This window comes from Mus caroli, chromosome 10 (assembly GCF_900094665.2).
Source record: "Mus caroli chromosome 10, CAROLI_EIJ_v1.1, whole genome shotgun sequence".
Classification (NCBI taxonomy): domain Eukaryota; kingdom Metazoa; phylum Chordata; class Mammalia; order Rodentia; family Muridae; genus Mus; species Mus caroli.
The window spans coordinates 17609849-17681937 of NC_034579.1; the positions used below are offsets into that span (position 1 = coordinate 17609849).

Genomic DNA, 72089 nt, shown 5'->3' on the forward strand with positions numbered 1-72089 from the left:
GCAGTGGACAGTGAGATGATACCATCTCTCCATCCTTCCATCCATCCACCCACCCATCATCCATCCATCTACCCACCCACCCATTCACCATCCATCCATGCATTCATCTATCTATGTATCCATCCACCCACCCACCCAACTATCTACCTACCCACCTATTCATCCATCTATCCACCCATCTATCCATCCATCTATCAGTTCATCCATGTACCCATCCAACTATATATCCCATCCACCCAACCAACCAACTATTCACCTACCCACCCACCCACCCACCCATATACCCACTCACACACCCAACCATCCATCCATTCATCCCTCCCTCTCTCCATCCATCCATTCATCCATTTTTATGCTATGTCCTTCTATACTGTTTGAACTTCTTATACGGACCATGTATCCAGGTGGTATGTGTATGTGGATGATTCTGGTTCACACAGTGCTATTTGTGAATGTGTCAGTCACTGTTTTTTTTTCTTTTAGTATATAAACAAATAGCTTTGTAGATGCTGCTTTTAATCAGCATGGCAAACACAATTCATGGAAGGTCAAGGCAATTTTCCATTTGTGCTGCAACTGCACATTCCTACCTGCTGGGAAGAAGACCCAAGCTTCCTGTGGGTTGTGTTGATTCAGCTTGGCCATCTGAAGTAACCCAGCGTCAACGGCTGGAATGGAATCCTGCTGCTTCAGTCAGGGGCTCTGCTGGTGGCACTTTGAGGTATGTGGTGTTAATTATGTTCTTTTTTATACAATATCAGTGATTGGGTAGAAAGAGTTGACAATGAGTGTCAGCCAAGATTCAGGATAAAGGTGGCTCCCTTGGAGTTGATCTGGTATCTCACTTGGGGGAGGAGAGAATCCAGGTCCAGGTCAGCAGGCAAAAGGTTTGTGGGCAGGAGAACACAGCCAAGGGAGGCTGCAGAATCCAGGAAGTGGCCTGCCTTATTATTCATGAGCGCTGCTGCTCCGGAGAACATTCTGTACTGTGTACAAAGTTGGCTTAGTACAAATTCCAAAGCCATTTTCTTAATCATGTAGAATCTCATTTTCAGAGTAGGCAGATAAGTAAGTTGATAGTTAAACATTTGTAAACCAATACATTCCAGAAAAATCCGCCCATTGGCCATGTGGCCAAAGGACACCACAGTGCTTAAAACAATGCTCTCAAGTTCATCAGTGCAGAAAACAATGCTCTCAAGCGTATGGGAAAATATACTCCCTTGCTTCTTCCTTTGTTCAGGAAATAACTTGTTGAATGCCTACTGTGTGCACTGTGCTATACTGGGAACACACATAGCTGAGAATAGACAAGAATTTACTAGGAGCACATATTCCTTGCTGGATAGTAAATGTTGTGGGTACTTGCATCTGGATGGTACAGTATGTATATATCATCATTATGCAAAAGAATAGAAACAATGTAATGACATTTAGTGAGTTAAAAGTATTCCATAAACATGCATTCTATTGAGAAATATATATTAATCATTTTCCAGCTTTATTAAGGCATGTTAACAAAGAAAATATGTATCTATTACATGATGTTCTAATATATATATATATATATATATATATATATATATATATATATACACTCGGGGACTGGAGATATGGGTCTGTGTTTATGAGTACTTGTTGCTCTTATAGAGGACCAGTTTGATTTCTAGCATCTACATGGTAGCTCACAACCATCTGTAACTCCAGTTCCACCTTCTGGTCTCTTTCAGGATCCTTGGAGAAACCAGGCATGTAAGTGGTACACAGATGTATGTGCAGGCAAAACACCAAAACACATAAAATACAAAATAATAAAGTAAGTAAAAGCTTTTAAAAGCACCTATTCATGATAAAATATGTCTCAATCAAGCTAATTACCACACATGACCAAGCTCAGTGAATGTTATTAGTCTTGGCAAGCCTGTTCCCTGGGCTGTAGTTTGGCGAGATGCTTGTAGGGCCAGTGGGATCTTCCATTCACTCACTCATGCACATTACTGATTCCAACACAATGCACTGTGTGGCCTGAGAAGAGCCACAGGTACACAACATTTACCTACACTGCACTGTACTCTGCTTTCACATTATAAACATGAGGGTGGGGGATCATGTCACATCAACACTTGCCATGCCCCTCCCAAAACTGACCAGCAGGGTGGAGCCATCCTCTCCCTCCTGTGATTCTGAAGCTTCAGGAGAAAGGAGACCTGAACACACTGAAGAGGCATTGCGCCGTTCCCTCTCCCCGCCTTTGAACCTTTGCGAAGCATTCATCTGCTCTGTTTCTACAGATTCATTTGTTCTGAGCGTTTCATCCTATGAAATACCTGTCACCCGTGTTTCTGGCTCTTTTATTTCACATGCTATTTTCAAAGTTTCTCAATGTTGAGCATGTTGTAGGATCCATTTCTTTTTCAGGGTTGGGTCTGTATTCACCATATGCATATGTCACAATTTATCCATTCACTCTTCTGTTAATGAGACATTGACCCTTCCCTTTCTGGCAATTTTGCCAAGTCCTCTATGAATACATACATGCATGTACTTGTTTCAAAACCTGCTTTTAATCCTTTGGGGTAGATACTCAGAAATTAAATTGTTGAGTCATATGGTAATTCTATGTTTAATATTTTGAGGTTAAAGACATGCAACTTAAAAGCAAGCAGGTAATATAGCTTGTTGTAGAATCCTATAAGAGCGAGGAAACACTTTTATTTTTTCCTGCCTTTCTCTTCCTGCTGCCAACCATAGCCCTGTGGCTCCTTTGAGCCTGAACAAGATTGGGACTTTCACTCCAGATCAACCTCCTTCGATCCGATGCTCGCCAGCAGTGAGCTCTAAAGACTATGAAGGTACTGGGTCCCCATCCCAGAGCAGTGAGCTGAACTGCTTTCTGTCCCCATCTCCCATCATTTATTTTGAGAACCTGTTGTGGTTTGCAGTCCCTGAATCAGTCATGCGAAGAGAGCTACTAGCTGAGGTTAATTAGTGCCACTGAAATGTAAGTAATGAAAGAAAGTGAGTCATGCAGTAGTGCGCTTTTATGGCAGTTATGAAGGGAGGGTAGATCAAATGTACAAATCTAGACTGCAGGGAACACTGAACAGCTGAATCATATGTCCCACTGAACATGTTCCTTAACATAATCATTCCAGGGCTTTGGCTGAACTGTTCTTCCTGGAGCCGGGCAGTGAAACCCAACACCTGTCAGGGAAACCCAACCCAGCACTCCTGAGAGAGGGGAGTGAAGCAGGCACACCTTCAGTTCAGAGCTACAGTGTATCCTGCTTTGGACCATTTTTTCCTGCAGCCCTTCCACTGTGGTCCTCTGTAGCTCAGAAACCTGTGATATAGCTCGGTAGCTTAGAGAGTGCTTGGAGCAAAGTGCCCGAGAGAAAAGGTGGCCGTTTCCCGTCCACAACCTGTGTTTCCCAGAGATGAGCCCTTGCTGCCTAACCCTGATGCATGTCATGTTAGTCTTTTAGTAAATTACTCAATTTCTCAGTCTACCCTCGACCTACTTTAAGTGCTACATGGCTACTGACGGAATCAGAATTAACTTTGTTGTCAGAAGGTGCACGACAGAGGTGGTTTGGCACATCTGTCCAGTTTTAGCATGGTTTCAGGTGTGGGGCCAGGAGTGGAGGTTAGGTGATAGCTTAATACTCCCTTGGCTTGACTCCTGCCTCCTGCTTCAAGCTAGCAGAGTAACCCCACCCCACCCCAGTCACTTAGGTCTCCATCTATATGAACAGTACCTGTCACAGGAGATTATTTTGAGCAAAGGGTCTAGAAGAGTGCTTGTAGTTGCCGGGCAAGTGGGTACACAGTGAAAACAAGCAGGATGGAATCTTTGGATATTCAGAAGCGGTCTATATCCTGTGAGTTACAACAGTACGTGCAGAGGTAGCATGAGGGCAGAAAGGCCCAGCACCCCCTGTTCATTTCAGCCAGTGCTATTGACATCAGCAGGACTTAGCCCATGTTTCTCTGGACATATTGATCCTGGCCTAATAGACAACTCTTTAGACACACCTTTACAAGATGCCAAAGAAAAGAATTATTCCTTATACAGGTTACTTGTCCTTCAAACAACCAGACCACCCTTAGCGTTAAATAAGTTACTTAACATTTCTGATACTCAGCTTATCTGTTTAAAGGGAAAAAATAATATCTCAGCTCACTTAAGCACCATGGCCTTCAACAAAAAACCAAACAAGCAAACAAAAATACTCTAAATTACTGTGGATTCCACTATGGCTGCAGTGTTTATCTGGCACGTCATTCACTTCTGTTTAGAAAGTACTGAATATAAACAACGAGAGACTCACACCTGGTACAGTGGCTGCTCTCCTCTGATGTTGCACAGTGCATCATCCTGAGAGGGGCTTTCTAAATCTGTAAGACTACCAAGAATTCAATGTGGTCTGCAAAACTTGCAATTTCTACTCAAATTTCATCCTTATCTCCCCATGCCCCTTAACAACTATCTAATGTTCCACATCCCACCTAGTTGGAAGGAACAACTAGCCCACTACTGTGCAGAACACAAAGCTCTCCCCATGTCAGAGACATCGATAAGGAGCTAGAACGTGTTTAGAAGACTCGAGACTCAGTTTCTTCTCACTACATGACCTCATTACTGTTTGGATTTGTTTGCACTTTGTGATTCATACTATACGGCTCAAAGTGAAGGGAGACCAAGCAGTGGTCCATCTAACACGGACAAGGATAACATGGATGTTTGGAATGTCATTGAACCCCACAGTGAGGATGCAGGTACTATGATAACACCACATTAGAGAAAGGACAGGCTCTACGGTGGAATTTTGAGGGGATTGATGAGACTGTTGGGAAATATAAAGCAGAACTGTGGTTTCTGGCCTCAGAACACTCCATGATGCGATACTGTATGTTGTCTTAGTGGGCACTACTCTCTCCCCCTCTACTGCCTCTCAACACCTGCAAGGGTGAAGGTCACACCGAGGGCTGCACTGCTTCTCTAGGGCTGCCATGGCAACATGCCACCAAACAAGATGCTTAACAACAGAAGTGCATGGCTACCAGTTCTTGAAGCTAGAGGGACTAAGATACAGCAGGGTTAGCGTCTTCTGAGGGCCATGAGGGAAGTCTACCACCGGCCACCTGCTATCTACAATCCAAAAAGACTTGCTCCAGGAATCAACTGTCCTTGAATTTATTCCTCTGTGTGTGTGTGAGTGTGTGTGTGTGTGTGTGTGTGTGTGTGTGCATATTTGTGAGTCTGTTTGTCTCTATGCCTAAATTGTCATTTTCATAAGAACATCAGTCATATTGAATTATGCCCCATTTAATAACTTGATGTGACTATCTTACATGGACAGTATTTCCAAATAAGATCACATTCATCATCACTAGAGGTTAGGCCTTCAAATTTTAGGAGGAAGTAGAAAACAATTTGATCACAACACTTGCAACCATTGTTGCAGAAAGCACACACACACACACACACACACATATCTATATACAACACCCATAGACACACCACAGACACACACAGACACACAACACACATGCACAATATATACCACATACACAGACACACACACAAACACAGAGAGCAAAACAAAACCATAGAAATACCACCCCACCAATGCTATTACTGTAGACATGTTACTGTAAGTAGCAGAGGCAGTGGAAAGGGCTTTGGCTGTGCTCTTCAGCTTCTGTCTTCCAAATTTTATGTGATTATGTCTGCTTGGTAAAGACTCTGCCTTACAAGGAAATAGTGCTATAAGGAAACCTGAGAGATGACAGACCTTCAGGTCTTCAGCCAACCCAAAATATGCTGCAAGAGGACTGGGATGGAGATGGCTGAGCTAAGATGGAGTTGGGCGTGGCAATCTGTACTCTTTTTTTCCTTGGAAAAGCAGGGGTTTGTAACACACGATGTGAAGATTGATGAGACAGTGGGTTCTGCAGGGAGTTCAGTAACAGGGTCCTTAGCCAGTAGTGAGCTCTCAGCCCTGGGAAGACATTAATAAAATGTCTTCAACTACCACTACTTTTGGTCTAGGAATTTAAGTACCTAAAAATGGGTGATTATTTTTCTTCTTACCAATGATAGTATGTTAAGGCTAATGCCTTTGACATTCTTCAGAGCCTAAGCTAACTAGAGTATGTTAGGACAAAGGAAAGGAAAGGACAAAAGCAAATCTCAGTACACACCTGGTTGGCTAATGTGCTTTTGGTAACCTGGTATTTTCACTTTATTTCATATCCTAGGCTTCTTTCATGCTGTGGCGGGTGTTATTCTTGATAGAATCTCAGCCTGGCTATGCCAAACCCACCTTTCAAGTCCCTGCTCTGACTGCTGTCACTGATGGACTTCTGAGGCTACAGAAGGACAGGTTGGGCTTTTTAACCTCATGACTCTTCTGTTCTGTTCTTTAACCTCGGCTGTGTTGTAAGTAACTGCTCCATAGCTGCCTTGAACTTGAATAGGGCTTGAATGTGTAGTTCAGCTCTGATGATGCATTCAAACTGAATAGTCATCCCCTGGCTTATTCTGCTGCCACAAAATAAACAAAACAAAACAAAAGCAGCACAAAGACCACAGTGAAACCTAGGTTTTATTTTATAGTTAAACTTGATAGCTTTCAAACTTAGAACTTGGGGTTTTAGCAACCAGTTCAGCTTGGTTTGATTTGCTTGTGGGCAAGAAGAATCAAGTCTAAAGTCCTGCCTGTCAGAAGAGAAAACTATTCTCATCTCCAGTGCTCCGTCACTGTTGCAAAGGAAGGAGGAGGAGGAGAAAGAGGGGATGCCACCAAATGATTAAAAATGAAATATTTAGAATGTTTTCATTAAATCAGGCCCCACAGGAAAGAGTGGATTGAATCCCATTGCACCAGTGGTTTATAAACTTGATAGCTTCTGTTGGCAACTAAAGCAAATGACCAGAAATAAATTATAATGTTAGTAATATCAAAGTGTAAGAAGCAAAAGCTGATGAAACTGTAATATAGACAAGTCACATTTATTATCACAATGCAAAGCCTTGATAGTAGCTACTGACTTATTAAACAATGAATCAAATATATGCAATATCTGAGTAATGAAATTCACAAACTTGAAGTAATGAACATTTATATAACAGCGTACTCAACCACTAGAGAACAGAAATTCTTTTTAAGCACATACAAACTCTTAGTTACCAAGCAAGTCTCAGTAAACTTTTGATGGTGGGCATTCTACAGATCATGCAAATAAACTGAAGACATGTTATGTGTACATAAAGAGAACTACATTTGGACAATATATAGATATATTAGTCGAGAAAGCAAGAACACATAACAGATATCTAAATTCAAACAGAACAGGCCTCAGTTCCTTCAAAGATGAGAGACTTTTAAACCGAAAAGCCTATCAACAAGGAAAGCTGGACCCTTAACAGGAGCCTGTGGAAGAAAGACTAGAGAAGCGGTGGTGCCAGCGGCAACATCAAGAGGAAGATAACACTCAGAAAATGAATAGTAATGACTGGTCAATTTATAATATAAGCAACCTCCATCTCTCACCTTCCTCTGTGAGGTGCTCTAGTCTTCCAGCCAACCTTTGTGCCTGTGCTCATGACTTGGGATGTGGGCAAGGGATGCATAGGAAGAATAAAAGAAATATTCTGCTAAAGAAGAAGGGAGACTCTTCATCTGGGAAAATCTTTCCTACCTCCATTTAAAACAACAACAACAACAAAACATGTGGGTTGCATGGAGGGATGGTGCCCCCTCTTCTTACACTTCAGGGAGCAAGCTGGCTGATGTGTACAGAGTAACAACATACTATGGTTTGAGTTTGGTTTCCTCCCAAGGGTCAAGTGTTGGAAGCTTGATCCCCTCTGTGGCTGTATTTCAAGAGAAGGCTTCCTGTGAGATACTGACACCATTGGTGACACTGCATATTGAGAGGGTTACTGTAACTCTCAGGGAATTTCATAGACTCCCCTCCAGTTTGTTGTTACTAAAAAGTAGACTTCCGTTTTGAATATTGTCTTTATATAACTTTTATAACTAAAACTGTGAATTATACCTAATTGCACACAGGCAAATAGAAATCTAATAGACAAACAGCTCCCCTCCTCCTCCCCTCATAAAACATAAACTCGTATTTTTGTTTTTTCCTTGCCATGCTTTGCTTTGAGGTGTATGTAAGGGATAAGTCCTTAGAAGATCTCTGTTCTGTTCTGTTACCAGCAAAACCTCCAAAAAGAGAAGGTGCAATGGTTTTCCCTATTTACTGAGATGCTGTTTGCTGTTACTGTTATTTGGTGACAATGTCCAGACCAATCTTAAATGCCAAGGATGTGGTATGAATTGAAAACCCTTACCACAGTTCTAGTTCATTTTTCTTCACATGGCATAGATGAAAAGACTGTACAACTCTAAAATACTTCATCAGCTTGGAGCATGACACCAATTATACCCTCCTAGAGCTTCAGGTAAGAATATAATAGGTGGTGTCCTCTGTCACAATTTCCCTCAAAACTAAAACAGTTCATTCTACAGTTCTTAAGTGAAAGGTAAACAAAATAGCTCCAGGAAGTCTCTGAAAACGATCAAATTCACTAGACCCCAAAGTAAACAAAGGCAAGTTGCTAAGACTCATTTTCACACAAGCCAAGTTGCAACAATTTTTAGACCAGGCAAGCTGCCTGGAAGAAGCAGAAACTTGCAGAGCTACCTGGAAAGGGTTTAGAGCAGAGTCACTTGGAAACGACATTCTCCAACCTGTTGAGCTGCCTGCAGGCTGTGCAGTATCTTCTGGGTTCCCAGCTTTTCTAAGCTATCACCCATGCTGGATTGGTGGCCTGTAACACAGCTAGTGACCCCCTCAGGCATATTCCTGTAAGTAACCCCAATAAAACTTACTAGTTCACCATGTTGGAATTTGGTGGTCTGTCCTTGGATTAGTGATGGGCTCCCTACCTGGGATGAATGGTCATGTGCACTGTGCCTCCACAGCAAATGTTCTATCACACAACAGGTCAATAGAATGTATTTTAGGCCTTTATAGAAAAAGGGTTATTTTTCTTTATTTCTTTCCTTCCAATCACTACCATCTCACCTCCAGCTGCTCACCTCCAGCTGCTGGTATTCTGCTTTCTCAAGCTTGACTCAAATACCTCACTCCTTTATTTATGAAGAAGGAAAAAAAATGTCCATTTGAATGAGCCAGTTTCAGTAATAAAAGGAAAAAGAATGGAAAGGAGAAAAGAACGTTTAAAAGAATTCTGAACTTGTGCAGAATCCCAGAAAGGCAGGAGAGGTTTGAGAGAATGGCATAAAGAAATCATGGCTCAGGCTTACCCAGATTGTAAGAGAGAGATTAAAACAGTATCTTTTCTATGTCTATAAATGCAGGGATTACTAAAATTGGCCTTTGGATAAACATGTGGATCATTTCATAACCTTGAGACTATCTGAATATAAACGTTGACCTCAGATAAATAGGACAGATACAATTGTGCTCACTGTTCCTTCTATCATTCGGAACTCAAGAGCCCCACTGTCTGTGCTGTGGTTCACAGTTTAAAGATGCCCTCTCTCATGGACAGAGAGGAGATAAAGAGAAGTGGTTCCATGGGTTCTCCTCTGTGTGTTCTGAGACCTCTGCTCAATCACCTCTTGTTCTTGAAAAACCCCTCTGTGCTTGGAAATTTGCACAAGCACTTCTGGCCTTCACCCTTTATCTCTACTGTTGCTGTCTTTCTGTTTCACTCATTTACAACTTTCTTCTAGGTTACACATTTATGACCTTAATGTTAATCTTGTGAGACAGCTTCTTGTGAGATGTGACCTAGGGCAGCATCCTTCAGGACCAAATCCTGCAACCCTATCCAATGTGCATGGCTACTCAAATGATTTTTGTTCCCTAATCTTGAAAATGGATATGCGAACACATGACTTATTTTCCCAACTGCACCAGAGAAAGAACCATGGCTGCCTCCCCACACTGTACCAGAAAACCAAGACAGACTTCCCGAAACAGGCATGCTTTTAAATTTTCCCTTTTTATTTGTTTCCATCTGTCCTCTGGTACTGTGTTGAACCTACACTCTTGGACATGCTAGGCAAACTCCCTACCACTGACCTACATCTCCCATCCTGAATTTTACTTTTTTAGGGTCTTGATAAGTTGCTCAAGGTAGCTTTAAATTCACACTGTAGCCCAGGCAAGCCTTGAACTTGAGATTACCCCTACCCCAGCTTCCCAAGTAGGCACTACAAGCCTGTGCCACTAAGTTTTCTCCCTTGATATGCAATGTCTCCTTCTTCATCTGTCTGCCATTAACTGAGAAACTAATCCAAGGGGGTAACCATAAAAGTACTAAACAAAGCAAGGGAACAGAAGTGTGGGAAAGCTAGTAGAGCTTTGTTCTGGAGAAAAATCTGAGCTTGAGTCAAATGAACAAACACCTACTTAGTTCCTACTAGGTACACATTCTGCCAGCCCCCAAAAGGAATATACATGATGTATAACAGAACCCACTCTCAAGGAATTTCTAATACTCTAGAGGGTATTTTATATATTCATTGTGTAAATAATGGTGTAATTTTTTCCCTGTATAATAGCTGTTGCTTTTGTAGTGTCTACAGATGGTGGAATGGATGACACATCGTGTCTTATTTGGCATTGCCAATAAGTTCCATTATTCCCTTATTTGTGGATGAGGAGATGGAGGCTCAGAAAGCTTAGCCTGCTTGTCCCATGCATAACATATATGATGCTGAGGAGAAAATCAGAGCTTGGACTTACATTGGCTTTAGTGCATGCCTCCTATGAGAGTAAAGATGTGCTTGCTGTTGTGGGTGACATGTCCCACAGCACCTGGAAGACAGACACTGAGATGACACACTTGTTTTCTCTAGAATGTGATTCATCCAAATAACTGAGGATGGAAGCAAGGAACACTTAATTTTAGAAAAGCATCCAATAGCCAGATGAAATTCTGCCAAGAATGAAATCTAGCCTGGAAGTTTCCCATTCCACTCTGGGCCTTTCCATCTTTAAAACACACTGATCAAACATTTGCTTTAACTTCCCTTCTAATGCATTAAAGTGTGGTGGAATGATTCAAAGTTTTAATAACTTTGTTCATATACAAATAATATCCACTTACTATATTTGTTCTTTGCAAACAACACATGTACTTCATTGTACACAGAATAAACTGAATTCAGTGGGCTTTGTTGTTGTTGTTAAATGAACTAGACACTCCTCACTCTGTTTCAGACACCAGTTCTTTTGGACCAATAGCCTCTTTCCCTAGGCCTTTTCCAACAATATTCATACAACAGAGCCATTGTGATTTGTTGAGTGGACACTGGGAGCAGCAACATAAACATATCAATCCCAAATCTTAGCTTTGAGGTTGTATTGCCCTGACTCACATCCCAAACATGGAGAAGGGACTGGAAAACACTTGCCTGTGGACCATGTCCCTGGGAGATCAGCAGCCAAAGGAGTAGCAGTATGTGTGGGTGACCCAGGATCAGTCTAGAAAGTTTATTGACTTGCATGCAAGAGCATACCATAGATGTTATTTCACAGACAGGAAATTGGCAAGTTTTTCTTCTATACATATTAGCATCTGCTCGCTTCTCTATCCAGACAACCACTACACACAGCTCCCCCACCCTCAGAGCAAGCAAGCATCTGTGGGGTCATATGCCTCTGTGTAGCCAAGGCAGAGGTCTTCTACTGAATATGGTAGATCATGTGAGTGCTGATACAACAAATCTCAAGTTTATCATCATCTGCGTCTTTCTCTTTGTGATTCTTCACAGATATACTATGAGAATTTAGCCCATTTGTCTATCTGAAAATATGCACACGCTCACATTCTCTCTCTCTCTCTCTCTCTCTCTCTAGCACTTTCATGTTGTCTACTCATTTTATGTACCTCCATCTTTCCAAGTGAAAGGTTTTGCACAAATAGCCCTTGTGATTAAAGAAAAAGGCAAATGTCCAGGCATTTTCCTGCTGGAAGATATTTCTGGAGTGAAGTGACTTCATCCCTCAGTTTTGCATTAAATCCAAAATGGAATACAGTTTAATATAGCCAGGTAGAATAAAATGCCTTTGTTCAGGCACTGAAGCACTTTCATTAATTAGGATTTGGTTTGGATCAAGGGAATAAGGAGGTTTTATCAATGATTGCTCTTGACACCCTTAAACAGCTTTTATGTTCTTAAAATGTGCCTAATCCTGAATTTCAAAGAACAGAAAGAATTATAGGGAGCTAGTAAATCAGAAGGGATTATGATCTTCTTATAAATTACAACACACAGCATTTAAAGAAATCTCTTTAAGCTCCGAAATTAACTTTTGATCTTCTTACTGGAAGAATTGTAAAAACTAAGATGCGTTTGAATTTTCTTATGTGTCCATGATATTCAGGGAAAGTGAGACTAAGGAGGTTTCTAGTATTTTAAAACGCTGTTAAACGTAAAGGGAGAGGCTGAGGTCCTTACAGCACACCCTTATGAACTGTGTGCCATAAAGACTTTCCCTACACAGAGCTCTGAACCAAGAGGTGTATTAGTTGGGAAGAGAGCATTGATTTCCTGGTTCTACTCTTCTGTGGTTTTAATTCAAGAAACACCAACTATAAACTACCAAAGTGCGTAAGCCACAGATGCAACATTCAAGATCTTTCTACTTAATGGAGGAGACAGACATGTAAACACTAGGCAGAAGGGGGTTGGAGGAGTCTGGGTGGAAGCAGGACAGATGACATACTTGAGAAAGACAAGATTTGACATGGCCAGGAGAGCTTTCAGAAAACGCTTATGCTGGCTGGTGCTCAGAACATGCTTAAGAAACCATTTTCTGGAGAATATTAAGCAGGGAATCAAGGCAGAAGGACGAGTTGAAGGCTGATGCTGCAGAGATGAGGAGACTAAGAAAGGAGGTTGGAATGATGCTTTAGGACAGAGTATGGAGGAAGCTGATGTTTTCTTTCGCCATGCTATTACATAAGAGAGCATTTCTGATCAGTGACACTAACATAGAAACAAAATGTTTCATCTTTACACAAAAGTGATCTATTTAATCCAAATCTAAATGTATGTAATCCAAATCTAAAAAGATTTGGACAACATTAATTAGGAATAAGAGAAATTGAGTTGAAAGAATGTGGACCATTATAAATATATTTGCTAAGAAATATTGAATTATTTTCTGTCTCATAATTTCTCTAACTACCTTGGGTAGAGATGACTTTTATACTACACTTTATAGGAAAGTCATAATCAATCAAGCTTTCTGTCTTCCTTTTTTCTGTCTCCCAATAATTCTTTCTATCCTCTGAAATTCAGCATTAAGCACGTTTTAAGAACATAAAAGCTGTCTATGGGCACTAGCCATCATTTTAATACTTGTTAACAGACTTCATTATATAATAGACGCTTCATAAAATTATGACAGTAACTGTTAGTATTAAAATGTTGGATATATTTTACTGTATCCATGTCAACAATCTTTAGTATCTACTTTATATTTCTCTATATAATTGCTGTTCAAAATGTGTGACCTTTACTGATTCCTGCTCCTTTCTATTAGATTCTGCTTTGTAGATCAGCAATACTTTCCATCTCATTCTGTGTCACATAGTGGGAAAGAATCATGAGGAGACAGTAAATAAGAAGGAATTGTGACCTCCCTATAAATTGCAGGATAGGTGTTGAAAGAATAAAACACACACACACACACACCTCTGTGAATTTCTTTTGGTTCTATATAACCTATGCAATTATTCTGCTCCTCATCAAAGGTAGGTAAAAGGTTTGTTTATAAACACTGTTGAGTGGGGGATCATTAAGTAGGAAGGTCCCAAGATAGATGGTACTGCACAGGTTATTTGCAGACTCCACAGTCCCTGCAGTGAATGGTAGGAGCCTCCATCCTCCTCCATCCTCCTCCATCCTCCTCCATCCTCCTCCGTTCTACTCTTATCTACCAAATATTTACTTCCCAAACAAAAAGAGCAATTCCTTTGTGAAGAAAATTAATGCTGCGTACGAAAAAAAATTTATATGTTTCTATGTAAGTCTTTCACCCAAGCAGCTGACTCTAGTCCTGATTATTCTATAGCGAGTATCATCTGTTGGTAATCACGGGGCTTCAACATATGCTGGTTAAGATCTCATTGTTACATTGATTAGTAACAGATGCATCCCAAGAAAGTTTCCAATGTGACCTAAGCATACAGCTTGACAAAACAAAGGAAACAAGCAAACCCTTATAAATTTGTATCATTTAGGAAATAACTTTATTTTTTTCTCCTTTTCATTCACCCATTGAAATTCTCTAATACTTCTAATACTGCTAATAATTGCTAATCCTGTCCAGTTCTTTTTTGTAAGTGGGTAAGTTCTATTCTTGTATCTTTTCTAGAATTCTCTGTCTTGTTTTATGCCCAAGACTGTGCCACCTCTCCCATACTAATTCACTCCTTTCCACAGTGTCTGTCTCTATCAAGTAAGCATCTACCACGTTTCCATAATCACGGAGAAACCCTCTTCCAGTCCACTGGGATGTGAGTGAAATTTCTGAGAAATCTCGATTCCCAGCATTCCCTTGAAACATTTTTGGAAGAATTTTTGGATTAAAACAAATCTCAGCTATTAAATGAATCCTAACATTTGAAAAACTCACTCTTAAAAGGTAGCTTCAAGTAAAAATTCTATAATTTTTATAGAGTTTTTGATGAGATAAAGGAGACAAAAGCATCATTTACTCTTTTGTATTTAACCTTCAGAAGTGAGTGTTCTGATTTGTGAACCCAAACGTAAGAGAAATACTGTCGAGGTCTAAATTGTAATGGGAAGAAATTTTCAGTCCACCTACAGTTGTCATTGTTCTCCATCAGAAGGTTCTGTGTAAGTGTTAACTTATTTTTCCATAAAACCGAATCCATCTTAGTGTCTGAATGTTACAACTTTGACAATTATTATAAACCCTTTAAAAATAAATTGTCTTTAGCGACATAACATGAGCCGCATGCTCATACCTCAGAGTACTGTTTTGGGATGTTTTATTCTTAGTTAACTATTGGACTGATTTGCTGATGGTTGTGTTTGCCAATGCGGGTTGATGCCAGTGATGATAATGGGCCAATTTTGGGGAGAGACATATGAATAGTGATTAAAAATAAACGAAGACTTCTGAGGTAAGATGGCAGAGTTTCCCTTTTCTAATCCCAGTAAGTAAGGACAACAGCAGAAAGACCATATTCAGTGAAGAGTGGGTAATACGAGGACTCGAGGACAGTGAGAGATTCTTTTCTGTTTTGATTCATCTGTGTTATGCCTGGGTATCCATGCCATTTTGTGACATGCCACTACAAACTTGCTGTGGCATCAGCACATTACCCCACTGGCAGAAGAGAACAAAAGGTTCAGGACAGCTCAAACCAGGGAGAAACAGAAAGGGGAGGCCAAAAAAGGACTGCAGTCCAGAGTGGCCGCCCTCATGTCAGGGCTGGAGAAGCTGACACTCAAACCATAAGTTAAGCCAGGCAGGCCTTGTGAGAATAGAATGGAATGAAGTGGAGTGGAGTGGAGTGGAGTAGAGTGGAGTGGAGTGGAGTGGAATGGAATGGAATGGAATTCCAGCTACAGAACACACACACACACACACACACACATACACAGAGAGAGAGAGAGAGAGAGAGAGAGAGAAATCTCACTTACGCCTAGTGGAAGCATTAGGTCCCACAATGACTTCCTGAGTACCAAGCCAGCACTGGAGAAGAAACACAACTTGTGTTGCTCATTGTATCTCAGAATGCTACAGTCAAACACCATCTTCGGACAGGGATTATCGCTTGTGGCTGAGCTATCTGGGGTCCTGAAAACAATTCAGGATATCCCCCTATCACAGATACAATGGTCTGATTGGCTATTGTACTTGGGAAGGGTCAGACCTTCATAGATGCCCCAAGGAAGTTTAGTAAGTAATAGCTTGCGCTTTGGAACAAGTGGTGGTGGTCCATAACTCTATTGTCAGAGGTGAGGCCTGTCCTTTGTGGCTTCCTGCAGAGACGGAGACCTCTACGTTTGTAGCTGTCTGATTGCTTGGCCTCCAGAGACAGGTCACTGCTACTACACACATCCTATTGCTGTATGGGACTGAAAGCTATATGCCCAAGACTAGGAATTGCTTAGATCTCTCAAGTCCCCTGTTTTACAGATGATTATGTGGCTTTGCTGCTAAATGGGAGATAGACTACTGAAAACAGAAAGCAAAATGTTGGGTTGCCTTGATTTCCCCTCTCCATTAGAAAGCTTAATGCCCATTTTTCTCCCCCTTTTGACCCAGGAACTCCCTTCAGAGCTATATACAGTACAATCCTACTAGACTTGGTAGGTTCTAACACCAGAAGATTCAGAAAGGAGCAGCTCCATAAAACAAACAAACAACAACAACAACAACAACAAAAACCCCTGTTTTTTTAACACTATCTTTAATATTGGTTTTACCATTTCTCATTTTGTTTTAATTTTGTATTCCTTTGTACTTTTGCCTGACTGTATTAATACATTTGTCTTCTTTGATAATCAGATATTTTAAATCTTGCCTTTTTTTCTTTCCCTTGTATCCTTTTTGGTTTTTTTTAACTTGGTTTCTTATTCCCCTCCCTCAGCCACATCCCTCTTAGTACTATTTATTTAAACCTAACTAATTAAATTCATAGCTCACTCTATATTCTTTTTTACCACTTTTTCCCTGTGGTTATCTATGCTATAGCCGTTGTCTCTAATTGAATTTTATTGTATTACATTAGCTAAATTAATTAAAATGGAATTTTATTGCATTTGATTTGTTTAGTTGTAGACGTTCTTTCTATGTCGTAAGTACTGTGCAATTTACTCTCAAGAGAGGGCTGCTTATTAAGAAGACTCTCAGCCATAATAACCAAACAAAAGGGCGAGGATCCACATTACAGACAAAGGAGGTGTTAAGACAGACATCTCTAAGATCCAGAGATCATTAAGAAATTCTTTCCACCAATGTTAAACAAAGAAGTCTTTAAAGCATAGATACCAATAAACTTGAAAAAAAAAATTGGAGCAGATGAGACTTTCCAAAATTGAACAAAGAGGATATAGAAAACTTAAACAATTCTTTAATGAGCAATGACATTGAAGTAATAACAATCTCTCAGTAAAGAAGGCCCATAATCAGGTGATAAATTCACCTTTAACTTCACAGAAGGACATTCAGACTGTGCAAGCTATTCCATGAAACATAAATGGAAGGAACACTTATAAACTCATTCAACCAACCTAGCACTACCCCAAACCAAATAAAGGTACAGCAAAGCATTAAAAACAACAACAACAACAACAAAATCTTAAAAGTATATATAGAGAAAAGCCTTCAATAAAATATTTACAAGCCAAATTCAATAGCACACATGAAGAACTTCATATGACATCACCTAGTTGTTTCATTCCAGGGACACAAGGATTTCCAGACATACAACTAAGTGGATGTAATAAAGAGACTATGTACACATATATAATCAAGGGGAAAATCATATTTTCATCTGAATAGATGCAGAGAAAGCATTTTACAACATTAAATAATCCTTTCATAATAAATCCCCTGGGGGAATAAACCCAGAAACATTTCCTCAAAAGTTAGGAATAAAACAGAGTGTTTGCCTCCACACTTTCACCCACAGCAGTGCTCGAAAACATAGCCAGAGCCATAAGGCAGGAGAAGCAAGCAAACATGACTTAGAAAGGAGGAAAAAAATGCTAATTCTATCCCTATTTGGACGTGATGAATTTTAGGCTTAAAAGACTCTAAACACACTACCCAAAGAGTCTTAGTTCTAATAAATACTTCCAGGAAACAGCAGGACATGAAACATACAAAAATCAGCAGCTTTCCTGTTTCTAACATAATATGTTGTGGAGAAAATCAGTAAAGAGATTCCACTCATATCTCTCTCCCTCTCCCTCCCCCTCCCCCTCTCTCTTTCTCTCTTTTACACACACACACACACACACACACACACACACACACACACACACACACTCAATAAAATACCAAGGAATACATGAGGCTGTGAAAGGCCTTTGCAACCACAGTTTCAAAATGGTGAAGAAAGAAATTGAAGAAGACCCTACAAGGAGCAATCTATGGATCCATGTAATGCCCATTAAAATACAATGTCATTCTTTACAGAAAAAGAAAAATATGCTAAAATTCAAATAGAAACACAAAGGATAGTGAATGGCCCAAGTAACACAATTTAACATTATAGTGCAGAGCTATAGGAACAAAAAGGGAACAGATAATATGGCACTGACAAAACACACAAAGAAACTAGTGGAACAGCAGAGCCCAGCTTCAACTGTGGGTTCATATGGGGTCATGTGGGAGTGTGGCCAAACAAACAAAACAAACAAACAAACAAACAAACAAACAAATCAGTAATAAAAATGAGGTGTTTCTGGCAGTGCTTGTCCATACTGAATCACATGACTTCACTGACGCCTTGGTTCTCAATACACTGATGGTAGAGTTTGAATACAACAGAGTTTTATTCAGCCATTAAAAAGATCAAAATAATTCCATTTCTAGGAAAATGGTTGAAACTGGAAATCATCACCTAAAGACATATAAGCCAAAACAGAAAGACAGAGCTACATTTGCTCTCACATGCAGAATCTAGGTATAATAATAATAATAATAATAATAATAATAATAATACATGGAAGTGGAAGTGAGACTATTTGAGACCGCAGTTGTAGGGAGCTGTGGTATTTGGTTACGAATAGTCCCCACAAGCTTGTATATTTGAATGCTTGGTCGTCAGGGGATGGTGGTACTTGGCAGGGATTAGGAGGCGGGCCTTGTTGAAGTAGGTGGGGCCTTGTTGGAGGAAGTGTGTCACTAGGGCTGGGCTTTGGGGTTTAAAAAGTCTAAGCCAGTCTAATAGTCTAGCTCTTCCTGTTGCCCACCAATCAGGATGCAGAGCTCTCAACTACTTCTCCAGCACCAGGTTTACCATGAAAATGATGGTCTAAACCTCTGAAACTGTAAGCAAGCTCTAATTAAACACTTTCTCTTGTAAGAGTTTCTGTGGTAATGGTGTCTCTTCACAGCAACAGAACACTATGACAGGGACAAAAGATAGTAATTCAGGGATATGTTTAAAATATATCACAACATATACATGTATGAAAACGCCAATGAGACCCATTATTCGAGACATTCAACTAAAATAACGCCTAAAATGAGAAAAAATAGACTTACCGAATTGGTGTCGACATACTGCTTAGCAGTATCGGGTAACTAATTATCACTCTAAAAATCCTTCCCAGGCTGGTGTGATTGGCTCACACCATTAATCTGTACTTAGGAGGCGGAGCCAGGAGGATTGCAATGAGTTGGCGGTTGGTTTGTGCTACCGAGTAAGACCTTGCTTAGAAGTAATAAATTTCCCCAAATGTAATTTTCATAAGCATAACAGATACCTATAGTAGGTAGAATAATGCAAGAGTTTTAAAATGCCCGGGTACGTATGGAAGTGTCACACTTAGTCCCATTTACTTATAGAATCAATGAGAGTACGAAATAAAAATAGAAAGCACTTCATATTAATGAACAATATCCTAGCCAAGGGTCTAGCCAAGGCAATCGGCGTTTTCTAAAAAGTGGATAGTTTTTGATATCGCAATGTATGAAATACTGCTTGCAAAATAAGTATGATTATACGTATCAACCCTCTCAGATAACCAACAATTAGTATGGTCATGACTGGACCTGAAGCTGAGACTTCTCTGGGCTTTGTAATGTCTGCAGTCGGCTTTCCCTGAAGCCTCATGCGAACATGGCTGCTACTCCGGGGTTTGCGACACACTGCGGAAGGGGAGGGGCGGGACTTCAAGGGCGGGATTTTCGGTGACATCACCACAGAAAGTCCGTTAAAGCAAGGGCTTTGGCTGTCTTCTGGAAGTAGGGCCCGAGGTCTGTCGGTGGGGTGACTTCTGCAGCGTGTGGCCGTGTGACCCCACGGAGGTGACCTCCCAGGTGAGTCCTCCGCGTCCCTCGGTGGTGATCAGTGTGTCGTCCTGAGATGTAGTGTCGTGGATACCCAGTGTGCCGTCTTTTCTCATCTCTTCCACAGAGCGGCTGAGGTTGTGAACCCATTGAGCCCCAGTGTATGCGCTGACCCCATGGCGGAGGCCCCTGGGAACCAAGGCGAGAGCTGTGTGAGCCTGGAGGACGTGTGCCTGCGTTTCACTTCAGAGGAGTGGAGTCTCCTTGATGACGCTCAGAAGCTCCTGTACCACAACATGATGCTGGAGAACTTCTTGCTTGTGCTGTCCCTGGGACTTCCGATTTCCAAATCCTTCCCAGGTACCCCAGTGATAGATGCTGCTTAGTCAGGGTTTCTATTACTGCACAAACATCATGACCACGAAGCAAGTTGGGGAGGAAAGGGTTTATTCAGCTTACATTTCCATACTGCTTGTTCATCACCAAGGAAGTCAGGACTGGAACTCAAGCAGGTCAGGAAGCAGGAGCTGATGCAGAGGCCATGGAGGGATGTTCCTTACTGGCTTGATTCCCCTGGCTTGCTCCGCCTGCTTTCTTATAGAACCCAAGACTATCAGCCCAGGGATGGTCCCACCCACAAGGGGCCTTTCCCCCTTACTAATTGAGAAAATGCCTTACAGTTGGATCTCATGGAGGCATTTCCTCAACTGAAGCTCCTTTCTCTGTGATAACTCCAGCGGTGTCAAGTTGACACAAACCCAGCCAGTACAGATGCTAATAGGGACTCCCTGTTAACCATAGCATGATGGTGTAGGTAGTCTAAGCTTGCTCCCGAGGTTGATGTGGAGGATGAGGGATGTGAGTGGAACATCTTCAACAAATGCTTCACACCCCTGAAGCTTACCTCTGTAAGAGTGTTAGACATCAAATAAAAAAATTAACCAGTTATCCAGCCTGGAGAACCCACTGCATAGTAGCCATGTGAAATATCTAATATTTAGGGGACTCTTGTTAATTTTGCAGTAGAGTCATTAGATAATCTTTGAAAGGGGAAAAGGCTGGTCTTCATCTGTGGAGAACTGTAGTCCCACGTATCAGAGAAGTTCCAGAAGGGCTCAGTGAGCCCCGTACTTGCCCATACACTGGACAGATGTGGAATAATTTTCAGTCACAAAAAATGAATTTGTTCAGCATGAGCAGTTTCACAGCAAAGAAGAGCCTCTGTGTGTGTGTGTGTGTTAGTGAGTGTGTGTGTTAGTGAGTGTGTGTGTGTATTATTTAGCATACCTCCAGGCTTTTATACCTGAGATTTCACACAGGATCACAGTCTTCTAAGTATGATGGATATAGGAGAACTTTCTAATTCAAATACATACCTGCTAGGCTCCTCTAACTTCACAGTGGGGGTAAGGTCTCAAGTATGGAAAAGTTCTAGTAAAAGTTTAATCTCTAAAACATCCATTGTTAAATATGAGAAAAAGCCACACCATAGAAATGTGTGTAGTGATAAATTTGGGGAATCATCTCATTTTTGTAACACAGGGAAACTCACAGCAGAGAAAAGCCTTATGTGCAGTAGATGAAAACCTCCATCAATATCTCCTACCTCACTCAACACAAGAAAGGCCATATGGTGAACTTTCAGTTGCGTGACTGGAAAATACTTCAGTGGTCACTTCACTTATATCAGATTTCACATAGCAGTAATGCCTTAAATATTTGACAAATGTCGGAAACTCTAGAGAAGATGCTGTCAATGTGCTTACCATGTGAAAATGCACATTGAAGAAATACCTCATAAGTATAGGACTTTTAGTAACCTTTTGAGTTGACTCTTTCAAGCCCATTTAATACCAGAGATTTCACAGTGGAAGAGAGAGATTTAGAGTTTGGAAAATGCATGCTTTGTTTGACATCTCATGAATCACAAATAGTTACTAGTAGTATAACTTCCTGTTGAAGCCAGTGATCAGAAGTTGAACTCTGTACCTTAGTTGTCTGCTGAGGAGAGATGTCCTGCTTGAGTTATGTGCATACACAGTGCTTTCAGGACGACTCTGGTCCCCAGGGTTATGTGTCATCTGTCACCACTTACTCTCTTCTGGTTTCTCTAGAAACTGACTTGTCCCAGCAGTCAGTTGTGCAGTTTACCTCCATCCCTCCAAAGTACCCGGGGAAGGTAGATTCTATGCTTTCTCCTGATTCCTTGGAAAGAATGGAGGGATCTAAGCTTGCTGAAAGTCCACATTCCCTCCTCCTGATGTCTTTAGTGTATATATGACATAGCTTCTGAAAGAAACCTTTGAGCTTGGATCTGCTGCAAGTATCCAAAGGTTTTCAGTCTTTGGGGTTTCTTAACTGTGTGTGCGACTGCTGGGCTGGATTCCTTCAGTCTCCAAAACATGCACCCTTGGAATTTCTGGCTTTCATTGACCTGTTGATGCCATGACTTAATGCTTACTTAATTTTGTACTGTTCTTTTTAGTATATGAAAGTGGCTTAGGAAAAGAATTGACTTTTGCCACCATGCAGGAAGGGACACCTTTTGTGGGGACCTCAAAGTTAATGTCTTAGATAGAACAACAAGGTGGCAGACAATAGTCCAACATCTAATTTGGTCTAGTTAGCATTGGTGTCTAAGGATTTTGGTAGAACCAATTTTGTGACCTGGCTACGACTGTTGGTCTCTCAAAAGCCTCTCCCAAGTTTACCCCAGTGGAGGGAATGTTAGTATGATAACATCTAATGCTTTAGTCCCTTCATTTAGGGAATAATCAACATTCCCAGGCTTAATCAATGCTCTATTGCTGTGAAGAGACACCACGACCATGGCAATTCTCATAAAGGAAAACATTTAACTGAAACGTGCTTATATTCAGAGCACAAGGACCTGAGCTTCAATATCTAGCACCAGGTAAAAAGGTAGGTATGGCCACAAGGACCTGTAACCCCAGCACTGGGAGGGTGAAGCCAAGAAAATCCCTGGAGTGCACTGGATGGATACTGAGCTCTAGGTGGGCAACAGAGCCTGCCTAAAATGAATGAAGCAGAGAAGGACATAATGAGACACGTGCTCTGGCCTCCACAACTCTGTGCCTACATAACACACACAAAAAGAGAAAGAAAGCCAATAAACAATGTTTTCTTGCTGTAGGTGTAGGGGTTTTCTTCCACTGTGAATGCTTGCTCCTTACTGTATCTTCCCCTGTTAATTATTCATGTTTTCATAGGCATAATTAATGCAATTTATATCAATAACAGTAAAGGAGAACAAATCATGTAATATGCTTAGGAAATTCCATTAAGGCTTTCACCATTCTAATGTTGGCAAAGTGTTATGACTTGGTTTTAATTCACAGACATGCACATGTGAAGTGTGGGGGAGAGAGATCTGGATAGTGAGTAAAGTAGATTGAATTCCACTCCAGTTCCCCCTCTATCAAAGTCATTGCTATCTTCAAAACCTTGGGGGGGGGGTGTGGAACAGAACTATAAATGTGTTGGCTGAGCTCAAAGGCCTGATATTTGTAGGAACGATCATTGCATTGAAAGCATAGGCTCAGCCACACAGCTTTTCCTCTTACTGTGAGAGTAAATGTCAGCATTCTGGAGACTGCCTTTTCAGGCTCTGAACTTTGTGTGTTGGGAAGATACCTTAGAGCTAAAATGCCACCACCACCACCACCACCACATGGCAGCATCAGCCTGCCAGAGAGGTCACTAATGAGATACTGGAGGTCTTTGGGTGCTTTTAACTTGTTGGTTGTATTTGTTTCTTCTATGTCTAGTTCCCCCCAGGAAACTTACTAGGGGGAGTTAATTACCCCAGCGTAGGATATGAGCTTTCCTTGCGTAATTGACTGATTTCACAATAAGATTACCTAGAACTTTAATATTTGTATTCTAACATTAGTTTAGATTGTTATCGGTCTTGTTTGTTTTGCTTAAGTGGAGACTTGTGCTTTAAGAAGGCAAAATGCTGCTGTGTTTGGGACACATTTAATGCATCACCATCGAGAAGTTTTCACTTGTTAGATTCTCAGCAAGGCTAAATCTGCATTCTAGGCATGTCTGTGCACTGTTTGTGAGTTCAGCATTGTAAACATCAGAGTGAGGTAATGCCCACCCCTCTGTGACATCAGAGATTAAGGAGCCTTAAAGAAAAAGGCTATACCTGGTTTACTCCTAACTCCACTTGAGCCCCGCAACCCAGCCTTCTCAGCCACGCACTGGTTTTCAGTGATTCAGATACAACAAGGTCTCTGCGTTGGTTGTGATGTTCATGTCTCAGTGGCTGACTGGGTTGAAATTAGGTTAACTAAGCACAGTCTTGACAGTGTCCCTGGATAATTTTAAACACATAAACAAAGTCTTCCTCGCAATACTTAAAATTGAAGTTTCCTACATAACTTTAAGTCAATTCTCTCTGTTCCTCCCTCCCTCCCACCATCTCCTTCTGTCTGTGCTTGCATCCTCATGTCCCTGGTATTATTCCTTCCACATGCATGTCCCATGAGTTCTGCTACTTTCCGCTCCCTTGCCATAACCTCTGTGTACTTTCATGCCCTGCATCCGCACTTGCCCCCATAACCTAAGCCTATAGAAAAGTTAGAGCTAGGATCTGCATGTGAGAACAGATCGTATTTGTCTTTTTGGCCATTAAGTGATTTGATACAATCTTAGTACTCCATTGAGAAGGGAGAAAACCCATATCCAGTTTCTTCTTCTGGAAGTAGCCCAAGAGAAGATTTTATTTATGGTCGATACACTCGTGAGTAAAGAGGGGTTAGATAACAAAATATTACTTTGTAATACTTTATCTCCTCGATCATACTCATTACAGGTGGATTTGGACTCCCCTTCAGTATCGGTTACTTTCCTGTCACTGTGATAAAACACCTTGACCAAGGCCACTTAAAGAAAGAAGGGTTGGTTATGGGGTTACAGTTCCAGAGACATCACTATTAGGGTGGAGAAACTTGGCAGCAGGCAGTCATGGCAGGAGGAGCAGCCAGGAGCTCACACCTTGAACCACAAGAAACAGAGAGAGCAAACTAGGGATGGTGAGAGGCTCTTAAACTTCAAAACCCTCTGCCCCCAGTGATGAACTTCCTTCTCCTTGACAGCACCTCCTAAGCCTCCTCAAACACTCAGCACCGATTAGGGATCCAGTATTCAAATTCCCAAGATCATGAGGGTCTTCTCATTTAAGCCACCAGTGTTGGTTATGCAGTTTGGAGAGGCTTAAGAAGTGTGACCAAAATGGGGGATGTTTGACCTTGGGGGTGGGCTTAAATAATGCATATTCCAGTTTAAAGCTTCCTTAGCATGGAGCTATTCTCGGTGCATTCTGCTGCACTGTTTTATAAGAGCATCCATGCTGAATACTGAATTTTGCGTAACTGCACAGAAGCTACAAGTTTGTGGTCATATCTGTACTTACATAAAAGTTAAAGCTCTCACTTCTGCTGCCACTTGCTCCATCTGTCCAGCCAGACGCTCTCCCTTCACCTCTCCTCAAGCCATTTTCTCCTCAGGTTTTTTACAAATGGTGCTGGACAATAGTGCTGGACCCTCAAATGGCCATTCTCTTCCAGTGTGTTCTCACCTCCACATGGGCGTTCCCTGGCTATGCTGTCATCTAATGCATAAACACACACATGAGCATTATATAGCAACAGTTATGCTGTTAGAGATAATTCAGTAATATTTCCGTTTAGTCCAATATATCTAAAATAGTATTCTTTTGAGAATTGAGTATGAAATTGTGTTCATGATAAGTGCACATGTGTGTGCCCAGTTGCATTCATGTGGATGCCGGAGGAGGACACCACATGTCCTTTTGTACATCTTTCTTACTAGTTGAGCCAGTGTCTCTCACTGAATCTGAAGCTGCTTCAGCTAGCAGTAAGTTCTAAGGACCTTCCTGTCTCTGCTCCCTGATACTGGGGTTGTAGGCATGCACAGCCATGCTAGGCTTTTATGCGGATACACTGGATTCAAATTTAGGTCTTTGTGCTTGCATAGTGGACGTTCTTCTCCACTGAGCTATTCCCCCTTCCCTGTTAAAGCAACTATTAAGGAGATGCTTTGTATTCATTTGTTCTTCATAGTAAGTCTAACCATCTCTGAAAGCACACCTTTTAGAGATGGACTAGTAATGGGGATTTTTTTAGGTTGTATTAATGTGTGTAAATGTTTTGCCTGCATGTATTATGTCTACCATGTATGCATCTGGTACCTACAGAGGTTTGAAGGCAGTGTCAGATCCCTGGAACTGGAGCTGTACACTGTGTGACCTGCCATGTGGGTCCTGGAAGCCAAACCTGGATCCTCTGCAAAAACAAGTGTTCTTAACCACTGAGCCACCTCTCCAGCCCCACTAACATTTTAAATGTGTGAGGTCACATGTGGCTGCTGACTACTGCATGGGACAGCACAGACATAAAACAACTATCTACTTTACTCACTCTGTCCAGCTACTTCAGCTACTCCAACTACTCTAGCTACTCCATTCCTATAACACTTGTTAGACTTTGAGACTATCCTGTTTATGTCTTTGCCAAATTCTCTTTGTTTGTTTGTTTTCATTGCTTTTGAAATGTTAAGTCCCAAAGACCAGGGGCTTCATTTTATTCTGTCATAGCCACAGAACTCAGTACACTGTCAATCAATCTTAAATATTTGGTAAAAGGACTTCAGTAAGAAATCATTGTGGGGCTGGTGAGATGGCTCAGTGGGTAAGAGCACCCGACTGCTCTTCCGAAGGTCCAGAGTTCAAATCCCAGCAACCACATGGTGGCTCACAACCACCCGAAATGAGATCTGACGCCCTCTTTGTGTGTCTGAAGACAGCTACAGTGTACTTACATATAGTAAATAAATAAATCTTTAAAAAAAAAAAAGAAATCATTGTATTGTTAGACTAATGGAATTCGCATGTGGTTTCTGTTTCTCACCTTTCCTCCCTTCTGATATCTTCCATCTAGGGAGACTTACACAGGTACTGACTGTCCGTTTCCCTTCGTTTTTTCACGCTCTATCATAAGTAGCCTGTGTTGTCTGGACCTTACAGAGTTTCCAGTGTTGGTTGGAATTGGGTTGATTTCTAGGGGAAGTACTCTCTGAGCTACCTTTGAAGTTATCTCAAGTTCACATTCCACTGGCACCAAGCAAGAAGAAGACCTTCAAAGTAGCCTTCTGGGATTTTTCCTGTCTTTCTTTCCCCCATTGGCCATTACAAAGGTAAACTGCCCATTGTTATGATTTCAGCCAATGGTCTGTGGTCAGTTGTGGGCCCTGCAAAACTACCAAAAGGCTGAGCATCTCCCTGCATTGCTGCTCTGGAGCAGCTCCAGGCTTGCTCTTAACCTCTGTGTGACAGTGCCCAATGGGTTCAGATCTGTTTGTGCTCATTGCCTCCATTGTAAAAGGAAAAGCACACTAGAGTTTATGTCCAGTGTAGGAGTATAGAGAATGGAACCACAGATAGAGGCCCTCACGCACAGTCAGACAATGCGGTAGGTTGACCTACCATCTAAGCGTCTGTCCAAAGTGCAGACAGAGTGTTGGAGTAGAATTATATTCTAAGTAGAATAGGAAAAGTAAGTGGGCTTTAGAAAGAATTCCTGCTCTTTCTATATTTAGAGAGGTTTACAGAAGTGTTTCCTGATTCACCCTGCCCTTCCTTACACCTCTTCTTTCCACACTCTGCTGATCTCTGATTTATACTGCAGCCTAGCTCGGGAAACCTAGTAGAATGGATTGACTGAAAACATAGTAGAAGGATTGCCGCATTTAAGATTGGTCTGTTTTCAACTTTGAGTTCATTCATTCATTACGAGATAGACCTTTGTCCTCCTACTATGTGTAATAATTGGAGATGAGAACAGAAAAAAAAAAAAAAAACCTTTGAGGGGCTTCCATTTCAGTGTGTGGCCCGTTCAGTGAACAACAGTTTAATCATTCAGCTAGCCGTGATTGAGTGCCTTGAAGGAGAAGGTGGTTTCACAAGATTGAATTGAGCCCTTTCTGTTAAAGTCTATATGGGAGAGAGGCTTTAGTGGGGGTGTGGGGTAAAGGCTAGTTCTAAACAGTGGGAGAAGCAAATTTCAGCCTACTGAGGTGGGAAATGATCTAGCATAATCGAGAGACTATTAAACAGTGGCCCAGGCTGTACCCCAGGGGCCTCCCAGGTCAGTATAAATGAATCAGAGCTTGTTTTCTGCTTTTCTCCACGAAGGGGCTGAGAATTTACGGCCCTTAGTGATGTTCCGCCACTGTTTACCTGATACTTGGAGTTTAGCTTCTACATGGTATGACAAGCCCATCCAAGTTTTGACTTTCCCATGTGCCTTAGTGGTAGATCTATAAATCCCTTCACTTCTGTTTGGAAGTTCCCTGAGCTAAGTCATCTGCTTGCAATAGCAGGCTGTGGGCACTAGGGGGCAAAGGAACATTTTCCTACATTTCTTTTGGTAAGCCAGTGAATGGTGACTGTCCCGTGGGCTTTGACCTTTGACCTTCACATTGAGTTAATGAGGGACATCATACCACATGTGCAGGCCATCGCTTTTCTAATCTTATTGAAGCATTACAAAACCAAGCCAGCAGATCTCTGAGATTGCAGGTATGATTTAATGCTCTCTGAATTCAAGAAGCAGCCTCAACCGGGGTCAGTGAAGCCGTGGGGGTTCATGATAATAGAAACATCAACAGAACATATTTCAAAGGACTTCTCAAAATCTTTAACTCTAGTCTCAGGGACTAAAAGGGACACACAGTCTAGAAAACAGGGTCTTCAGCAGCCTTCCAAGACTGTTCCCTGCTAGAATGGGGGCTGGGAGCAGAACCAGGGAGATGTTGGAATCTTAACTGTGTTATTGGCAGGCCCAGGCCATCTGAGTTGATAAACCATTACTATGAACACAGTGAGATTTCCACTTGGAGTTAGGTGTTACTGGGTTTTTGCTGCACTTCTGGAAGCTGTGTTTCCAACACATAATAAATAATGATACTTCTAGGGGAAACAGAAAATTAGACAAGGCTACTCATTACTGCAAATTGGTCATGGAGTGACTGGGTGGTACAAACTTCACACCGGTCATATTACAGTGATTGCTGCAGACGGCAGTCCTATGCCAGTCACGAGGAAAATCAAATAATTAGCAGATGTCATCAGTGCCAATCTGTTGGTGTTTAAAAATGGACCGAGTGAATCAGCAAACTATTTAGGAAAGTAAGGCTGTGCCAATCATTCTGTCATGAGAAGCTTGTGTGAACAATATGGCCTATGTGTCATTAGGGTACTTCAGCATGACCATGAGAAAGAAAATGGAGGCCTGTATACCCAGCATAACGACAAGAAGCAGCTATGTTTACGAGTACCACACTGAGCAGATGCCTTTAAACTTTCAAACAGTATTTAAAACAAATGACTAAGGCAATGTCTCACTGTGATTATTGTCACTGTCACCATTAAAAGCAAATGACACAGTTTAAAGTGAGACACAAGCTCTCCTCTCTAGATGCATTGATGATGGAATAGGAATAGGCATGGACATAAGAAGTATGTAAATAGATAGAGATGAAGTGACTACAGGCACAATAAAAATAGGCGAGCATCACTTGTGGAAATGGAATAGAGTGGCCGTAAGGCCTAACACTGAGGGACTCTGTCTAAGCATCATTACGTTTACACTTGAGAGCAGTCCTGTGGTGTTGGCTTCCTATTATCCCAGTCTCCTAATAGATGTAGGGGAGGAGACTTGGGAAAGTGATCCCAGATGTGAAAACAAGTCTGCCATCTCTAGTGGGACACTATTCCTTCCAAACACTTTGTCCCTGCACAGTTATCCTACATTTCTGTCGCAGTGTTTGCTTGTAACAACACCGTATCTTCTAGGTGCATTTCTACTTTTCTGATGTTACCATTTGTACCATTCCTAACAACACAAATGTAAACTCTGTTGTGTTTGAGGCCAATTCTGCATTCGGTTGTAATCCTAGCAAGTCCTTACCATGTACTATGAACTGTGCTAAACATCTCACATACCGTAGTTATGTTATTCCCATTTTACACATAAAGAAGCTGAGGCTTAAGAGAAACGAAGTGACTTTCAAGTAGTAACAGATCTAGGGAGCAATTAAACAAGACCCTGAACCTGGTCTGTCGGCACCCAAAGGGTCACATATTCCCATAAAGCTGTGCTGCTCAGGTGTTCTGCTGACCGCTAAGGCACTTCATTCAACATGGGCTTCACCACCAGCTTCTCCATGGATAAGATAATTAGGACGAAAAGTAGGTCTGTATCTCCCCACAGCAACCCGGATGGCATCTGAGTCAGTGTGCAAGAAAGAGATCTTTGTCATTTTTCCAATTATCTCTGCTTGGGGCTATGTTCCCTAGGGGCTCTCAGGCTATGGGAACTGGTGAGAAGCATAATCACAGTGAACTGAAGGAATGGTGGACTGTCCCCAGTGCACACATGCTCCCAGGAAAAAGTGCTTCAAGCAACAACTGGGTTTTTTCTTTTTTCTTTTATTGTATATTTTCTTTTACTTACCTTTCAAATGTTATCACCTTTCCAGGTCTCCCCTCTGGAAACCCCCTATCCCATCCACCCTGCCCTGCCTCTATAAGGGTGCTTCCCCCACCCCTGACCCCCGCCTAGTCCTGCCTTCCCTCCCTGGCATTCCCCTACGCTGGGGCATCAAACCCCCTAGACGCAAGGGCCTCTCCTCCCACTGATGCCCAACAAGGCATCCTCTGCCACATATGTGGCTGGAGCCATGGGTCCCTCCATGTGTACCCTTTGGTTGATGGTCCGGTTCCCGTGAGCTTGGGGCGTCTGGCCAGTTGACACTGCAACAACCGATTTTTAAAGCTATCCTGTTGCAGTAGTGATGCTCAACTGTGTGAACTTTCCCAGGAGCAAGTGAGTAAAACCATGTACTCACCCCAAGTGGAGCACCAAGGACAAAGCAAGGAAACAACTGAGTGTCACTGGACACTAGTGAGAGCACAGAGCAGTGGCTACTCACAGGAGAGGGGAGAGGTGACATAGGAGTGACTGTCCCACTGAAGAACTGTCTTCCTTCAATCAACCATCAGCTGCTTGTAAACCCCCTGCTAGGAACAGGGTCTCTTAAGCTCCGCCCCTTCCCCCTCTGTGGTGGAACCTTAGTGGTCTCAACCTTGTGTCGTCCTCCTGTGGTAATTACAGTCCCAGAGGACAGTGGGCAGCCGTATGCATAGGACAGCATTCCACAACATGGATAAATCGGGACAGGCGCAGGATAAGCAACGTGTTAGAATCTTAGTCCTCAGTAGAAAGAGGATGTAAAGGTGACTTATTTCACTCTCACTGCAGTGAGGAGAGTAAGACACAGACATCCACAGTGGCAGAGTTTCTGAGTGGCAAATGGGGTTAGAGGAGGGAAGGCCAATTCCCAGGTGCGTGCTCTTTCCACAACAAGCCGTTCCCTCCCTCGGGTGCAATTTAAAAGGAAAGCACAAACTACCTTCAGTGACCTGATTAGATAGTTAAGTTTTGATATTTATTTATTTATTGGCTTTTCAAGATAGGGGTTTCTCTGTGTAACCTTGACTCCCGACTCCTGGAATTAAAGACATGTGCCACCTTGTCTGCCATGTTTTGATTTTTTTTTTTTAAATCCACTTTTTAATATAAGGCCACTTTCCAATTAAACATATTCTAGGAGCATGGAATCAGACACATCTTAGGGTTGTCTGACTTGGAGCATGAGTCTTGATAGATCATTAACAGACTGAGATCTGGGAAGGGGATAGCGTAAGGGAGGTGGTGGGAGAGCCAGAAGTGAGGGCAGTCCACTCACACTCTGACCTCTTCATATTCTGGAAAGCCAGTAGGTCTTCTCTCTCTGCTCAGCTCACGAAGTGATTTAGTTCTCTTCACTGCCTTCCCTGCTAAGTAATCATAAAGAGACATTGATTGGCAGCTTGCTTCAGGCTTCCCACACAGCTATGTGGAACTCCCACCCATCCCTAAAATGAGCCTTGTATTTGATATGTCTTATTTTTCCACTGCAGTCTCCAATTTAGATATCTGGCAATTCTTAAAGGACAGTGTCTGTGTTATTTTCCTTGTATAGCATCTAGCACTATGTCAATTATAAACACCGTGAAGGGAAAATAACATGATACTGGCCCACAAGACAGCGCAAGCATCAGAATTGACAGTTTTCATTTTTAAGGCCAGCATATAAACATGTAGCAGGGGAAATAGAAGAATGGGTGCCACATGGTTTCCCCCAATGTTTCTTCTAAAATTCAAAGTCCATGAACTGTGTCCCATAGCCAGTGGAGTCCACGGTGGTGGAGCCTGGGGCTGCTCAGCACTGCAGGCTGCAGAAGGCCTTTGGACCTGAAGCACTCACCCTGCAGCTGGATGGGGGAACTCCCTGGAGGAGAGCCAACTGGTATTTTTTGCTGATGCTGTCAGTGACACAAGTTGTCACAAGTCTCTTCCCCTTTCTTCCCTGCACTGTAGAAGACTGACATGATTTTTTTTCTACCCCCATTCTCCTTCCCTACTGTCTCCCCCACTGCACAGGGCTCACTGCCATTCAGATGGCAGGCCACCTGTAAAGGATTGCCTCTGGCACTGAGCCTAGACATCGAGAGTAAGTTAGACTCAGGATTTTTGGATTCTGACTTCTGTCCTGAGGTTTCCCAATCACACTCACTTGAACAGAGGCAGATGGTTTGCAGCCCTGGGAGCAGAAGTTGTCTGGTTTTGCAGTTTGACTATGGAAGGGCCTGAGCGTAGCCAAGAACCCTGAGCTCTTGGGGCTGATTTGGTTCTCAGAGGTCTCCTAACAGCCATAGCCTGGAGGGCTCAATTTCAAAGACTAAGTCATGAAGGAGCAACCCAAATCCCCAGTGTCACAGAAGGAAGGTCAAAGGTGCATGTGTCTATGGGGCAGCGGTGGGGTGGGGTCTTCTCATGGCAGCCCGACGCAATGTTGATTGCCTTGTAGTTAGATTTCTTTTCTGAGAGTTGCAGACATAAGAGGCTGTCACGGTGCTGACAGATGGCAAGTGTAGGGGTGGGCATGTGTGCTGGGGCTGAGTGGGACTCACAGCAGCAACTCTGTCACCAACTAGAAAGCACAGGCATAGGTCCTAGCTTCCAGAATGCTGGACGAATGAGGACCCTGTGTCTAAGGCCAGCCTGGGCTATATATAGTAAGACCCTGCTTAGAGAAACCAAGGAGATGCAGCTCACTGGTAGGACACATGCACACTGACTCCTGAGACTTATGCCCAAACTCCAGGATTTATATAGAGTCGTTATTCTTGGCATGATAATACTTAGACTTTATGTGACTAGGATTTTATTCTCAGATTACTGGTCCTTTGTAAGTCTAATGTTCTCATCCTTGTAAACAATACGAACTCTGAAGATGTCAGTTGATATCACAGTAAGAGGCTTCCGATGACATGGGTTTAGTCCTGACCCACCTTAATACCTTCTTAAGATTTCCTACCTTATAAAATTAGTGAGCTAATGTCTGGTCATCATGAAAATACATACTGCATAAATAGTAATAATCCCATTTTATACATTCAAAATAGTATGGTTTGGCAACTAGTCTTCCACACATATTCCCATGTTTATATGTCTGTTCAAACATACGTCTGGGTATATGTGTGTGCACATACTTGTACACGGAGAGTGGGGAGGAGAGAGATCATGTTAATTTTTTAAAGAAAAAAAATCGTGTTAACTTCTGTAGTCATTTCTCATTAGCCTTGTTGACTTTCTTTTTACTTAATTATAAAGCTCTTCCTGAGTCAAGGTGAGCCCACTCATTCTTTCCAGTGGGCATAGAAGTATCTCATAACTGACCCAGGCATCCTCTCCTTACAGTAGATACTCCAGCCCTCCACTAACTTGTAAGTAGCTTCCCACTTGATCTACACATAGCCTGATTGCTTGGATATTCTTTCATGTTTTTATAATTGGAGATGGGTCATATCCAAACTAATGTTATCTACAATCTGGGTACATTTATTCAAAACCACAGGGAACTGTTTTTTTCTATAAATAAAAATTAATGTCCTAAGTATAATGGTATTTGTTTTTTTTTTTTTTTTAATTTGATTACTAAGACTTGAGTGTACCTGTTCTGGATACTGTTGCCATTTGGAAGTACTTGTTCTAATGACATTATGGAATTTTTACTTGGTAACAGAATATATCACTTGACTTTGTAACTCTAAGACTCAAGTATTTTGTGGTAGCTTCAAATATGCATACATTTGTTGTGTGTAGTTGCGGTCCAATTTCCTATGACAAGAGAACTCCTGACTGTTCTTTTGTTCACTTCACCCTTCTGAGGTTGTGAATCTGTCACAGGGTAAGCTCCATAAGGCTGGAGAGTTGAGTCACTCAGAGTGACCCTGGCATGTCGCCAGTGGCTGCACAAATCCTAGCTGTGAATGAAAACAGGCTCTTGAGTTTCATACTTTGCATCTCTCTGGTCAGAAGAATGTTAGTTTCTAACATAGGCTGTAGTTTTCCTTTCCCAAGTGACGTTAGGTGACTTGGATGGTGACAGGGCCTAATTACCTCCCCAAAGTCTCCGTCTGGGAACAGCATTGAAGCTGGAAATAGAACTTTCAGGACAACCTAGACATGGAGGGATCGCCTAAGGCCCAAGCTCTCAAGACAGTCTGCGCACAGGCTCCACAAAACCAGGCCTCAGTTAGCTAAATACATCCCCATACAGCAGACACTATTCTGTCATTAGAAATGCTGACGAAGAAGACACTGGGCCATGAGACAGAGGCTGTGCCTCCATCCTCAGAGTACATCAGTGTGTACCTTCACGGAAGCACAAAGACACATGGGTATCAGCAGTGTTTCTGCAGGAAGTGATGGCATCTGGGGTATTTTATTCTAGTTAGCTAATTCATTCATGTATTTATTTTGGTATTGATGATAAAACCACTCTACCACTAAGCTACAGTCTCAGCCACTTGATTATAATAGTATTTTAAAAATTCTTTTCACTTCTTGTTTTCTATCAGTAATTTTTGGGGACCAAAGCAAGATAGCTCTTCAGGTGGAGGAACTTGCCACACTAGCCTGCAAGCCTGATGTCCTGTCTGGAACCTACAGTGGACAGAGAACTAGCTCATAAAAGGTGTCCTCCGTCTCACACACACACACACAGACAGACACACACACACACGCACACACATGTGCACACATGTGCGTGCGCGGACAACAAAGAAATAGTTCACTTCTAGGACTATGAACATTATTTCTCCTGTTCTTCATCTTAACATATCACAGCAGTTGTTTCTTCTAGTAAAACATCCCACTTGAAAACGTTTTCCAAAAAGAAAAGACAGTACATGTTCCCCCAAACAGCAATAGCCAGCAAGACTCTCATTCCAAATGAATTGGGAACACCAGTCTCTGCAATGTCTATTTGCTAAAGGGTTGCTAGTTGTCATTACCTCAGTGTTATGGTGACAGGGTCTATTTCTGACCACTGTAACAAAGTCTGCCTTGTGAAACTGGCAGGTGTTATAGAGAATCCCTTCCTTTGCTTAGCTGTATGCCGTGGGAACAAAGCAGCTGTGGAGTTCATAAAGGTTTGAGTAGGAACAGGCTAACCACGTTCTGTAGGGACTGAAAACACACATGCCTCAAACTGGGTGAGCAAACCTCCTTCCTCTAAGCGGCTTTCTTAGGACCGGTCTCTCATTGTTGGGATTGCTTCATGGTCTGTAGCCCCTACTGTGTGCAAATGTGACTAAACCATCACTCTGGAAGCTTCTGACCATCTGTACCCCGACGCATTACATTCTGGAAACTTCTGCATGTTGTAAAGAATCATATGGGTCCCAGACGGTGACACTTAGTGGGAAAGAAGAAGAATGTAGCTAAGAGCTGTGGGCATTTGTGGTTCTTGCCCAAGAACTGTGTGCAATTAGTGTCTTGAGGGAAACCCATGACCCTCACATGGTCCTGACACATTGGTTAGAGCCCAGGCACATACCATTTCCCCAATCAGCGTGTGTTAGATGAATACATTTGCAGTGTGGATATTCTTACAGGATAGATATAGTTATAGCACTCCACTGCAAATACATACTTCCTGTTACTTTCCTCTCACCTACTTATGTCATACAGATTAACTCCATGAAACTGAGCCATCTCCTCAGGCAGTCATGATAAAGCCCTAAATATAGGCCTCATTTCTTATCTTTTGAATGATGCCTAGGGAAGTTTTACTTCCTACGTTCTTATTTCCTTAATTCTTTTAATGGAAAAAATAACAAACACAAAAGTCAATGTGAAACACACATAGACATACTTGCACTTGAACAATCTGGTAACAACATTTTTTTTAAAGGCACGAGTACACACAGACACACAGACATATAGACACACACACTGACACACACACACACACACACACTGACACACACAGACACACACACACACACACACACACACACGGTGGGATTAAACATAAACTGCAAACATTCAGAGCTCAGTAAGCTGTTTTTATATTGCGAAGGTTTTACGATGTCTGAGCTCCCTAAAATCATCCTGTCTGTCCTCCTCCTGGTCTTCCTCCATGTTTTAAGGCAGTGACTAAGTAGGGGCGTACCTGGAGAAGCTGCTCAAAGGGAGACGTAGACGGGATCTGAGCGTTATTAAACACCTGCTGTGCGCCAGACCTTTTACATTACATATTTCTTTCACTCCAGTTAACTTCTGCCAAGTAGATATTAACACCACTTTGTGGATCAGGCAATGTAGCCAGCAAGGGCAAGAGGCTCCTGTAGGATGGACGGTAAGTGAGTGAATGCCTGGGCTTGACCTGCACCCAGCTCTTTCTGTCTGAAAAGTCTCAAGTTTTTCCGCTGAGCCTGTCAGTAGTGCAGAAATAGAAACAGTCTGGGTCTTTTACAGTCTTCTCCTTGGAAGACTGAGTGACTTGGAAGGCCAAGGTTAATCATCATTTAACCCACAGAACAGTCTTTCTCTGGCCTCCACCTACTTGGCTGTGGCCTCTAGTTTTGTGCAAGTGAACCCTGTAGCTTGAGCAATACAAGGGCTGTGCTGTCTGAGGCTGCCCAGCTGACTCAACCCTTGTCTGGGTCAGTGTCCTTATTGAATTCTTCCTCTTCTTAGTTTCAGATCCCAGCCCCATTGTCTGTGTCCTTTGTACAAAGAACAGGTGGCCTTCCACGCTTGCACAGTCCACAACATTTATAGCAAGTCAGCTCATGATGTACAGTACATTTTTTATTGCTCCAGAGATCTGTGGGAACATGGGTTTTGTACACAGAGGTGAAAGATCTTTCTGGCAGGAGCCACGCAAGCTCTGGGCATTTCCTTTAGCCTGCTCTCCTTTGATTTGTGTTCCTTAGCGATGTTCCAGATTTAAATGGTATGTTTATGTTTCATTTAAACTGCACAATGGTTAACATTGTTCCTAAGGTATAAAAATTAATTTTAGTGAGGTGATGATGTCAGTAGTACATTGGGTTGTTCATTTATGACCCTCCTTTTGCAAATGTTTTATGAACTTTAACTTACTCTGGGAGCTAAGGTGCCACTGATAAATTCATTTGGCATCTATAAAAATTGTTCCTTTTTCTTTTTTTAAATATGGTATTACTATGTAGCCCTTGCTACCCTGGAATTCATTACATAGATCAGGCGGGTCTTGAAAACACAGAGATTACCTTCCCTCTGCCTCCCAAGTGATAAGATTTAAAGGCATGTGCCACTATGCTTGGCAGAATTAATCTTTTTAATCCTGGTTTTCAGGGATCTCAGAAAAGGGAATTGAAAGTCTTCAGTGACTGGCTCCCTACTCTGTGATCTTCCTAAGAGCCATCCAGATCAGCTCTCTGCCTTGGGACCTATCCTTTCCAGTGGATAAGAGGACAATCCTATTTTTCTAGCCTATCCATATTTGTTGTCAACTGTTACAAAATTGGTGTTGTATAACATATGCTTTTATAGCTCTCACCTTACTTAATAAAACCATGTGTTTTCCTTATTAGTAAACACTTCCCTGAAGCATAATTTTTGTAGGTAATATACCATTCCCTTCCAAGATGTTACATGACTTATTGATTATTCTTGAAGTTCAAATTGTTTGCAATTTATGCTTGCTATAAAACAGTTAAATGTATTTCCATGTATGAATTTTTAGATATAGTCACTCTGATTTAAAACTTCTGTTATTACAAGGTTATTGAATAGAATGTGTAAGTATTTTAAGGACTTTTGATACATTTTGGACAAGTATGATTGTGCTAGTTTTGATTTCTGCAACCACTTGGTTCCTCTCCCTCCTTGCTTCTGTGTGTGCTTGGCATTAGCCTTTCACCTCAGCACCTGCTGTTTTCATCAGGTGCAGAGAACGTATGGTGTTCACCCTCACTCTGCTCACTAACACTTCTGTATTACTCAGATTCACCATCCCTGGAGCTGGGATGAAAATGTGACTTACTCTGAGCATGCTCAACACCAGGACTGAAAGTCAGATGGTCACAGCTGTGTCAGATTAATCGGGTTTAGCCCTTTATTAACCTTAATAACATGTTAGGAAGATGCTTCCTAGAAAAGGTTTCTCATACTGGTGATTTCCTCTTTTGTGTGTGGAGTTACTATTATACCTTTTTCATACAAGACTGATTCATACAAGACTAAACAAGGCATATGTGGAGTTTTTCTATATGTATTCAGTATTTATTGGAAAGTTTTGAACTTGTCTGTATATTTAAAATGAATAAGTACATTGACCTTACATTTTATCTACCACTTGGGATGCCAGTGCATTTAAATAAAACATCAATTCATTTCTTTACTTTAGATTTTAGTCTGTTCTTTATTTCTTATCTAACTCAAGATACTCAGATGTTGGCTGTACTGATAATATAGGGTTCCAGATATCAGATCATTATAACAGGACTTTGGCATTACACTAAGAAAATATGTCATTCCATTACAATATGTATACAATTTGTGTATACAATTTATACAAATATGTATACACAAAGTCCTGAATAGTTATATCAGTAATTAATTTTTCCATGCTGACATAGGAAATGTTATTAGTTCTTAGAAAACTAGCTTCAGCAAGCTTGTAGACTGTCCACGGAGAACAGGACAAGTGAAAATAAGAAAGTCAAGGCACTGGTCCTTAGAGATAAATTTTTTAAGGCATCTTAGTGTAGTTAAATGGTTGCGTCTCTCCATGAAAAGGTAGTGTTGTTCTATATGAGAGTTCTGTTCACTTAAACCTTCAGGTTTATCATCCTGGATTTGCCTACTCATGTACCGCTGTCTCTGCTGCTTGCAGTCCTGTGGGGAGCTCTGTATGATGGATCTGGGTGAGACAGTGCCACACTCAACACCACCCACTAGGAAACAGTGGTTAGAATCCAACTGTAAGCCTCTTTATGCCTCATGTCAGAGCGTTGAAGTCCGCAGTAGTGCTTGTAGCAAGTGACCTGAGCCAAAGTTTCACACTGATGAGTATTTCAGTTTTCCAAGTATGTACCCAGGCCACACTTGTGACTCAGTCATACAGTTGTTTGTGACAATCCAACAGACCTTTTACCAGTAGCACTTTGGATTGGAAAGGCTAAGTCTCTCATTCCAGGTCACGGCTCTATAGTGGAGCTGTTCAAACTCAAGGGTTTTTTTGTTTTGTTTTAACATTAGATCTGTGTCCTTTCCCTCCAAAGGACACTCCTGTCTTTTTAAGCATCTGTTTATTCTGTGGTTAGGCAGGAACAATGCAGGAAGCCTCAGGGAAAGAAAGGAGCAGTGAACTTAGCCACTTGGTGCTTCTGGAAATATCTTTGCTGAGAATTACCAAGCTTTGTCAGTACAGTTGACTCTCCACTTCTCCGACTACCTTTGAAGTAAAGCATAAGGACATGCACAAATTCTTTCCATTCTACACATTTTCCTTAGCTATTCCTGATATATAATGAATAGAAAAATTAAGAGGAAATGTAGAGATTAAAAATTGCACACAACAGAGTCAAGCTCCTTACCAGCACACATGGAAAGTACATTGTCCAGAGGACACAGCTAATGGTAGCAAGGACAATGGAGGAAAGTGGTCCAGACACCCTGAAACTGAGCTGAAGGTAGTGAGTGATGTTGGTGTCGGTGATGTCTGTGATGTAGCCTGAGCGGCTGAACAGTGGACAGACAGGTGCATGTGGATGCCCGGCTATCTTAAGCACTGATGTTCTTTGAAAGTCTGAGCAAAGTACTCATTTTTATGTTTCTAAATTGTTTACTGAAGAATGTCAAAGATGGTTCTTAAGTTAATATTTAATTTTAGTCATAATCTTTGTGAGCACTTGTTTCAGATGCTAGTGTTTCGTAGAGAAGGTAGACAGGTTTCAGCATTTCACATTCCCTTAAGATGATGCCATCTGAGCATAGCCCCCTTTGAGATCACTCCTGTCACAGCATCTTGTTTTCACCTGAAGAAACTGAAGCCCAATGTGTACACTAACAGGGAAGTCATACGGTCTGGTCAGGACTCAGATCCTGTGGCTTGCTGCCAGGATCCAGATACTTAAATGCCAACTGTCCAACACAGAGAGGTAAGCAAGTGGCTAGCAAGTTAATTTTTCACTGAATAAGAAGCTGTGTTCAAGGTCAGAGAAATGGCCAGTCTTCAGCAGTGTTCCAATAACATCATAAATCTAAAGAAATAAGGAAATTGCTTAAGGTCAGGCCTGTGGCTCTGTGAAGCTCGCTCTTAACCACATTTGAGATTTAAGGATGTTTGCCAGGGCTCACCTCCTCTACAGCTAGGCAGAGCATGGCCATGTTTCCTCATGAAAAATTGCTTCGGGTTTCAGGCAGGGTTTCCACTGTCAGAGGAATCACTTGTTCATCGGTCTCTTTGGATGCTCTGCTTAGGACTTTGAAGTGACCTTGACCTTGGCTCATGGAGCATGCAGCACAAGGCATAGAATGCTTACTGCAGCTCGGATCTTTCCCACAAATTAAGCTGACATTTTAGGCACATCCACACAGAGCTCCAGTATCTTGTAACACATAGAGTTTCAAAGGTCAGTGGCTTTAGTGAGTCCTCATCTAGGTGGATTTTTTTTTTCTCCCAAGGCAAAATGGTTTCTTTGTACACTGACCAGTACGACTGTGGTTGGATCAGGTCCATCAGACAACCACTTTTCCATATTTGTGGAATTTATTTTCTCGTTGTGCACCTTTCTATTGCCCAGGCCAGAGGGACAGTGAGAAGCAGGTTAAGTTGCAAAACTTGAGTGACTCACTGCAAGTATATATCCACAATGGCTTCCTCACTCTAGCCATTGCATTTTCTAATGTCAGCTATCTTTAAAGTGCTAATACTTGATACTAAAATGTTGGAATCTTGAATCATTGACCTAAGTCTCTGAGGTACTTCCTAGTGAGAACTATCCCACTGTGTAAACTAAATGAGCTAGCAACTTCCCTCAGTGGCTTGGATTTGGTAAGAAAGGTTGGCCTGTGGGATGACCAGGGGCCTGGGAGTGTGAGTGCCAGAGAAGGCTTTCTCTCTGGAAAACTGGGACATAAGTTAGCCAGAAGACCCTAGAAGGAGGATGTTCAAACAGATCACAAGGTGCTTTGGGCTGCGAATGTATGATATTCAGCGTATAAATAAATTACTATGGCTCCTTCCACTATACTGACGTGTTAGTCAGGGAAAACTCCACTCTGGTCTTCCTGGATATTCTATTTTTTTGTTGGCTTCCAAAAGAGTTTTTTAAATACAGTGTAACTTTAGCTTGTTGGTCCTCCAAAGAAGCATTGAGAAGCTGGTAGTCTTTCTCTCCAGTCTGGCTTCAGTGTGCTTTCTGAATTGACCTACTGAGAACTTGAGCATTTAGAAGCAGCAAGCAGCTCCAGCCAGTTTAACATGGCATCAGGACTGTTTCCAGAGAGAGAACGTTAATATGGAAGCATCAGCCTAGGCTGCCAGGTTGGCACAAAGGCACAGGTCACCCCACCTGTCCTCCTGGTTGATCTTGTTATATTAATGGATGTGACTTCCCCACTGTGGAGAATGCATGTTCTTGGCACCCTACACAGTGTCTTAAGGCTTGACAAAAACTGGTCAAGAACCCAGTTGTTGCTAGAGCTCCTTGACCAGTGAGTAGCCCACGATAAACTGGAGTGAGCACTCTGGGGGCTTATAAAAAGGCTGCTCCAATAAAGCAGCTTTGAACTGAAGGAGATTATCTTTGGTTTCTAGAAAATACTTTACTATCTTTAAGGCACCATGGCCTTCTTCTCTCTGAAGGAGAGCATAAATTCTCTGATCTGTGTGGTGCATGGATGTTATGTTGAAGCCAGAGAGCATGTATATTCACATCCATCTGAAGACCCTCCCCCACCGTGAGATTCAGCTGCCACGGACATTTATGGAGCATCTAGTATAAGCAGTGACAGCTGAAGAACAAGATGGGAAGGAGGCTCATCAGTCACGAGGACAGTGCCACCCCAGCAGCACTGGCACATTTGTTAACACCTCTGCTGTTTGGAGAGTGAGCTCTCTCTAAAGCCCAACAAGCCTCACCTGGCAATTCTTCATGGCCTGGCAGCATGTCGGGCTGCCATAGCTGTTTGAGAAGACGGTCCACTAAGTGCAGGAAGAAAAAAAATCAGCATTATTGTTCTTAGTCTCATTTGTAACCTACAATATGCTTAGGAGAATGCTAGTGGACAGCCAAGTTTTGTTTCCTGATTTAGAGAAAAAACAAGAATAAAATAAACTTGAAGCACATTTTTTTGTTGAAAAGTTGGGTCATTTATAAAGGAGGATTTGGCTAGATACATATACATAGAGATGAACACCACACACAGAGAGAGACAGGCACACAGAGACACAAAGACAGACATACACAGAAAGACACAAAGACACACAGACACACACACAAGTTGGGAAGGAAGAGAGAAAGAGAACAAATGAGCTGACTGAAGCAGTTCTTTTTTGCTAATTAATGGAGGTTGTTACTCCTCAGGAGGTGGGTTGGAATCCCAGCCAGCATCTCTCTCAGGAGAGAACTCTTGGATAATATGTTCAAGATCCCTAAAACTACCTCATTGAGGTGAAGTGAAAACACAAGATCATATTTGCAAAGTGGCTTAGCCAAGCCTGATGCATAGTAGGCCAACACAGAATATGCAGATTCCTGTAATACTTGAGCAGAAGTTGGTAGTCATTTTTTTCCAGAAGCAGTTTCTGGGTTTCTTCCTAGCAGAGGCTCTTGAAACCACAAAAGAACAGGATAGATCTTATAATGTGTGAAACCCAAAAGAATTAAAAAACAAATCAAAAACCACCAAGAGCCTGGGGTTGGAAGAGCTTGGTGGTAATGCTCTTGCCTAGAGAAGGCCTTCCAGTTGTTTCTGTTAGGAATATTTCAGAAACCCTGGCATCCGAACTCCCCTTTCACTTACATTGCTCACTGTGGGCCCTAACATCCAAAGCCCAAATTTGTTTTCCAGATATCTTTGAAGCTGGAATCTTTAGGAAGTCAGCATGACTGTGGAGTCATAATGGTCACTGTGGGTCATTCCCACGTCACAGGATTACTCTGCCCTGCAGTTACAGCCATTTAACTAGAGCACATATGATTGATGCAGTCACATACACTGGAATGTCTGTTATCCTCGAGTCCTTGACTCTACCAATTTGGTAACCAATGTTAATTATTTAGGTACTGTAAATAAAAGTAACCCCTGGCCTATCTAGGACTGCCAAGGGTGCCCATAAGCTGCATAGTGTGCCCAAATTCTACCAACTCTTCCCCTAGATTGTATGCTGGCTGAAGATGATGGGTTCAATTCTCAGATGTTTCTGATGGTAGATGTACGTGTTTGTGCAGAGGCAGTTACGCTTAGCTTCAGTTTCTTAATCTCTAAAGCAGTAACAGAAGTGGCCTGCAGTCCCTGCCGAGGGTGATGGAGAGTAAATGAGCACAGAGCTCGCAGCGTGGCTCTGGACATAACACTAACAGTTCTGTAACTAATGTTCTAGCATGACTGCTGACGCAGATGAGATTAAACTTCTGAAAAGTGGATTTATTGTGGTGAAGCCATGGCCCTCCTTATTGAAATCTACCTGCCTGAAGTCTTAATCTAGAGACTTCAATGGAGCAGGAGAAAATTGCTTTGAGTGGCCCCACTTTAAATCCCTGAAGTCCTCCCATTTACACTGTCTCCCCTAGCCTCAAACATCCACAGTCCTCGCTCTTCCCTAATACTCTCACTGCTCATGTCAAGGCCATGTTTCCTTTCTGTAACTAAGAACAGGCTGCTGTACCCTTGGCAAAAGTCACCCTTGAGTAAAACTTTCTCAAAGAGTTCTGTAATACATCATGGACTTAGAGGCTGAATGTCTGTGTTCCCTTCCAAAATGCAAGTGTTTGAGCCTTGCCCCTCTCTGTGATGGTGTGCAGAGATGGAGCCTTTGGGAAGTGCTCAGGCTTAAATTAGGTCATAAGGATGTTGCTTTCATGGTTGGATCAGTTGGCTTAAAGAGACAAGAGGTTTTCTGTCTCCACATACCCATCAAAGAAAAACTATTTGTATATACAGTTTTACGACAGCTGCTTAAAAGTCAAAAAGGAATTAGTCACCAGAACCCGACCATGGCAACACCATTATCCTGGATTTCCAACCCCGAAACTTTGAAAAATGAGTATCTTCTCTTCAAGTATCTGTATTATAACTGTATTACTGCAGTGTGTTGATAAGTCTTCATCAACTAGACTCACCTGGGAAGAAGGAATCTCAATTGAAAACTTGTCTCTATCAAACTGGCCTGTGGCATGTCTGTAGAGAATTTTCTTGATGTTGGAGTGTCCAGTCCACTGTGGACTCTGGCATCCCTGGGTATGTGGCTCTGGTTCATGTCAAAAAGCATGATGAGGAAGCTGTGAAGAGCAAGCCAGTAAGCCGCACTGCTCTGTGGTTTCTGCTTCAAGCTCCTACCTTGAGCTCCAGCCTTGGCTCCACTCTATGATGGACTGTCCTGTGCTGTGTGAACCAAGTAAACTTTTTTCTCATGTTGCTTTTGGTCTCAGTACATCATCACAGCAACAGAAAAGCAAACTATACCGAGCAGTCTGAACCAGCAAGGCCTAGCTCATCTAGTCTTCAGAGTGCTAAGAGTTTCTAAGGGGTCTTTCAAGTATGGCATATGTTCTGTTGTTTAGCGTGTTTGCCATCCTTTGTAATTCCCCTCTGTAGCAATAGGTCAACAAGTACAGTGTTGAAACACTTATGAAGTTTTCATAAGGCTTTTATGTAAGATGTGTGTTAGGCATGGTGACTCAAGATCATAATCTTATCTGTCAGCAATATGTGTTAGGCAGGAGAGTTTGAGGCCATCCTAGACTATATAGTGAAACCCTGTCTAACCTTTCTTTCTTTACTTGAACCCGTGTATGCATGCGTGCATGTATGCGTGCGCGCACACACACACACACACACACACACACACACACACACACAGAGGTATATAAAATTATGTAATACTATACAAAAACTCTTAAAAAACCCATTTTAACATAAATAGAATTCTGCTATTTTTTTCTAGGTCAATACTATACAAGTTACCTAGGTTAATAGGAAATTAACAATAGTGACCTGTCATAACATACTTATTAGTTAATATATAGTGATGATAGAAGAAATATAATAATGTTAACTTCTTGCAAACATTTCATACTTTTATTTTACCACCACCAAGAGAACATACACTTTATTATATCTTTCAAGTAATGTTGAACATTCACACTTAGGTAGTATTATCCTGCATAGTTTGTAGTCTTTAGTAGTCCAGAGGATGCTCAGAGATTCAAAGTATACTCTAAATTTAGTCCAAGTTTTAAAACTGAAAATGAAAGTGCAGTCCTCAGCCAACTATTGATCTCCCATTTAGAGAATGAAAACAAAGGCAGGCAGCTCCAGCTGCTTCTCCTAGCACTGGAATTTATGCCCAGGATGACACAGACATCAGAAATGCTTGTTTAACTCTGTAGATGACATCACTCTCTCTCTCTCAAGTATCCTTACGGGATACCAGGGACTTTGAAACCTAAGGAGATGTACTCTTAATTAGCTAGGATATTATTATAGCGGTGTCTGTTAGGAGAAGCTAGGTAGCAGTATGCTTTTTCTAAGTTCATTGACTTTATACAGCAAGCATTCGCTCTTCTCCTGTATTTGTGCCTCATGCACATCAGCAGCAAACTCTGCTCAGCCTCTCAGGGCCCCAGAGCCAAAAGGAAACTTAGTAAAGTGTGTGCTAGCTTAAACACTGCCAGGCATTGCACATGCGCTGTCTCTTCACATCTACTCCATTGTCAAAAGCAAGAAAAATGACCACACTTTGGTTTAAAATTAAAGGGGTGTGGCAGCTAACTTCTAGGATGTGTCCAGAGGAGCAGCAGGAGTATTTGTAAACAGCTCTGATGACTAACTCAAGGTTCTGTTGCCATGTGCTGAGAACAACACACCGCAGATTTCCCCATGTTTCTGATATGTGTATATGTAAGTGCCTGTGTGTCTGTGTTTGTGTGCACACATATAGAATTACAGCAATCATAAAATGAGAACTCTATCAGTTAGAACACAGCTATCTCAATTAGAAATTTGGATACAGGGGCTAGAGAGATGGCTCAGTGGTTAAGAGCACTGACTGCTCTTCCAGAGGTCCTGAGTTCAATTCCCAGCAACCACATGGTGGCTCACAACCATCTGTAATGGGATCTGATGCCCTCTTCTGGTGTGTCTGAAGACAGCTACAGTGTACAGGGTATTCACACACATAAAATAAATCTTTTTTAAAAAAGTGATTTTCCTGGGTTCCCCTTTCAAGGTGGTTCTGTCACTTGTCTTGTGTACTAGTGTGTGCCAGGGGTCCTCATTCCTCCCTGTGGTCTTCTCCATGGAGTGGTTTGTGTAAAACCAGTCAGGGTGGTGCATGCTTTGAGTCCTAGCAGGTAGGTGTCAGTGAGGCAAGTGTCTGTGAGTTTGAAGCTAGCCTGGTCTACATAGTGAATTTCACACCAGCCTGAACTTAAGATTGAGATCCTGTCCCCATGCCCCTCCAAAAATAAAGTTCTCCGTACAGAATGGCTTATGTGACTTCATGACCCATTCCTAACCTAAGTTGACCAGGCAGAAGCCTCGACTTCTTTTATATCCTCACTTTGAGAGTCACCTGTTAATACCTAGAGTACTGTGGTGACTGTGAAATCTGGTGAAGAGAGGACACTGCATAGGGCCATGAATAGTGGAAGACCAACACCACCGTTCTTACTTGTAGCAGCTTCATCCCTTTTACACTGACCTGGCTATTTAAGGGGATACAGTGACTGTGTAGTGTGGATAGAAAGATGAGAACAGAAAGGGTGTGGTACTGTTACAGAGAACGATGGGAGAAGACACGGTAGGTAGATCGCCCTGTCAAGCAGGGGGAGCTGTTAAATGATGCCGGGGGTCAGCTGAAGGTTGGGGCTAAGCATTCTAGATGGAGAACCAGTGCAGAGTTTGGGTGTGATGCAAGGTTGAAATTTTTCTTTTTTTTTTTTTTTTTTTTGAGGCTAGGTGCCACTATGTAGCCCAGGGTAGCACACTCCCACCTTAGCTAAGTGTTGGGATTGCAGGCACCCACTGCCACGTATGCCCCAGTGTTAGGACTTTAACAGTAACACACAGTGTAAGAGGAGGAGCATCTACCTGGGGGCTGGCTTGCGGGGACAGGTTGAAGTCATGGACTATTCTTAGGCTTATCTGGCTAGAAATCAAGTGACTTTAGGGAAGAAACTGATTATCAGGAGAAAATAGAGAATCAGAGGAACATAACACTGACATAAATTTTCCACTCATGAACTTTTGGGGAATACATTCAAGCCTGATCTTCAAGTCTTAAGAGAGAAAACAAAAAACAAACAAAAAAAAAAAACCTTTTTTTTTTTTAACTAAGAAGGTACTAAAAGATTAAGGAGCTGAAGAGAGTTTTGATTAATCATTAAGGAGTGTGGGTTCAAATCTAAATATGGCCTGTCTTCCAGGCAATGATAGTGTACTAAGATCTGTTTCTTAGCCTTGATAAATGAGACTTATATAAAATTTTGCAATTAGAGGCAGCTGGCTGAAGGGTACCCTAGACCATCTGTCTCTTCTCTGAAAATGTCTGAGCAATCATTTCACAATAAAAAGTTAGAGACTTGGGATGTAGCTTAGCTGTAGAACATTTGCCTTGTATATTCAAGGCCTTGGGTTCCTACCAAAATCAATCAATAGCTATTAAAGAAGTACACATAAAACTCAGTGCCAGAGCCTCTAAGTGTACATCACAGGGCCAGTGAGCATGATTTTTCCTGAACGATCAGCAGACAGAGATGCCATTTGAATTTCCGTGGGAGGGAGGCACAGAGAGCTGGCTCTGTGACCCTGACAGGATGTGGCACACAAGCTCCCTGAGGATGACATCTTCCTGCCTCTGTTGGTGACTACTGAGTCTCTAGCTTCTGGAACCATCAGTACTGGGTACAAATAGCTCTTTATTGCCTAGATGGATAAATGCTACTGGAGGAACTGGAGTGCAGGTTCTACATGTTAGTTATCTCTTTGTTCACATTTTTCTCTATTTTCCAGGAACTCGAGTTTATCCATCATGGCCTTATTTGCTCCAGAAAGATAAACATATGACCATGGAGCCATCCATCAATATTTAGAGAAAGAATTGAGAAGACTTCATAGAGGAAATTAAATTGTGCTGAGGAAGTGAAAGATCTGTCTTCATTTATATAAGGCGCCAGTATTCTTCACAAGCTCTCCAGTAAAACTCTTATTTCCCATTTAAATGGGAAACCATACAACTCTGTTTAGAAATCTCTTCCCCCAAACGGTCTCTTAACTCTTTAGTGAGGGATAAAGGTAGCAATAAGGACCATTTATAGCGCTCGCTGATAGCCTGGCATTACAGTAAACAATGAGGTGCATTATTTTATTCATGTTTTCCCAGCAGCCTCCACAGGTATTAGCTCTGTTTTATAAGTCAAGAAAATGAGACTCGGAATGGTTCTGTGCCTTGTGGTCCTATAACCAAAATGCTGAGGAGCTACAGTGTGAACACGAGCTGATTCTCAAACCTTAACTCTGAAATGTTTCCCTAATAAGGTGCGATCTGTATGCCGTCTGCTCCATTGTCTGCACGTACAGGTCCGTTAGTGCTTATTACTGCAGGGGAATCACCACTACGATCCACACATGGGGACGTTCCCGTGCTCAAATGTCCTTTTGTGATCCTTTGTATTCAGCCCCTGACAACTACTGCTCAGCTTTCTTGGCCCAAATATGACATAAAGATTATAAAGTATGTGTGGACTCTGTCTTATTTTAGTTCAATAGAGCGTCTGTCTGGGAACCGCATCCATAGCATTGTGTGCATCAGCAATTCTTTCTTTCCCATCCTCAGCAGCAGTCCATTGTGCTGGTATTAGTGAATATGGTGACATTCACTAAATAAAGAAAGGTTGGGTTATTTCTAGCTTCAAGCAGAAGTGGTGGGGGGTGCATAGCTTCTGTTACTCCTGGGTCAGATTATGAGTTGGTTGCTGGTTTATATAGAAAGGATACATTTGACTTTGTAAGAATCCTGAACTTGAGACTGCTTTAGTGGTTTGAGTCATTTTCCGGTAACTGTTCGTGAAGGAACCAATCAGGCAAGTTAAAGGCAGAAAGATTGAAAGCTGAACATAGGTCTGGCTACAAATCCAGTATCTTGATATACTGTACTTTTATCTAAAGGCTAATAATAGAAGAATTAATAGAGTATAGAAAAGGTCACTTCTGCAGGACAGGTCCCTTCATGGGAGACCCTACATGGTGTGTGTTGACAGCTGTTCCCTTCCTGTCATTTTATAAGTTATAAAATAGCAGTTTGGAGATGATCAGTAAATAGCCCAGAGTAAAAACAGAAAGGACAAAGCTGTGGAGATCTACTTAAATAGTAGGGTGAAGAAATATGTGAGCTAAGCATACAAAATGATTTGTTTAAAACTTAGAGAAATAAAGCAACAACAATGAAAATTATCAATGAAGAATTCAGGAAGCATTGCTGCTGCTCTAAGTACAAAGTCCTGCATGTTTTCAGGAGGTGTTGGGGGCTAAGGAGAAAAACTAGATTCTGTTTTTATTGCATTTCAGTGGTGGATAAGGCTTAATGTTTACTGTACCTCCATTACTTCCACATTTTGCTGGGTGCACCTTTTCCAGGTCTTGTGGTACCCTGCAGAGACTACTTAATCAGGCCTCACCCTGCCAGGTCTAAAAGATCCAGATGTCTTCCAGTAGACTCTTCCCTCTGAGGATTTCTCCTGATGAAGAAACTGTGAAGTCTCCACCTAGCTTCTGTTAAAGGGGCTGAGCATCCCACCCAGTGTGTGTCCTTTGTGCTTTCAAATGCACCTGAACACAGTGCCAGCCTGGACACACCACCCTCTCCTTGGTCTGAGCTGAAGACTGTGGAACCCTGTTGGCTGTGGATTCAGATAATTGAGACCATCTGGGTCTTGGTGATGAGATGCAGAGTCAGCTCAAGTCAAGAGGGCTAACACTGGGGAACCACATGGCAGTGAATCTTGGAGGAGACATGAAGCAGGAACCACCATGGTACTAGGCACAGTGGAGACTAGAGCTGGAACTCTCTTAGACCAGGGCCAACTCTAGACATCCATTGAGTTTATATACATAGAATCTTAAAATTCATTTATCATGTCTATTCTGGTTGCCTCTCTGGTTGATTAATTTCTCATTAACATCATCCCTGTGTCATTTTATTTATGGTACCAGTCTATAAGTCAAAGCAAATTGAGGAAATGATTTATTCTGCTTACACTTCCACATTGCAGTCCATCATTGAAGAGTCATGACAAGAATTCAAGCAGGGCAGGAACCTGCTCATGGGAGCTGAAGGAGAGGCCATTGAGGGGTGCTGCTTACTGGCTTGCTTGACATGACTTGTTCAGCCTACTTACTTATACAACCCAAGACAAACAGCTCAGGGATGGCATCACCCAAAATGGGCTGGGACCCACTGCTGATCACTAAGAAATGCCCTCCCACTGGATTTCCTGGAAGCATTTTCTTGAGTGTCCCTCCTCTCAGATGACTTTAGCCTGTGTCAAGTTGACATAAAGTTACCCAACAGATGGACATCTGAGCGATTTTCGCTTTATCTGTATGCAGTCTAATCAGCTATAGCTGGATGCAGGAGGCAAGGGAAAGACAGGAAGATGTGACATGGAATATGGGTTCCTGCAAATCACAAGGATCAAGTGTCATTGGTCAAACTGGGGAGGTGACTAGGTTAAAAGAGTGTCTGCCATACAGGCATGAAGACCCAAGTTTGGGTCAGCTAGACAGGGAGGGAAAGGTCTGTAACTTCAGTGCTAGAGAGGTAGAGACAATGAATCTGGAAGATTTGCTGGCCCAGCAGGAAAAGAGTTAATATGGTCTGAGATTATCAGAGGCCTTCTTTCAAATCCTAAGGTAGATAAGAAAATGGCTTAGGATTTAAGAATATCCTGTCTTACTCAGATGCCTGTCACGCACTTGGCCATTTCTTTCTTGAGGCCACTCTTTTTGTTGTTGTTGTTGTTGTTGTTGTTACATTTTTTAAAAAAAAAAAGAAAAAAGTAAACTGGAAAGCAGTGTTGGAAGAGAAGGACATCTCTGGCCTTCACACACGAGTAGGCACCCCCTTGCACATACACGCATGTCATTTACACACCGCAGCAACGACCCGATAGCCAGTTAATACAAACATACCTAGCTCACTGTGCCTCCATTTTTCTTCAAATACACTGTCCCATGAGTCAAAGAGACAGTTAGCTTCATGGCTAACAGTGAAGACTCATTCAATGGCCTGGACCGTGCTATTTAGTGGTTGACAAGCTCCAGCTCTTTTGCTTATGAGATAATGTACTAAAAATACGACTGGCGTTTACTACCCAGTGATTATCTGCAAACTACTTAGAATAGCTCTGTTCAAACTTCCTGTATTGTTATCCCTTGAGTGTTGGCTTGAGAATTAGATGAGATGCAGTGAGATTAGTAAGAAAGCCTCACCCCCACCCCTTTTCCTCCCAGAAGCCAACTAGAAGCATATGGGAAGAACGGGCCAATTTCTTGCTGAGTGGAAGCCTCCCATCTACTTTCAAAGGTGCCCAGATTGAAGTACCCGCTATGTGTTGCCACTGTGCCCTAAAAGCAAAGTGGATTTCCACTTGGGATGCATTGTGTTTTACCCTAGACAAGTCAATATTCATGGAATGAAATGGTGTGACAGCTTTGTTTTAATACAAGACTGCTTCATCGTTAAGATCTGGATTCAAGATGAAAAAGATTATAGCTCTGTGATCAAGAAAATAATATGCCTTGTACCAGTAATAGAGTATGTCCACTTTGGCATGGTAATTTGAGTTCCAAACTTAGTAGACAAGGATACACTTCAGTGCATTACCAAATGGGAGCATACAGCATCTGTACACAGCAAGAACAACAAGGTGAAGCTAGGATGGGATGTGGTGGCCCTGAGATAAGCCTCTACACTTGGAATCAGTTACGTGTCAAAGAAACAGTTTCTCCAGTCCAAAAGCAGTGGCACCTACTTGGTAGAGTTTGAGTTTGCTCTGACAGGGTTCCCATTTCTTTGTGTGTTGTGTTTTCTATGTAACTTGCTGAATAGCCAGTGGTGAATCTGTATGTTGGTCTAAACATCTCACAGAGGCATCTATCAAGAGCTTGAGCTAAACAACTCAGAAGTTCCAAGGGCTAAGAAAAAAAAGGCACATAGAAGGCCTGTTGGGGAGTGAGTGCTGAGTGGTTGTGTGTTAGTGTGTCTTGGAGCAGCTTCTCACTCAGCATTGAGAGTCTCAGACAAAGTCTCACAGTAATGCTGCAAGATGAATTACAGTCAGAAGCCCTTGAACTTTCCAAACAGATTTACCTACATGTAAGGCTAGTGGCATGGTGAGAATCTGAGTAAGACAGAAATGGTCCCTCTCTCAACAATCTCATAACTGCCTTAGTAATGGACCAGGCCTTCTGTCTTCCCATTTAATGTCCACAGAATAAGCCCTACATTCTGCTACCTGCCCATTGCATATACAATTGTGTGCTTGCTGTCTGTATAAAATGGGACTTCAGAGAAAATGGACCAGGGTGAAATCCTGCCCCAGCCTCCCAGTCAAGGTATATTTTCTGGGTCAGGTTTGCTCCCATCTGGCAATGTCAGGTCACCTTTCAAAAGCTGAAGTACTGAGGCTCTTGTGGCTTTGTGCCAGAGGGCTGTTCATCCAGCCACATAAGTCTCATTTATCCTTGATTTGTCAGACCTCCTAAGCCTTGCCCTCCTTACCAGTCCCCTGCCCTGAACCCGGGAGGCCAGAGAAGGGAGTCAGACTCTGTACTAGGAGGCTGAGGTTCTCTTGCAGCACAGCCCTGCCTGGCACAGCTTGGCAGAAAGGGCAGTGCCTGTATCCACCTTAGAGATCTCATACTAGGTCTCCGTCTTTAACTGGCATTGGCATCTCTCTGTTTTTAATCGATAAGTAGACCCCAACTCTGTTTCTCTCTTTTATTTTTTTTAATCTTTGTCCACATAGTTAATAATGAGCCACTTTTAGGGCCATGCTGTTAGCCAGGGTTTGTAATGGAAGTTGGCAAGGTAGACGCAGAGCCTTGGAAACTACCAGACTGATTTTTTTTCCCTGAAAAGTTAAATAGAAAAGACTCTTTCCCCCATTGGTAAGTTTCATTTATAGCTTGATTTATTAGGTTAGCTCAGAGTTTGAAGTAGACTATAAAGCACACGGGTTCTTTACTACCCAGATTGATTTCCTATGAAGAACGAGAAAATGTGGCATCACAAGGTCAACTATGCTGCAAGAAATAAATGATGCATTGTCTGATTTTGAGTTATTTAAACATAGAAAAATGCTGCATGAAGTTTTAAGAAGTAACCTCCAAACAGAAAAAAAAAATATGACAGGAACAAAAATATTCAGAAGGAAGGAAAAGCATGGACTTTTTGTAACTTTAAATTGTTTAAAGATAGGCTGGAGTCCATGACATAAGGAGTCCTATTGAAAAGTAAACCAGCCTGATTTAAAGGCAAAAACAAACAAACAAACAAACGCCTTTCTCCTGTTCAGCTATAAAAAGCTCTTCTATGTAGCTGGTCCCCAGTGTGATTTAGGTATGTTCTTTGTCCCCCAGAGAGCCATGCGCTGTAATAGAAGCTTGGGCTCCATTGTAAGAGTCTGCCTTTTTAAGGGGCGGGCTTAGTGGAAGGTGCTTAGGTCATAGCAGCAGCACCTTTGAAGGGCATTAAGGTAGTTCTTTTGGGAATGAGTTGCACATAATGAGACCACCCCATGTACTTGATCTCTTATGCCCACAGACATTTTAATTTTTTACTTCTCTACAATACTGTGACACAGTTGGGGATGTTACCTACAAATATCGTTGTTCTATTTGGACATTGTGACCCCAAAATTGAGTCAAATCTCTTTTCTTCATATAATTCCTGTGATAAAGTAATCTGTGGTAGCAACACAAAATGAACACCCACTAGCCTCTTAACGTTTCACAAGGTCAACAAGTCAGACTGACCTATCGAAGCAAAATCGCAGGTGAAGATGTGTCCCTGTGGCTCATGAACCAGCATGAATCAGAGGAAACCCGAGGGCACTGTATGCATATTCCAGCTTTCTGGAGCCTTCCATTCCCTGTTTGGGTGGGCCATGAGCTTTCTGTGTTGACTCTAATACGGAGAGAAAGAGACTGCCTGTGTTGCTAAGCTGAGGCTGACCTCACAGCTGTTTCCTCATGGGGCTGGCTCGGCCAGGCTCCAGCCTCTGATTGCTTGTTTGCATGGGCCGGTCCAGAATGTCCTTTTTGGCAAGAACATTACTCATGTTTTCCATCCTCTGACATAAATTCTGCCAGTGTAGTGACCATTTTTATAAGTTGGTACTGAACACTCCTCTACATTTTGGTCCAATCCCTCTAGTGTCCAGTACCTTTTATTACAGAACCATTTATATGTTTGTTTGTTTGTTTGTTTGTTTGTTTTTCAGTTTAAAATCCACTTTCTTTCCTGTCTCTTATGTGTACCAAGATCAGAACTGAAGCTAGGTTTTTGCAATGACGTTAAGAAGAAAAGCAAATTTCATTTTAATAATCTATGCCTTGCAGGAGAGAAAGGGGGAGAGGAGAAGAGGAAGAGGATTAGGTGTATCCAGCATTTTTCTCCTTGGAGGAGTTGACAGGCATTAGATATGCTCTTGGCTTGAGGACATCAAACAAGATATGTATTCTCTCCATCTTCCAAGAAACTGTAACTGGATGACTTATGGTCCATCATCGCCTCCTTCCTTCATCCATTTTGGTTATCTTTTTTTTTTGCAACCCTGTCCATGAGAACATTTCATTTTTTCAATCATGTGGTACATATAGTTAGCCACAGTTATCATCTCTTCATGAGTAAATGAAAGGCAATTTGAATGCCTGAAGCCAAATAAGTTTGATTTCACAGTGAGGCATCTTGAAAAGTAGAAAGGAAAGATGAGATCTGGTTACTGCAGAGCTGTGCAGCTCTGCTTTGCAATCCCCAAAACTGCTGAGCATGGACTCTGTGCACCCCTGGCAGGAGACTCAGGTCAGGAGTTCAGAATGTCTTCCCAAGGAATAAATATACTCTAGACATCATCTGAGCATTCAGCTGGGCAACACAGGACGAGCCACAGGGAGCTCCATCCCCTGTGGTAGACATGGTTAACTGAAGCATTGGCTTTTAGAGAATTCAATTCAAGTATAGCGTAGCAGCTTATTTCACTGTTACCCATCCTTTCAAAATGAAAAGTTGACGATAGGAAGTGACCTGGGAATGTTTGTGATGAAATGTGAATATAGAAATCAGAATGGCTAGTTTCTTCAGCACTGTAAGTAGCCAGGGAGAAGGATCAAGGGATACAGGGAGAGAAATAAGAGGGAAGATGGGCAGGGTTTTCTTTTCCCATCTGTCTATGCTACTTGTTATAATGTTTGCACATTATTTTTTTAAGTACAGTATTGGCTTGATGAGTTTTGCTGTTAAGTGGTCTGTTATAATTATGCTAACACCTGATAAATGGAGAGCCCCCAAGCAGCACCTAGTTTTGCCCTGTACTTTCACTGCAGAGCCTCCAGGGAAGATGGATATATAAGGCACTACAAAGATTTCCAGGACAATCTTGGTGTAACACCAGAAGTACCATACTCAAAGATCCTGAGGAAAACAAACAAAGCAAATCAAAAGAGTCTTTCTTCAATTTTCTTCTAACACATAATGAGTTTTTAAATACAATTTATTTTTGAATAGGTAGGTAATGATGTACTTAAAAGTTTAAAAGTTGATATAATTTCTATATACCCTGTATTCAGCATCCCTGAAATATTAATGTCATACATTAATATAATTATATTTGTTTAGATATGTATGGATTATTACTGGCTAAAGTATATTCTTTATCTGTATTTCCTTATCTTTACATCAGTGGCCCTCTCTACTTGACAGCTGCATCCATGTAGATATAACATGCTTATTGAGTTGTCATCTCAGGCTGTTCATGACTGAGATAGTTTCTTAGACTCCTCTTGTTTTACAGCCTTGTAAAACAAAGAAATTTGTTAGACAGTTTTGCTTCTTGGACAGTATGCCCAAACATTATTTTTTTTTTCTGCTTAGGCTGAGACTGAATGGGGCCTGGGTCTTTGGAGAAAGACCACAGAGGTCAAGGGTTGTTCTCACTCCTTTCTTCATGAATGCACACAATAAGCATGAATGAATGTCAAATGGTTAGTGTTGACCTTGGCCTCCTGGGGGAGGCACCAGGATGTCTCTTTAAGATGGTTCACCACTTGAGTATCTGCCAAAGGAAAGAGTTTCTTTTTTTTTTAATGTGGCAAAAGTTTATAAGTAGTAAGTCCTTAACCTACTAGAAGAATTCATGCTGTTTCCTCTTCTTCTCATATACCCATCTGATACTTATGTGTGCTTATAAATTCATATCATCTCATAGATGAAAGTGCCATAACCCTTCAGAACCACTCAGGCACGTTGCCAAGATGTGTGTGGTGAAGATAAACCTGAGTCTTTGTGAAGGCGGCTGTGCATAAAAAGTATCCTTCCATCCTACTTACAGGATAGATAAGTCTCACAGAGGTGACAAATCAAAACCGAGCTGTAAGTGATGACATCATGTAGGACATAGGAACCATGGGGCAAGGTCGCACTGGGGAATCAAGTATTTCTAAGCAGCCCAGTTCCTACTGGAGTTGTTATTTCTCTCCTAGGTTAGACTCACTCAGACCATTTAATGAAAACTTGTTGAATGAAGAACTAAAAATTTAATAAAGACCTGAGATCATATCAAAAGTGGCTTTCAGATAAAAACTTTACTCCATAGCTATGCATAATTGTAATTTGTGAACAGAAAATGAATTTGTAAATATGTGCACACACAGTCAACCTAAATGGCAGTCTTTCTTGAGAATATCACCTATCCATAATCTCCCCCCACCAAAAGTCTTGAACTTCATTTTTGTGGCAAAGATTGGACAAGCCTGACCCCAGGACCATCTCACAGCCGCGCCCTTCCTTACCCTTGGCCTGAAATATGGAAAAGAGTTGAACCAACTACAGCTTTCCTCTGGAAAGTTGGACTAAGAAATGAGGAGTAAATGACCAAGAAGCAGTTTTACTGCAATTGTCAAATTGCCACAGGCACCAGTGAGCCAGAGCCATGTGCAAAAGCTTATGAGCTGTTACAGAGAGGAAAGGCCAGACTGGTTAGGAATAAATATCCTTGAGGGAGACTGCCCTAGAGGCCACACAAGACACATAAAGGAAACCAAGAAGGAAAAAGACCAGGGACTAAAACCAGAGACAGACCAAGGGCCTTATGACCTTCTGATTTATTTGGGTTTGTGTGACTAGTTTCAGATAATACTTGACTCACTTCCCAAAAGTAGAGTTGGTCTCTATTCCTTAGAGCTCACAAAGCTTTATGTAAACCAGCTTCCACAAGTCTCTACCTACTCAGCATCTTGAGCTTTTCAAATCCAGTGTCCTTTGCAAAAGAAATATTTTAAGTGTGGTAGGACTCTAAAATTTTTATCTTGCTGCTTTTCACAAGGTCTGTTTAGATGCACAATAGGGAGGGAAGGTGGACCAGCTGGATGCCAGCATGGTATAGTGTAGACAGGCATCTGTCCCAGCTTCACCATGCTGCAGCCTTCGTAGGAAATAAGAACATCACATTTTATAAATATGCAGAAACACTATCTGAAAAAAAAAAAAACCAAACCCATAGTGCTAGATGGTGCTGTGTCATCAGCTATCAATGTATTGTCCAACTTTGAACCCTGTGAGCTACAATGATGACCAACCTGCCAAGACATGCCTCTCAGTGCCATAGTAGAATGAATACTATGGAGGAACCAGCCACTTTCTGATTAGACTTGAGGCCTACCCCAGAGGAGAGAATTTGTGCCTGACACTGAAACCTGGCCAAGATTGTGTGGCTGAGAAGGTCAGATGGGAGAGCCTATTTCTACTTTACTAAGCAGGCACACCATCAGATCGCCTCCTAAATACCTGTATGTATATCATAGATTAAGGCAGTTCTCAACCCTCGTTAGAAAAGCTCTCCCCCACCCGTTTTTTGCAGTGGATGGCACTTAAGTAAGAGACAGGTTAATGTAGCCAGTCAGAGTGCTAAAAATGAGTGACTGTGGAAAGATCAGTCCCAAATGGCACATGTGGGATATCACACACACAGACACACACACACACACACCAGAGCTCAAGGAACACTATGGAAGATGGAACAGCAGGAATGTTAGAGCCAGAGGTTGGGAGGACCACGTGAAACAGTGTCATTTAGTCATGAGACAGCTGTCGAACTGAACTCACAGCAGCTGTCACTCTTGTCACACTTGTGTGACTACGTAAGACCTACACAACTTGGGATAAAATTCCGGCATGGAATTTTAGGGGAGCAGCACATGAGGCCCATCCCTTGTTGAGGAATTACCAACAGTTGAAAGAATTAGAATAGGGAGTCAGTTATCTTCACTGATGTGGCCTCTGGTAGGTTGCCCATGCTCCGGTGGACAGCCCTATATCCATGTGCATGAAGGAAGCACTGGGTGGACTCACCAGGGTATAAAGAGAAGACCTGGAGTTGAGAGATGGACAGGGCAGGGGCTCTGGGAGGAGCTGGGGGGAGGGTGTCATCAGGGGAGAAAGTCAATCCATGCTCAAGGTAGAATGCTCTGCATAGCAACAGAGTAATAAAACATTAAAATTGTTAGCTATTCAGACCATCAACCGAAAAACATAAATATTTCAGTAATTATGCTTCCCTTGAATATAGTCTCTACTTCTCTTGCATAGTAATTTGTCCCTTTTAAAGTACATTTATTGGAGCTTTCTTGAATTTAACTTTCTAATTTGAGAAATGATTTTAAATAAACCTATTTTTAAAAAAAACATTAATTATATAGAGTCTTCAATGAATTCTCTAAATAGCCATTCTTTTATTTCATAGCATCTTTTTTATTTTATGATTAGAAATAATACACTTCTACACTGTAAATTAGCAATAAATAAGTAGTCATGACAGTATAAAAATCTCAACTTGTTGGCACCTGGCAGGATTCTGTTTCTTGTCAACATAATAGCTATGTAGTTAGATATAGGTAGTTCATCTCAGTGATCACTCACAGACATACTATGTTACAGGGTATACTTTATTTTAAAATTGAAAATTTCCAGTGTACCAAAAAATTCTGCTCCAGTCAGAGAAGACAGCCACCAACCTCCCCAGGGCGCTTCCCCAGATGTCGCGCTATTTGCCTTTGCAAAGTATAATAAATGTTGATTAAGTTTCTGAGTTTTCTGATGTTTATTCTGCTATAAATAAAGTTTTCAGTTTACTCTGGGTAAATGAAAACCTCAACTGTACCAGGAATGACCTGCTGACTAATTAAAAGGCATTCTGATATTATAAACAAACGTATTAATGTATAAGAAACTTAGTCTTAAAGTAAAAACAAGACGTGTAAAAAGATTTCTGGTTTTGCTTGCTAATTTTTAAATCGCATTATTATTTGTGTGTGTGAGAGAGAGAAAGAGAGAGAGACAGAGAGAGCCAGCTTACATACTATGGCACACACACGAAGGTCAGACTACTTTTAGGAGTGATGTCCAACTCTGTCCATCAGTCCTCCATGGAAAGCCATCTCCTCTCCATGGTATTTTATTTTGTATTTTTAAAAGACATGTTCCCTATATAATCCAGGTTGGCTTCATGATCCTTCCATCTGAACCTTCCAAATGTTAGAATAGACATGAATTATCCCACCCCAGAAAGCAGGGGAGGTTGTTTGTTTGTTTGTTTGTTTTAATAATTGAAATTTTTGGCTTTGTTTGTTTATTGATTTGTCTGACTCCAAGATTTTATTAGGTCATATTTTGCTTAGAAAGGATAATATTAAACTGGAATTTAATTGATATAATAATTTCTATAATATGGTCAAACAGACTCAGAATTGTTCTTGAGATCAACGACATGCCAGAGAATACTGGATAAATTTGATCAACAGAGAAATACATTTTCAGGCCTAGCATGGTGGTGCATGTGTATAATCTTAGAATTTGAAAGGTGAAAACAGGAAGTTTGAAGCCATTCTGGACCTCAGGGAGACTTTGTCTCATAAATTCACACACACACACACACACACACACACACCTTACATGTACTCACATACAGTGGAAATAAAAGGATTTGTATTGCATTTTGCTTTCTGAATAAATCCTGATCAAAGACAAGACTAAGATACAACACGGAGTGAGAAAAGAGCAGAAGCTACAGATTAGATTCAATGTTTCATGCTGGGAAGTGAGATCTCACTAACGTTTGGGACCAATTTAACATTTTAACTATGGAAATCTCAGCACACTGCTCTCCCTAGGACAGCGGAGTATTGCATGTTTTCCTAGGATGACCTGTGTGGCCCACACTGCGGGGTGGAGCTCTCCCTGGACGCTGAACAAAAGAGCACAGGATCAGACAAGGGGGACAGGTCTGGGTGTGAGCATTCATCCAACATCAGAACCGATGGCCATGGTGGGTTTGAAGCTCTCCCTATGTATTCAAGGGTTCCTGGTTGAGTGACCATGAAAACAAGCTGAGTTCTATTCCTATGCTCCAGGAACAGGACCCACTAACAGCCTTAACAACGTTGATCCTGAGAATGCCTCTCTCTGCTCTTGCATTTAAACATAAAATCATAAAATACTGCATTCACTGGGTGAACTAAGAATTGATTAGGGCTGCACCACTTGTTGGGCACTGAAGCTCAAAGTGAATAGATTCAAACCCTGGAGTTCCTCTCGTACAATGTGTAATCATATTACCAGGTTAGAATTGCTCTCAGCTGCTCTATACACTTAACCTCTTTGATTTCCTAAGCATTATAATTTCTGAAATTATGTTTATCTCCCCATACTGTCTCCCTGGAAGCTGCTAGTGGGTTCAGAGCGAGAGTTCTTTCTCTCTTTCTTGGAAGTGGCCTGCTATGAGATGTTAGCCCACAGAGATGACTCAGCGAACACTGGCCCTCAGAAGCAGCGGTTGAGAGAATCTGAGAATAACTACTCTCCTCCTTCCTTTCTCCTTCATTCACTCTCTTCCTCGCTGTTCCTGTGCCTTTCCTTCTTCCTTCCTCAAATCAAGAGGTGATTTTCCCCCTCCTCCTGCTTTTTGTAAAATGCATTGTCAATGGCTCTTGAATTAAGAACTGCTTTTCTATTTTCAACACTTAATTCTTCTAGCCTTCCTTCTGATCACACCAAGTCTTTGGGAATTTTATTTTTCACACAGACATTGTACATTTCCTTCTGCTGGTATGTCTTAGAGTCTCCGTCAGAGCATATTCAAGCTACAGAAGAGAGTCGTGAACACTAACCCAGAACTCCAGACCCAGCCTACAGCACAAAGCTACTTGTTAGTGACCTGGTTCTTGTGTCTCTCCTGTTCCGGCTTTGCTACCTCTCTCCCTGCTGTATAACAACAAATTCTCCCAGTTCTCTAGCTTCCTGCGTCCGCCATAGAAGCACATGTGCTCCCCAGAGACATGCTTTGTACCTCCCTCCAGTAGGCTCCAGGCTTCCCTTAAGGCACATTCTTTTGTTTGAGAAGTGGGAGCCAGAAATCCCCAAAGATACTGGATATTTTAGAGAATAAACCATTTCACTAAGACCCAAAACATTGCCAAGTTCATGACATCCCATAATCAAAGTCTATTACTGAGACAAGCATGACTTATTTTTAAATGCTTCACTTAAGAATTTCTTTTAGAATAAGAATGAATTGAAAATACTGACAATGAAAAGGACAGACTGACTGAGGGCAGTCTCTGAGGCCAGGCTTTAATCTCTCATTACCACTTATCAGCCATGTGGCCTTCTCAAGTCACCAGCCCATCATACTACACACTTCAGAGGAGTATCTACCAACTAACTAGTAAACATAGTACCCAACACATACTATAAAATCAGTGACCTTGACATTTATGTATGTAAATGAAGTTGAGATTGACCTATTAAGGAGTAGCATCCAGGCAGAGCCAGCTTCTGATGGTAGAATGCAGGTACTTGCCCAGAAGAGAGAAGTACAGAGTGGCCTGTAACTTTCTTTCTCTCCCTCCACTAAACTGTGACAACAGTTCACAGCTTGTTACTGCTCCTAACTCTCTGTCCCCAGAGATAAGCCACGAGGCCCTTGGAAAGAGTCCATCCATCATGACATCACTTGGTATAATTACTCTTTAGACACTCACTGTGAGGCGGAAGTGTGCAGGAAACAGCTGAGCAGGCTCTGTCTTTCTGGCGCTGGTCTGTCTCCGCATCTTATTGTTTCAGGGTATGTATCGATTTTTGGTTGCTGTCTGTTCCTGAATACAGACTGGGAAACTTTAACCTTTCAGAAAGGTGATGATGAAGGTGGTTGCTGATGATGACCTCAGAGACCACCTCTCAGTGGAACCACTACCACCCCATCCTCTCGGTCTTATGATTTCCTAGTGATAAGCTCCGTGTGAATATTTTTCATTGTGTGAATAACCTGGTAACCAAGCTCATGTTTATTCTGTTCACAACAAGCCTAGTTTTCAGCTGAGCCTGTTCTCACTGGAGTCTGTGATGCTGATTCGGAATGTAAAAGACCTCCTTGGTTGCAGGAACATGTAACAGACATAAGTTTCATAAACAAAAACAGCTGTGGGGATTGTATATGGGAAAGAACAAAGCACCCAGGGATGTTTACGCCAGGGAGCTCTGAAGAGAAGGGAACTGTGGACGTCTGGAGTTCAAAGAGTCTCCTGTGCACAAGAGTAGGATTCCTGTTTTAACAGGTCATGGAGGTAAGGTTTTGGCCACTGGCTGGTTACCTACCTGAGACCTGGGCACTGTTACACCAGGGGCTTCTCTGGAAACGCCTGGAACTCTTGCTCCTTTTCCAGTGGGCCCATGTGGTAGAGGCATGATTTCCACATGATTTCCACAGGTGCAGGACAGCCCATCCTGGGCAGGACCTGCATTCTACCTTCAGAAGCTGGCCCTGCCTGGATGCATTTGCAGGACTGCCCATCCATTGAAAGTGTGCAGTCCCTCTACAAATGATCTGCACTTACTGGCATCATCAATCATATGATTGAATTCAGAACTTCGGCTACTAGGCTTCTATTGCCCAAAGTTAAGGTATACTGGGACAGTGAGAGAGAAGGAGCTGTTAAAAACAGTGTTAAAAACAGTGTCTCGCCGGGCGTGGTGGCACACGCCTTTAATCCCAGCACTCGGGAGGCAGAGGCAGGTGGATTTCTGAGTTCGAGGCCAGCCTGGTCTACAAAGTGANGGCAGAGGCAGGTGGATTTCTGAGTTCGAGGCCAGCCTGGTCTACAAAGTGAGTTCCAGGACAGCCAGGACTACACAGAGAAACCCTGTCTCGAACCCCCCCCCCCAAAAAAAAAAAAAAAAAAAAAACGAAAAAACAGTGTCTCCTCTTAGGACTTAGAGAATGAAGAGAGGCTGTTCCAAGCAGGGGTTAGGGGCTCAACAGGTAGCACTGAGGGCCTGTGGCAGATCTTCTCTTTAAATCCTAGCTCATTATTTAGTGTGGGAAACTCTTCTATCTGCTTCCATTCTTAGATTGATCCTGAGAAAAATGAGGAGGAGTTTGTGTGGCTGATGCTGGCTGCTTTTAAAGGACCTGTCATTTCCTATGGCTGACAAGGCTGGTCCTTAACTCATTGCATTAGGTTAGACCAGGCACTTTACTAGATTAAAGCTTCCCCTTACATTTCAACCAATGTGAACAATATCACTTCACACATCAAAATGTACTTAATGAGTATAGCCAATAAAAGTTAATTTTAAGAGTATATATTACATAGAGTATGATTTATAACTACACATAGAGTGCTGTGATTAATGACACCAAATTACAAATTTCCACATTTGAAATCATTGCAAACCTATTCATGGTTGGTTAAAAAGAGAAACATTTTAATTTATTTTCCCCAGGAATTATTTTTAAGTCTTCTAATTTTAATATTTATATTCTTTTTTAAAAATTATTCTCTCATGTTTTACAAGCTGACTATCCCTTCTCCTTTCCCCCATCTCTCCTCTCCCCCAGATCCACTCCTCCTCTACTTCCCTTCAGAAAAGGGCAGACCTCTCAAGGATATCAACTAAACATGGCATTTCAAGTTGCAATAAGACTAAGCACGTCCCTAAGGGAACAGAACCAGTCATTAAACGTCTCCCAACCAAAGTAAGCCAGGAGCAGATGGCTTTAGCAAAGAATTCTACAAGACTCTCAAAGAAGAGCTAATAACAATACTCCTCAAATTATTCCATCAAATAGAAACATAAGTATCATTGGCAAATTCATTTTATGAGGCCCCAGTCACCCTTATGCCCAAACCACAGGAACATTTAACAAAGAGAATTACAAACCATTTCCAGTGCAAGCCAATAGCCAACATCAAACTGAATGGAGAGAAACTCAAAGCAATTCCATTAAAGTTATAGACAAGACAAATCTGTCTACTGTCTCCATATCTATTCAATATAGTACTTGAAGTTCTAACTAGAACAATAAGATAACTAAAGGAAATCAAGTGGATACAAACTGGAAAGGAAGAGGTCAAAGTATCAGTATTTGCAGATAATATGATAGTATATATAAGTGACCCCCAAAACTCTACCAGAGAACTCCTTTAGCTGATAAACACCTTCAGCAAAGTGACTGGATACAAGATTAACAACAACAACAACACAATCACTAGCTCTTCTCTATACAAATAACAAACAGACTGAGAAATAAATCATGGAAATGACACCCTATACAGTAGCCACAAATAATATAAAATATCTTGGGGTAAATCTAGCCAAGCCAGTGAAAGGCCTGTATGATAATTACTTCAAGTTCTTGGAGAGAGAAATTGAAGAAGATATCAGAAGATGGAAAGATCTCCCTCGCTTGTGGATCAGTGGGATTAACATAGTAAAAATGGCCACTTTACCAAAAGCAATCTACAGATTAAACACAATCCTCACCAAAATCACAGCACAATTCTTTACAGATCTGGAAAGAACAATGCTCAGCTTTAAAGCAGGGCTTGGGGTTGGGGAGATAGGGACCCAGGATAGCTAAAACCATCCTGAACAATGAAAGAACCTCTGGAGGAATCACCATCCCTTATTTCAAGCTGTACTCCATACAGAGCCATAGTAGTAAAAATCGCATGGTATTGGCATAAAAACCGACAGGTTGATCAATGGAATCAACTCAAAGACCCACACAAATTCACACACCTACAGACATCTGTTTTTTTTATATATATACATATATATAAAGAAACCAGAAATCACCAATGGAATAATATATCTATATACTTTGAGAATTTGTATGATATGGTTTAGTCACATTCACCGCCCTCCCCTAACTCCTCCCAGATCTGGGTATCGGTCCAGATTTGTTTCCTTTTTATCTCATCAAGACCAATCTGTGCCCAAATGTTTATGTGTGTGTGATCTGCCAGCGCAGTGTGGTCAACTTACCAGGGGCTGAGCTCTTAGAGAAAACTGATTCTCTGTGTCCCAGTAGCTAACAGTTGCCAATGGCTCCCCAGCTGCTGGTGGGATTGCATGCCAGAGTCCCAGATCCTTTGTGGGGTTTGGTCTGGCTTGGCCTTCTCAGGCTTTCTGCATACTTGTCGCAGCCTCTGTGAGTGTATGTGGTCAGCCGCCATACTGTGGTTAGAAGACACTGTTTCTTGCGACGTATCCACTGCCCCCGGCTTACTCTCTGCCAAAATGATCCCCGGGCCTTGGGGAGGACAGGTGTGTGCTGTGCAGCATGGTTCCATACTAGACTGAGCGCTCTTCACTCTCTTCCTCTTTGCACCTTGGCAAGTTGTGGGTCTCTAGGTCAACTATCATCTATTGCAAACAGAAGCCTCTCGGGTGAGGGCTGAGAGTGGGTTGATCTGAAAAAGGGGTTACTGGGTAAGAAATGCAGGTATGGAGCTTGTGTTCCTCAGGCAGATAGTGGAGACAAGAATTGGTTTTAGTTAGCTTTAGAAATCAAAGCATTTATCATGAGTTAGAACTCATTTACCTAACATCTTACTTTTAATTATTTTATTGGGCACCAGCACCTTTAGCATAACTTTATGGCAAGGGAGCTAAAGTAAACCTCACACCAGCAGTTTGTCATACTAGCTCTTTGCTTCAGAAAGTCTGTTAGCAGGAGAAGAGTGGCTTGCTGTGATGCAACTGTTATCTAATTCAGATCTGAATTAGATCCTCATTGGCCACCACTGTTAACTGTGTGACCCACATTCACTTCCACTTGTCAAGGCAAATGTCATCATTCCTAAAAGTTTCAGGCTCTACTTAAAACCAACCAACCAAACAAAAAGTTTTCTCTTCTTCGTAAGTCTAGCTAATTCCTTTGTCTCCGTCATGAGCAGAATGCAGATCACTCAAAATCCTCCAACCCTCCCACCTTCTGTATGCCGAGGGCCTCTGCAGTTCCCTTGAGATGTCTCAGCTTGACCAGAGTCCAGCTCAGCAGTCTCTTTTCTACTCCCTTCTCAGACCCACCCCACCCACAACTGTCCAATACACACACATAGACACACACACATAGACACACACACACACACACACATCTTTATCACATACGGCCAACCCCTTATATCAAACAAACAAGCAGGATGGAATTTATTATTTTTTATTTTTATTTTATTCTAACAAAATTAATTTTATTTCCATTGCCATTTGGTAACCCCCACAGGAATAAGATCATTTTTCTTCATATTGGCAGCCATTGCTTAACATTCACAAGTAAAATATATTCCACAAAAGATATTTATATATCTTCTGTGACTTGTAGTTTTTTCTTCCGTTTTTAGCAATTTTTAAAAGACTAGTACACTGGAAAATACTAGGAATACATTCATACTATGCTGTTAAGTGATAATTTTGGAAAGGTATTCCATCAGAACACACAAAAAGAACTATAGTTTTATCAGAAATATTATTGTGACATTCATGTAAGAGCTCTGCATTCTCTGCATCTTTTTATACTAAGAAATGTGGAACTGCGCAGTGGTGGCACACACCTGTGATCCCAGCACTCAGGAGGCAGAGGCAGGACAATGTCTGGGAGTTTTTGAGACCACCCTACTCTACAGATCAAGTTCCAGGACAGCCAAGGCTGCACAGAGAAACCCCGCCTTGGAAAACAAAAAACAAAACCAGAAGAAATGTGGTACTCCTGTTAAAAGCAAACAAATAAGCATGCAGGCCTGAGTCCCACCCCAGAACACCTATTAGAAACCACAGCAGTGGGGCCTGGAGAGGTGGCTCAGCGTTTAAGAACACTGACTGCTCTTCCAGAAGTCCTGAGTTCAATTCCCAGCAACCACATGGTGGCTCACAACCATCTGTAATGGGGATCTGATGCCCTCTTCTGGTGTGTCTGAAGAAGTGACAGTGTACTCATATAAATAAAACAAAATAACTAAATCTTAAAGAGTGGTGCATGTTTATATATGCCTATACTTCCAGTGCTGGGGAGATGGGGTTGAGCTGATCTCGGGGCCTCCATGACCCCCATGAGCCTTGGTAAACTGCAGTCTAGTGAGTCCCCAGTCTTAATAAGCAATGCAGATAGCTTCTGGGAAATGACACCTAAGTTTGAGCTCTGGCTTCTACACACACACATGTGTGTGTGTGTGTGTGTGTGTGTGTGTGTGTGCTGAATATACATGTGTACTCACACAGAATGAACACACACACAAACACACTCACCAAACAAATAAACAAACATTTAAAATCCAGTATATATTGCTTCACTCACATGAGTGACAGTCATAAGCAATCTTACCCCATCTGCATGATCCATCACTCTCTAAAGTAACAGAGCAAGATGTAGGCTGAAACAGCCCAAGGACTACAAATGCAGGCTCCAGCTATCAAAGTGGGGTCCATAAGTTCAAATCCCCTATCTGCTACTTACAAGTGTGACATGATTCCATTTCCTAATGTAAACTACGGGGAGCAATAGTACCTAACAGCACAAGTGTGAGGTCCAGCTGCATTACTACAATATTCTGCATGATGAAATGACACATCCAGCCTGTTCATCAACCGCTCAGAACAGTTTGCCACACTATGGATGGTTGGTACTTCATTATGATTCCTTTGAACTTACTGTCCCCAGCCTTCCCTAGAATCACTAGGGTGAGGGTTTAAAGTGTACATTGATGGACCTCATGGAGCAGAAGAGCTAAGGATGAGACTCGGGAACTGCAGTCCAGCAAATGTCCCACACACACTGATAGAATCTAGAAGCTGTGCTCACTTTTCTAGAATTGCATCTATTGTGTGTGTCCTTTCTGCTGGACTGACCTTCAGGGACCTAGAGCCAAACAAGTTCCATATTTGTCTGAATATGTCCATTAACAACACCTTCCTTCTTAGTCATCACCACCACTACCACCACCATCATCATCATCATCACCATCGTCATCATCATCATCCCACCACCACCATCATCATCACCACCACCACCATCATCCCACCACCATCATCGTCATCATCATCACCATCATCATCACCATCATCATCATCATCATCCCACCACCACCATCATATCTGCCCCGTGGCTCCTGAGGACATCCTGAGTTATCTCGCTTCTGACATAGTCAATCCCACCGTGCATGTTATACTTTCCATACTTCCTAAATAAACCTTCTTCCTTCTAATCCTGCTGCTGTGAATCATATTCATTTGTTCACCAATTAGTAAGCCTCCACTTCCGGTGATGGCTGATGGGCCTTGATCTCTGTAGAACTCTTGTTTCACACACTTCAGGGAAGGCAGGGGGTAGGGTGGGGAATAAAAGATACCATACTTAGTCAGAGCTTGATTTCTCACTTGAAACTGTGGCCTGAAATATAAAGGATCTTTAAAACACTGGATGTTAAACTTTAAAGGTAGTCTAAAGAGAGGTTAGACATTGTGGCGCATTGTGGCGAACAACTATAATAACAACATTCAAGAGGCTGAGACAGGATTGTGAGTTGAAAGCCTGCCTAGGGTGTGCAGAGAAACCGAGTCTCAAATTGAAAACCAAATCTAAAGAGAAGTGAAGTTCTCTCTTCAGGGAACAGTGAGCTATGAGCTCTTAAGGTTTGAAATAATATTTTAAACTTAGTTCCAACTCTATCAGGTGAAGGCTTCTTTGAAACAGACTCTGTCTTTCCATTGAGAAACGAAAAAGCATAGACTAATGATGACCACATCACAGATTCCGGGCACAGTGTAAACGAGCCAGCAAATGAAGACTCTTAGGTGATGGCTGATGGGCCTTGGTTGGTCTCTGTATGAGGGTGACATGGGAGTCATCTTTCATTAGCCACTGGCATTTTTATAATAGGACAGGGTATGAAGATCAGAGGGAACCATAAAATGATGACGTGCATGCAATATAACCAACCTACACGGGATTGGCAGTGTTTTGACTGTTCTTAACATAATAAACAAACAAACAAACAAATGTGTGTATCTGTGTGGGGCACACATTCCCATGTGGTAGCCCAGAGGCTGGTTGAAAATGCCAGTCCATCTGCTGTGCCACTCCCTGCCTTGCTCCCTTGTTATAAGCCCCTCACTGATGCTGGAGCCAGGCCGGCATCCTGACTTTGCCTACCCAGCATTTCGGGTTACAGATCCATTCTCAGATGGATGCTGCAAATTTGAACTTGGGTTTTCAGGCTTTCACAACCAGTGTTTTTATCTACTGAGTAACCTCTTCAGCCCCTTGACCAATCTTGACGACCACTAGACAAGACACAGAACTGTCACCAATGACAATCCTCTCCCATCCGCCTTTTTCCAATTTTTTTACTTAAGAGGACAAGTGAGGGTAACTATCAAGTGAAGGAGTTTTCTTGGTGACACTGCTAACTGGTAACACAGGCCAAAGTGGTCCCTAAAATGTTAAGATGATTTTAAACTATAAGAAAAATACCCTTTTAGATTTATATGGCAAAGCCTAGGTTAGTGTTCCTGTCTGCCTTGTGTGGTAAGGCATATCCTAACACCAGGATGTGCTGACAGAATAGAAGCCTTGTCACTTAAAATAGAAAGTAGAAGTAGACAGATTGAAAAAAAAAAAAAAAGACTCATAAGAAAGCTGAAAGTCGTTTCTACAGTGGGGTAATCTCTATCCTAGAAAAGCCCAGAAATAAAATTGTCAGCTAAAGAGGAATTTGGATTCTGATAGGCGGGATAGCCAAGGCTGGGGGTGGGATGGGGCACTTGGATAGTTGATGTCTGTCACTTTAAAATGCCTGTGGCTTGAGCCTCACCAACCATGTCCCTGTAGTGTTCTTTCTGTGAAGGAAAATAAAACTTCCCAAATACTGCAGGAAGGGAGGGAACACGCTATTCAGTAGTTATTTTGTGAATCTTTTGGGTTTTGCCCAATTGAATCAAGTACTAGATCTCAACAGAAAATAAATTTCGTCTCGAGAATTGTAGTCAAAAGAAGCAAAAGTCACCGAGAGAGAATCGGGAGCCAGACACACCCGAGGTGCATCTCACTCACAAAGCCTTCTGTGTTCAAGCCTCCGTGTGTATTAGAGTTTTAGAGCTAGGTTTGACCCTTCTCACCTATAAACATTAGACTAATCATCTCTGCTTTCTAGTGTTTCAGAACCACTTAGCATTTTATGTTTTTGTTTATAGCCTTCCTTTTGGGGTGTGTGTGTGTGTGTGTGTGTTCACACTTCAACACAGACATGTATAGCTACAAGCAGTCCTGATAAAATAAATCAACAAGACAGCATCTTTGGGAACAGCTTGCAGAAGCAAGAAGGATAAGAGAGGCTGTGCGCTCAGCTCCTAAGACAATGGCATGATTCATCCTTACATCCAGATGTATCCAGATGCATTCAGCAGTGACTTTGGAGGGTATGAAGCCTTTCCCTGTCCCTTCAATGGCTTTTTTTTTTTTTTTTTTTTTGCAACTGTTCATTTTGGCTGTTGGTGTCTCCCCAGCTGGGACTGGACATTCATGTTAGCAGAGAACTGAACGTCTCAGCCCTTCTCCATGAGCCCATTGTGAGATGTGAGCTGCTGTGTAGGGTGCTGTACCATTGGTGTTGATTGCTGTTTGGGTAACAGGAAGAAACCTGGTACTTTTGTTCTGTTCAAACACTCATCCTATTCATGGGCACTGTTTATATCAG

General features: G+C 41.9%; 1 protein-coding gene and 1 non-coding gene across 2 annotated transcripts; both read left to right on the forward strand.

The window, feature by feature from the left end:
- The first annotated feature begins 15318 nt into the window (after positions 1-15318).
- Positions 15319-15423, forward strand: LOC115032263. Its single transcript, XR_003837908.1, has one exon. It is a non-coding gene; the product is annotated as a small nucleolar RNA U13 (small nucleolar RNA).
- Positions 15424-20001: 4578 nt separating this feature from the next.
- On the forward strand, positions 20002-48927 carry LOC110303821 (zinc finger protein 773-like). The gene is made up of 3 exons (XM_021175046.1): positions 20002-20091; positions 20189-20421; positions 48798-48927. The coding sequence occupies exons 2-3, from the start codon at positions 20238-20240 to the stop codon at positions 48875-48877; spliced, it is 264 nt and encodes an 87-aa protein (XP_021030705.1). The 5' UTR covers positions 20002-20091; positions 20189-20237; the 3' UTR covers positions 48878-48927.
- The last annotated feature ends 23162 nt before the right edge of the window (positions 48928-72089 follow it).

What these genes read in the sequence shown, in the direction of transcription:
- LOC110303821 (XM_021175046.1), top strand. Translation starts at nt 20,238, where the DNA reads ATGGCGGAGGCCCCTGGGAACCAAGGCGAGAGCTGTGTGAGCCTGGAG. An exon ending in GATTTCCAAATCCTTCCCAG is followed by an intron (nt 20,422 to 48,797) that starts GTACCCCAGTGA and finishes TCTATTTTCCAG; the next exon opens with GAACTCGAGTTTATCCATCA.